Consider the following 70,588-nt stretch of genomic DNA (forward strand, 5'->3'; position numbering starts at 1 on the left):
GTAGTCTTGACATCAACATGAGCTTCAATCATGGTCTGCCATTTTTTGACCATGGAGCACATTTTGTCACGGGTAAGATCCATGCCATGGAAATTAGTCAGGCAGTTTTTGCCCTGAACATCCTCAGTAATAAGCTTGAATTTTCTAAATGCAACTTCATCATTCTGCAGATCAGCAAGGCTCACTTCAAACACACGACCCTTGAGGCCATCAGACGCGATTTTGGTTCCTTGAGTTCTCGTGACTAGTGTTTTCCCAATATTTCTTATATTGAACATAGCTGGTGCTTTCACATCATACCAATCTTTCTTAGAAAATGGGTCAACCACTTTCTTCTTGGCTCCCTTTTTACCGCCTTTCGTAAGGCGCTTGTTCTTTCCGACCGCCATGGTGCTGTTCCCGGCAGGCGGATTCTTAACCACTGTGCTACCAGGAAAGCCTGCTTTTTGTTTTCAATGCTTTTTTATTTTTCATTTTTCTTATTTGTTGTATTTTCTTTGCTTTGCATGTGTGCACCTTCTGACAATGTGAAATCTTTATAATCTGCTTCTTCCAGTAGGCTTTTTTTTAATTAATGTGAAATTCACATAACATAAAATTAACCTTTTAAATTGTACAATTCAGTGGCATCTAGTACATTCACAATATTGTGCAACCATCACCTCTATCTAGTTTCAAGGCATTTTTGTCATCCCAAAGAAAATTTCATACCCGTTAAACATTATTACCCATTCCTCCTTCTCCTAGCCCCTGGCAACCACTAATCTGCTTTCTATCTTTATGAATTTACCTTTTCTGGACATGGAATCCAGAAAATATCCACACATACAATATGTGACCTTTTATATGTCTGACTTATTTCCCTTAGCATAATGTTTTCAAGATTTTTCCATGATCTAGCATGTACCAGTACTTTATTATTTTTTTAACATCTTTATTGGAGTATAATTGCTTTACAATGTTGTGTTAGTTTCTGCTGTATAACAAAGTGAATCAGCTACATGCATACGTATATCCCCATATCTCCTCCCTCTTGCGTCTCCCTCCCACCCTCCCTATCCCACCCCTCTAGGTGGTTGCAAAGCACCCAGGTAATCTCCTTGTGCTAAGCGGCTGCTTCCCACTAGCTATCTATTTTATATTTGGTTGTGTATATATGTCAATGTTACTCTCTCACTTCGTCCCAGCTTACCCCTCCCCCTCCTCGTGTCCTCAAGTCCATTCTCTACATCTGTGTCTTTATTCCTGTCCTGCCCCTAGGTTCATCAGGACCATTTTTTTTTTTAGATTCCATATATATGTGTTAGCATACAGTATTTGTCTTTCTCTTTCTGACTTACTTCACTCTGTATGACAGACTCTAGGTCCATCCACCTCACTACAAATAACTGAGCTTCATTTCTCTCTATGGCTGAGTAATATTCCGTTGTGCCACACGACAACAATATATGTGCCACACCTTCTTTATCCATTCGTCTGTCAACGGACACTTAGGTTGCTTCCATGTCCTGGCTGTTGTAAACAGTGCTGCAATGAACATTGTGGTACATGACTCTTTTCGAATTATGGTTTTCTCAGGGTATATGCCCAGTAGTGGGATTGCTGGGTCATATGGTAGTTCTATTTTTAGCTTTTTAAGGAACCTCCATACTGTTATCCATAGTGGCTGTATCAATTTACATTCCCACAAACAGTGCAAGTGGGTTCCTTTTTCTCCACACCCTCTCCAACATTTTTTGTTTGTAGATTTTTTGATGATGGCCATTCTGATCAGTGTGAGGTAATCCCTCATTGTAGTTTTGATTTGCATTTCTCTAATGATTAGTGATGCTGAGCATCTTGTCATGTGTTTGTTGGTAATCTGTATATCTTCTTTGGAGAAATGTCTTTTTAGTTCTTTTGCCCATTTTTGGATTGTTATTTTTTTAACATCTTTATTGGAGTATAATTGCTTTACAATGGTGTGTTAGTTTCTGCTTTCACAAAGTGAATCAGCTATACATATACATATATACCCATATATCCTCCCTCTTGCATCTCCCTCCCACCCTCCCTATCCCACCCCTCTTTGTTTGTTTTTTTGATATTGAGCTGCATGAGCTGTTTGTATACTTTGGAGATTAATCCTTTGTCAGTTGTTTCACTTGCAAATATTTTCTCCTATTCTGAGGGTTGTCTTTTCATCTTCTTTATAGTTTCCTTTGCTGTGCAAAAGCTTTTAAGTTTCATTAGGTCCCATTTGTTCATTTTTGTTTTTATTTCCTTTTCTCTAGGAGGTGGGTCAAAAAGGATCTTGCTGTGATTTATGTCATAGGGTGTTCTGCTTATGTTTTCCTCTAAGAGTTTTATAGTGTCTGTCCTTACATTTAGGTCTTTAATCCATTTTGAGTTTATTTTTGTGTATGGTGTTATGAAGTGTTCTAATTTCATTCTTTTTCATGTAGCTGTGCAGTTTTCCCAGTACCACTTATTGAAGAGGCTGTTTTTTCTCCATTGTATACTCTTGCCTCCTTTATCAAAGATAAGGTGACCATAGGTGTGTGGGTTTATCTCTGGGCTTTCTATCCTGTCCCGTTGATCCATATTTCTGTTTTTGTGCCAGTACCATACTGTCTTGATTACTGTAGCTTTGTAGTATAGTCTATCAGTGCTTTATTCCTCTTTAAGGCTAAATAATATTACATTGTATATAGAGACCACATGTTGTTTATCCATTCATCCACTGGTGGACATATGGGTTGTTTCCACCTTTTGGCTATTTGAGTAGTGCTGCTGTATGCATTCATGTATGAGTGTTTGTTATATACATAGGAGTGGAGTTGGTGGATAGCATGGTAATTTTATGATTAACTTTTTGAGGAACCAATACACTCTTTTCTACAGTGGATGTGGATGCAGCATTTTACATTCTTACTAGCAGTGTTTAAGGGTTCCAATTTCTCCATATTCTCACCAACACATGATCATTTCCTTTTTTTTCTTGTGAAGTTATATCTCATTGTGGCTTTGATTTGCATTTCTTTAATTACTAATGCTGTTGAGCATCTTTTCATGTGCCTGTTGGCAATTTGTTCCACTGGTTATTTTTAAACATACTTTTTATAATGTGGTTAATCCTGTTTCTTGAACAATATCCATTAATTATCTAATATGGATAAAAATAAAATTCGAATACTACTAATTGTCCTGCCTATCTTGACCACCTTTTCTGATGATTTTTTCTAAAGAAGTTTCTCCTCCTCTACCTCTTTGTTCCCTATTTCAGCATCTTATTTCTTTCCTTTATGGTGTGAAGTCCAGTTTTTATTAGTTTATTGTTTGCTTATATGTTTTTTTCTCTCTTCCCACTAGATATAAGCTCCTTGAGGGCTGGGAATCTGTCTTGTCATCATTGTACCTCCAGCATTTACCTAGTACAGTGTCTGACTGGCATATAGTAGGTCCTTAATAAACATTTTTTGAATGTATGTTTGAATGAATGGAACAAAACTAGTCCAATTTGATAAACAATGACTCCCTATATGATAATCATGATAATGATAGATACAAGTACTTATATTTATATGCAACTATATTAGTGTCCAAGCACCATGTCAATAAATTGCCACTGACTTTGTGGCAGAAATTAATCTCTCACAATTCTGGGGGCCAGAAATCCAGAATCAGGGTATCAGCAGGGCCACACATGCTTTGCAGGCTCAAGAGAGGAATTCTTTCTCCTTGCTTCCAGCTTCTAGCGGTTACAAGCATTCCTTGGCTTGTGGCAGCTTCACTCCAATCTGCTCTGCCCTCACACAGCCTTCTTCCCTGTGTCTTTGTGTGTCTTCTCCTTTCTTGTCTCTTATCAGGATACTCCTAATTGGATTTGCAATCTATTTTAATCCAGGATGATTGAGATCCTTACCTTAATTTCATCCACAAAGGCCATTATTCCAAATAAGGTCACATGCTGAAATTCCAGGTGAACCTATCTTTTGAGGGAACACTGTCTTAGTCTGTTTGGGCTGCCATAACAAAATACCATAGTCTGGGTGGTTTAAACAACAGAAACGTATTTGTCATAGTTGGGGGCTGGTAAGTCTAAGTTCAAGGTGCCAGCAGATTCAGTGTCTGGTAAGAGCTCTCTTCCTTGCTTGCAGGTGTCTGCCTTCCTGATGTGTCCTCACATGGTGGAGAGAAAAGGAGGGAAGCAAGTTCTCTGATGTCTTTTCTTATAAGGGCACTCATCCTATCATGAGGGCCCCACCCTCATGACCTCATCTAGACCAAATTACCTCCCAAAGCCCGACCTCCAAAAACTATCACACTGGGGGTTAAGGGCTTCAACAAATGAATTTTGAGCAGACACAATTCAGTTCATAGCAGACATCATTCAACCTACTGCATGAGCTAATCAAGCTCTGTTTTTTCTGAATGTCTCTTGAATCCATCACTTCTCTCCAGCATTACTCCCACTAACCTCTTACCTGGATTAAGCCCATAGCTGCCTGACTGGTTTCTCTGCCTCCAGTCCTGTCCCTCTTCAACCCATACTCTACAATGCAGTCTGTGTGATCTAGGACAGGTGACTTTTGTCTTTTTCTGAGCACGTGCTATAGACTGGTTTAATTACTGGACCCCATCCCAATTCTGACTGCCCACAGTAGATGCCTGACTCAGTCTGGCCAATCAGAACCATTCCCTGGGATATCCCTGGCTAAACAGGGAGAAAACTACCCCCTTTCCCATCTGGTGGTGAAACTATTTGGGTGTAAGTCTGAGCACCACATGCCACAATACATGGAGAGAGGCTGAGAAGGAAGACAGAAATGGACCTTCCTCCCTGCATTAGCCCTGTAAGCCAGCTCTATCCCACCCTCTCTCTTGCTTGCTTGAACCCATAAAATCTCCCTTTCTTCTAACTCTTGTTTAAATTTGGCTCTGCATCCCAGAGCAAGGGATCCATCATTACAGACAAGACTCATGGGACATAATAGTAACACACCTTTGTGCTCCCACTTCTTTAATTCTGCTCTGTGGGCTCTACACAGTGTGGGGTTTGAGCTCCCCTGCCCTACAGTCAGGTTGGGGAATCTGAATTCGGTAATTAAGATCATGCAGTCTCATGTCATAATCAAAATTCTGAGCTCAATCTCAGGTTGAAGCTCCCCCGTCTCCAGCTCAGGCTGCAGGGGCAGGAGAACTGCAGGGGGACAGTGGGGGCAGCCTTCCTCCTTCTTCCTTCCTTCCTTCTTCCTTCCTCCAGCCACTGCTCTTCTGCTTTACTCCCGCCTTGTTACTGTGGTGTCTGACCTCCCCAGGACTGAAGTAAGGGGACCAGAGAGGGAGCAGAACAGTCTTATTTGTCAGTTCTGTGGTGTGAACTAGCAACAGGCAGGTGTTTAGAGCTAACGCCTTCTCTTGTGGGTTCATTTCTTCAGTCTTTGAAGACTTGCTCATCCTCATCTGACAGACTGTGCAAGGCCAGTGTTCAACAGCAGCCCCATGTGGCAGCTGGAGGCAACAGCAGCAGAGGATTATTCAGACTCTAGCCCTCTGGGCTTGGCTGAGGAAGCCAGGCTGCCCTCCGTCCCTACTCTGGACAAAGTTCCTGGGAGTCCTGGTCAACCTGGGAGGCCTTAAGAGGGAAATAAATATAAAATTTCCTATGAATCAGACAACCAAGGGCTCAAGTAATTAATTGGGAGAAGAAATGAGGTGTGACTGTATTTGCCCCTTGGAGTCCTTCATGTCATCACAATTTATTATCCTTTGTTTACAGCAGAAGTTCAGGTCAGGGAAGTGACTTGACCACAGTCCCTCAATTAATAAGTGAGAAAGCCCCTACTAGAACCTGGGTCCTCCAATTGCAAAGGCTCTGAGCTTTCCTCTGTAACTCCCTGGAGACAGCAGAGAAGAGTAATGTCCCTAAGGGCTGGAAGACGATGATGAAGGTGAAAGGAAGGGCAGGAGTGACATATAAGTTAGAGACTTTTTAAATATGAAAAACATCTTTTAAAAGTCCTCTGGGAGGTTGTACCCCCTGCAAAGGCAGAAACACCTGGAATCTGTGTTCTTGGCCGTACGACTCCTGGACATCAGCTTTAATGTCCTTTCACAGGGCAGGGTGTCAGACTTGGTTGGTGGGGTCTTCCTCCCACACCCAGAAAATACTTCTTAGAAAGAAGGTCAAGTGTGGATATAGGCATTTATTTATTGACATTTTAAAAAATACCATTTCTGGCCCCATGAAATGCAAAAGCACTTGTTTCTTTTCTTTTTTTCTCTGTTTTGGAATGTCAAATCCATATCACTGCCACCTTGGTTCCCAATTTAGCCATTCTCTAAGCTGACTGGCTCTTCAGTAACAAAAAAAAGCCATGGCCCCCTGGGAGAGTTCAGGTTCTAAAGTCAAAGGAGCCAGAGGGTATTGGGGCCCTTCCTCCCAGAGGAAGGAGAATATTTGCCCCAGCTCAGTCAACTATTTACTGGGTGAGTGGCTTTCCTTGACTGCCTTGAGGTTGGTATTTGTCTAGACTGAACCAGAAGGCCAGAGGAGACATACATAAGTGGGAAGGAAATTCTTGGCCCACGTGGTGGTACATTTTGCTGTTATGTAAGCATTCAGGAATGACAAGTAGTTGGCATCACCCACACTGCATAAGAAGGCAGGTAGCTGCCCAGCCCCTGTGACCATAATCTTGACCATCCCCACCCCAGGGCACTTTTCCTTAGATGGTATCATGTGGCCACAGCCATGACAGCATATAGAACCCTTTTTAAAAACAGCATTTGTATTTTTCTAGGTAAGCCTTCAACTTTATTTTCCCATCCCCTATCGGGGCTTTCCATGTTGAACAGCAAGGCGAGGTTTGCAATAGAGTAGAACATACATGCAGAAAAGTGAACACAATTCTAGGACGTGCCCCAAGTTGAACAAAGCCCTGAAACAGGACATGACCAGCACCCTAGAGCCCCCCTCCTGCCTCCTCTAGTCACCCTCAGCTGTAACGTACCTATCACCTTGACTTGTAACATAACAGTTTAATTTCAGCCAACAGGGAGGGTTTCAAGGTCATGGATATGTCTCAGCAATGACAGTCTACAAGTCAACCTGTAGGACAAGCAGTCCGGAGAATTCATGGGACTCTGGGTCCAGCTTGAAGGTGACATTCGCGGTGTGGAAGGAGAAGGCCTTTGGCACCTACAAGCTGTATGACATTGGGTAAGTCTCTTCTCTGAGCCTGAAAGAGCGTTCCCCTCTTTAACTGGGAATGATAGTCCCGCCTTGCAGGAATTCTAAGAGGCGGAATCCAGGAGGAAAACACCTGGCACAGAGCTATCTCCTAATGTCAGTGCTCCCGTGGTGGTATGGATGAGACCAAAGGCCCCCTTTCCTTACATCTCCCCTATTTTTCTGGAGCTTATCCCTCCCAACAACCCACACTGACATCCTGTGGAACTAAATGCCGAAAAGTTCTGACTTCACAGATGACACACGCTCCAAAGCCTGCACCTCTTGGGCGCCAGCTGCCCAGGCGTGTTCTCCCTCTCCCGAGGTGGCCAGTGCTGGCAGCCTTCCTGTTCAGACACCCTCACAAGGAGCAGCTCTTCCCTACACCCCAGGCTTCCTCCCTGTCTCCCTGGGATCAGAGGACACTGACCCTGCTGCTCCTCCAAGTTGCAGGGGAGGAAACTGCAGGAAGGGTGGGGACTTGCCCAGGGTTACGCAACAAGGACAAATTGGGGACTAGAGCCCTGACTCCCAGCCCTCCTCACTGCCATTTGCCCCCCTTTAAAAATTTTTTTTTATTTATTGGCTGCATTGGGACTTCGTTGCAGTGCGCGGTCTTCTCGTTGTGGTGGCCTCTCCTGTTGCAGAGCATGGGCTCTAGGTGCGCAGGCTCAGTAGTTGTGGCGCACGGGCTTAGTTGCTCCGCGGCATGTGGGATCTTCCCGGACCAGAGCTCGAACCCGTGTCCCCTGCATCGGCAGGCGGATTCTTAACCACTGCGCCACCAGGGAAGTTCCCATTTGCCCTTTATCATGAAGGATCTCCAATCTGCCCCTTCTCACCTCTCATGGTGGTTGTTGGGAATCCCTGTCTCTGTGGCAGAGCCAGAGTTACCAGGGTCCAGCCATCCCACAGCAAGAGACAGCAAGAGCCTAGATAGAGCTTTGACAAAGATTTACATTTAATGAATGGGTGTGTTTAACACTGTTAAACTTCTTTATATTCATAAAGAATACACAGTGAGCATTGTCCCTCGCACACCTGCCCTCCATCTACCCAGTTCTCGCCCCCCACAGGTTCCTCTTGCTCTTACTTTCTCGGGCATCCTTTTAAGGGGCTCTTCAATGCCTATACGAGCAAAATCAGATCTGGATGATTACATAGATGGTAACATACTCTCTTCTTTGCTGTTTCCATTTAACAAAACATCTTGGAGATCTTTACACGTCAGTACACAAATAGCTTCCTCATTGTTTCATAGCCGGGTAGTATTCCATTGTGTACCTATATTATATTATTGAAATACAATCCACATCCCATGAATGAGACATTCATTTTTACCTCGTGGATACTAGTGCTATAGAGTTCACTGTTGTACACAGTCTGTTTTCTATTTGTTAAGAAAACCACAGCATCATTGCATAATTCTTGACGGTAATAAATTTGAATAATCAGATTTCTTACAAAAAAATTCACCCACTAAAAGTCTATGATTCAATGGATTTTAGTATGTTCACAAATATCACCAAATCAATTGCAGAATACTTTAATCATTCCCCAAATAAACCCTGTATCCCTTAGTTATCACCCCTTAGTCCCCTACCCCAACCTTAGGCAACCACTAATCTACTTTCTGCCTTTATAGACTTGTCTATTCTTGACCTTTCATATGAATAGAATCATACATGTTGTCCTTTGTAACTGGCTTCTTTCACTTAGCATAATGCTTCCAAGGTTCATCTATGTTGTAGCATGTATCAGTACTTTATTCCTTTTTATTCCCAAATAACATTCCATTATATGGGTAGACCACATTTTACTTATCTGTTCATCAGTTGATGGACATTTGGATAGTTTCCACTTTTTTGCTATTATGAATCATGTTGCTATGAACATTCATATACAAGTCTTTGTCTAGATATTCGATTGCATTTCTCCTGGGTATATACCTAGGAGTGGAATTCCTGAATCATATGGCCTATTTTAAAATTTACTTATCTAGTCCCTCATTGATGGAAACTTGATCAAATTACATCTTAAAAGCCAGCGAGCCTCATGAGTTAGGCAGGTCAGGGCCACATTAGTGAGGATTCAGAGAACAATGGCTGCATCACAGAACCGGCCCAAGTCTTCCGACCTTTTCTCCCGGCATTCCCTTGTCTCCCGGACTCTTCTTCTCACCCGTTCTAGTTAAATCTGCTTTGATTCCAATGTGGCCTGGGATTCAGGGGTGTGGGAAAGAGAAGCCCCGTTCCTCACAGCCTGACCCATGAGCCCATCGCCCACTTATCTCTGAGGGGGACCCAGCTCCCTCAGCTGTGTCTGCCTGCACAGGCTCCTTCCTGTCTGGGTTTCCTCTTCCGGGACAGTCCTAGAGGAAGCTGGTGACTGACTCTTGACCATGGGGTTTCCTGGCCCTGTGACAACGGGTCTCTGCCACACCTGACAGTCAGCCACACCTGCAACAGGTTCCGAACAGGGAATTTCAGGAACCCTCCAGGCTGTAAGCCAGCCTCGGAGAGCTTCCGGCCACCACTGTCCTGGATGGGACCTGCAAGAGCTGGAGGCTCCTTGGTACCAGCATGTTTTTAAACAACTCTTGTGCTTTGGATCTCCTCAGCAAGCCAAAGCCAGGAAGTGCTTTCTCTTCTGAGCCAACAGATGACAGATCGACTTCGATCCTCTGATTAATTGAAGGAGAGAAAATGAGTCCAGTTTCTCTCTGCTCAGTTTCTACTTGGTGCCGCCCTAAGATTCTTTGGGTGTCTCGTTGCTATCTGCTCTTGAACCTCAGTGCAGCCTGACTTCAGTAGGACTGTGGTCGTTTGCAAAAAGAACTTATTCTCTTTCAATGGCAGCGGCTTATACTTGCCTTCTTAAGAGTCAAGGAAAAGACCACCTCATGGAACGTGAGTATTCTGCTCTGACGCAAGGATGAGCAGTTCTGGAATTTCTTATATATGTCACATTATTAATTTATAAGTGCAAAACAGCACAGATGAGAAAAGCTTTGTCTTTTCTATAGGATATAGAAGATACCATCTAACTTATACATCTAAAAAGAAAGGTAAAGAACAATGTACCGCAATAATTAAAATACTGAGTTTCTTTCATGTGGAAAATGGACTGGCTTTCAAATAATTTAATGTTCTGTAGTTCTTAGTTGGGTATATTTTATATGTATTTGCACATATTACATCATTCTATAACAATCCACAGAAAGGTCTATAAGTTTATACATGCGTTCCAGGTTTAAACAAGTTCTCCTGCCCTAATTAAAGTTTGTGAGGTTCTTGTTGGGTTGATTTGTTTTTCAATAATTATGGGAACATTTTCCCTTTCCTTATTTAAGTTCTCAAACGATTCTATCAACAGCGGTAAAAAATCCCAGATCACTGTACTGTTTCTTATGAGTGACAAATTTTATATAATGAAATCTGTTAATTTGGGCTGTGTCACATGTGGTTGTACAGTTATTTTTAAATGGTTTCTCCCTTAATCTCAAAGTAATAAATTATTCATTCGACAATTAACTATAATAAAACTACTGGTCTCTCTGAGCCTTGCATTAGCAAAATGAATTAACAACAAGTGAATATCAAATAGAAAGCACTTATGGAGCACCTTTGGTCTACCCAGCTGGTGATGCGATTTAGCCTATGACATGTCTGGATACATCTGTGTTTACATAGAGCAAGAAATGAGAATTTGAACCTATAAAACAGCTGGAAAATGTCTCACAGTACTACTTCTCTGATTTTTATCATTTCATTTTCACTGGCTCTCCTAGTACAGAAAACAGTTTTGAGTTAAACAGCAATTAAGATCTTAATCTTCTGGTCTTGGAAGGGCACACAGTGTCTTTACCCAGGGGCACTTCACCAAGGAGATCAGGAAAGTGCCCACTTGTACTCTTCCATTTTTAAATTAATTTCTTTTTGAAAATAAATACACATTCCCAGAGATATTTTACATGTATATAAGCTTCAAGCAAATAACATACCCTCCTTTATACATAGGATCGTATCAGCTATATCACTATGCACTTTTTTATTTGTTAAGATTTAGTACCAAGAAAATTCTTTGTTACTTTTTATGGCTGCATAGTATTCCACTGCATGGATGCCCCAAAATGGATTAAACCATCTTCTAATTGATGCTATTCAGGCTGTTCTTAAGCATTAGTCATCACAAGCAATGCTGCAATGACTAATCTTAAACATGCATTGTTTTGGACACGTTCCAGCATATTTTTAGGATAAATTCCTACAGGTAGAATTGCTATGTCAAAGGTACATGCATTTGTAATGTCAATAGACCTTGTCAATCTGCCTTCCATATTGGTTGTATAAATTTACACTCTCACCAGCAATTAAGCAAGGTCCTGACAACCCTGCAGACATATCCAGTGTATTCTGAGACATCATGAGTTTGCAAACCTGATAGATAACAAAATGTTATCTTGCTGCAATTTTAATTTGCATTTCTCCTATTATGAGTGATACTGAGAAGCTTTTCTTATGTTTAAGGTCCATTTCTTTTTCCGACCTAATTGCCCATATCCTTTGCATATTTTCTACTGGGGTTTTGGATTTTTCTTATAGAACTGAAGCTTATTAAGAAGTTTAGTGGCATAAATTTCCATTTTTCTCTGGTTTGTCATTTGTCTTCTGGTTTTATAGTACACAATCACTGTAAAATTTTCTAGGTAGTTGAATTTAGCATTTTCTTTCTTCCTTCCTTCCTTTTTTTCCACCTCTGAATTTTTGTGTTTCGCTGAGAAAGGGATATCCCACTCTGACATGATAAGGGAGAAAAAAATCTACCATGTTATTTTCTAGTACTTTAAAGTATTTCTTTTTTTAATGTTAAAATGTTTGATTTATCTGGACAGTTTTGGGGCATGAGGTGAGAGATGTGAACTCACTGCTATCTTGTTTTAATGCTACTTATTGAATAATCCATCTTTTTCTTCCTGATCAGAAATACCCCTTTGTTATCTACCAAATTCCAATTCCAACTCTACTGATGTTGTTACTCTGTTCCATTGGTCTTCCTGTCTATGTATTATGTCACACTGTTTTAGCTATTGTAGTTTTATAGGGAGACATTTTAGGGAAAGCAGTACTTGGTTCTGAAGAGCCCCTCATGCCCTTTGCAAAGCCCAGTAAGCCCCACCTGGGCTGTGGGCAAATAAAGCACTCATTCATTCAAAAAATAGTAAACATTTTTCTGGCTGGCTAGGTTTAAATTTCTGGCTAAACTAATTTCCACTCATCACTCTTTCAGTGTTTTCCTAATTAGGAAAACTTTTTCAGTATGCAGAGTTTGTCTATTTCACAAAGAAATCCTACTGATCTTTTAAGTGCAATTATGTTAGTTTTGTAGATGATCTTAGGGACAATTGACATCTTTATGATGTTGCATTTCCTATTCAAGAATTTGGTGTTTTGAACTCTCTTGATTGTTAAAAATATATTGACATGGGAGTTACTCAGTTTTCCTGGGTCTCCCCCATGTATACATGTTATTAAACTTTTGTGTGATTTTCTCTTGTCTAAAAGGAATATATTGACACGTATGTTGTTAGGCTTCTGCCCATTGAACAGAGAAAGCCTCTTTCAGCAGTCCCATTTTCCCACCGATGTAAAGACACTGCTATTGGCTTGGCCAGGCAAACTTTAGCCCAGAATGCTGGGTCTCATCTGGACCTCTCTGTTTCTCAGGGGATCAGGGAGCCCCCAACCAGACCCAGGCCAGCCCTGTCCTGGGGCACCTGCTGAGGGACCATTTGGAGGGAAGGAACAGCACCAACTCCACCAGGGCCCTGAAGCTTCCAGACGGGACCAGTGCCGCCTGGTATATCCTCATCATCATTGGCATCTACGGAGTGATTTTCCTCTTCCGACTGGCCAGCAACATCCTCAGAAAGAACGATAAATCCTTGGAAGATATTTATCACTCAAACTTGACCTCTGAACTCAAGAAGAAAGGGCTCCAGAGCAAGGCAGCCAAATGCTCTTCACTGCCCGTTAGCAACGGAGCTGTCCTGCAGCCCAACCAGGCCAGCCTGGGGATAATGTGTGGAAACAGCAGCCCCACACCGAAATCCAAGGAATCCCTTGAAAGTCTAGGCAAGCAGGCCTCCATAGAAAAGGCCCAAACTTCTTGCTTTGGGGAGCACCTTTGGATTTAAATGGAACCTTGAGAGAGGGGTCGAGCCCTTGAGTCGGGCTGGAATAGCATCACTGAGCCACTGGTGGATGGGGGTGTGACCAAAAGCCAGCATCCTGTTTCCTTCTCAGGCTTTCTGGTGCTTTGAGATGAGCAGGGGTAGTGGCTTCCAGCCCAACTCAACCTTCACTGGAAAAGCTTGTGCTCCAGGAAAGGGCATGGGACATCCAATGTTCTTAGAGTAATCTGGGAAACTCTTGGTGTATATGTGAAGGTGGCCTCTTGTCATGGAAAGAAGGCTGAATTTGGAGTCAAATCCTTTGGATGAAAATTCAACTTCTAGAGGGTCACATGAACTTTGAGTGGCTAGTGGCTCATCTGGAACATGTGAGGGTTGGGATATATGGTCCCAGAGGGCCATTCGTTCTAAAAACTCTGGAATATCGAACCAAAGTTGTCAGTATCAACATCTTCATTTTCAGAAGTTCTTCATTTTCATTGAGAGGGTGTGGACCATTGAAAAAAAGCATTAGTTTTGCAGTCAGAAGAACCAGACTCTAGTCTGAGTTTGACTATTGACCACTTTGTTGTCCTTGCACACATCACTTCACCCCTCTGGACCTTAGTTTCCTTACAGATAAAGTGAGGATAGTGATGCCAGTTTTCTGCCAACCTTACAAAGTAGATAAGAGCTAATGAGATCATGCATATGAATGTATTTTGGAAAGTAAAATAAATATGTAAATATAAGCCCTGTTGTGGTGGTGGTGATAATGGTTGATGGCTGGTGTTGATGATGGTGGTGTTGGTGTTTGATGGTTGATGTTGATGTTGTTGATATTGGTTGATGTTGATGGTGGTGGTGGTTGATGTTGATGGTGGTTGATGTTTATGGTGGTGGTGGTTGATGTTGATGGTGTTGGTGTTATTTGATATTGATGGTGGTGGTGGTGGTTGATGTTGATGTTGATGGTGGTGGTTGATGTTGGTGGTGTTAGTTGATGTTGATGGTGGTGGTGGTTGATGTTGATGGTGTTGGTGGTGGTTGATGCTAATGGTGGTGGTGGTGGTGGTTGATGTTGATGTTGGTGGTGTTGGTTGATTTTGATGGTGGTGGTGGTTGATGTTGGTGGTGGTGGTTGATGTTGATGGTCGTGGTGGTGATGCTATTGTGGATCAGGAAATGACTAGTCTATTGGTAATAGCTATAAGTAATGGTTGTATTACCTTATTCTACAGGAGAACCCATCTGCATAACAGTTGATGTCCTGTGCTCTGAATCAAGTCCATGAAATTCAAGTTGTATATGTAGACAAAACAGTCACTTTTAGATTTTGTTACCTTAGACATCAAACGATTCATTCAAATGTTTTACAAATATCGGTTACTTATATTCTTGTCTCTGCTTCAAAAAGAAATAAGATCTTGGGCTTCCCTGGTGGTGCAGTGGTTAAGAATCCGCCTGCCAATTCAGGGGACATGGGTTCGAGCCCTGGTCTGGGAAGATCCCACATGCCGCGGAGCAACTAAGACCGTGCGCCACAACTACTGAGCCTGTGCCCTAGAGCCCATGTGCTATGACTACTGAAGCCCGCACACCTAGAGCCCACGCTCCACAACAAGAGAAGCCAGTGCAATGAGAAGCCCGCACACAGCAACTAAGAGTAGCCCCGGCTCGCCCCAACTAGAAAAAGCCTGCGTGCAGCAATGAAGACCCAACGCAGCCAAAAAAAAAAAGGATGTGGTGTGTTTGTGTGTGTGTAAAAAAAAAAAAAGAGAGAGAAATAGGATCTTGCCTAACAGACTGATTAATTTAGAGAGATTGTGATTAACTGAATTTCTACAAGTGGCTTTCAGTAGGCAAAGAGAAAAATATATTTTATACCAACTTCTGTGAAGTTTATCTAGTTTCGCTTTTGGAGGGGTCCCCTGGACTACAAATAAAATGTATTTCCCTGTCTTCAGACAGTGGTCAGCAACTAGCCCCAATGATTTAATAAAGGTTAGAATTAAATGCCAAGCTTTTTTTTTTTTTTTTGAGAGGATGAGATAGACTTCCAACTATTTTTCTTTTTTTCATATTTTCCACATCATCATCTCACAGGCTCTCCAGCAAAAGTGTTTATACAGTTAGGGCTGGGCTTCATCCATATATTTGAGATGCTTACAGGGCAGGATAAAACAGCAGACACAAAGATAGATAAAAATGTAATCCACAGTGAATGGGAATGCAGAATGCACTAAAATGGGAGCAAAACGTCAGAACTTAAATGAATTTGAAGACAAAATACACACTTTCTTGTTGGTTGCTTCCTCATTATGCATTTTTCTCTTCCTTAATCCAACACCCCCTAATTTGCATTTGGGAATCCATATGGCTCTAAGAAAGCTGAAACTACTCCCAGTGCAAGGCTGAAATAAGAGACCTAGGTTAATCTAATCAGTGCATCCTATCTCCAGCTTCACTGACTGGGGCCAAGCTGGACCCATGACCTAAGTAAGCCTTAGAGTGACAGGAAGGACTTCCATGGGGACTTCTGGAACACAGATGCCCTCTCTTGTGCTGGATGGTGTTAAACACAGATCTGAGTCTGGAATTGCTGGAGCCATTTTTTCACCATGAGAAAAGCCAGTTTGAGGGCAAAAGCCAACATAAAGAGGAGAACTGAGAAAATTACAGAGGCTAGAGTCCTGATCAGACTGTGCCCAAAGACTTAATTTCCCACCGGAATGTTTTAGTTTATGGGCCAGTAAATTCCCTTTAGTAAGTCCTTTGGAGGTAGGCTTTCTGTCCCCCTCAACCAAAAATATCCTCAATGATACCACTGGAGAAATAATTTCCTGGAGGAAGTGGGCCTTGGAGTGGAATTTGATAAAAAAAAAAAAAAAAAGGCAATGTGATGTGGTAAGGTGGGATCATTTCTTTCACAAAGATTTTTATAGGATTTTGTGTTTATAGGAAAAACACAGATTTGGTAAGCTTATGTCAGCTCAATAGTCACTTGCAAGATTTCTCGTAACTTGACCTCTCAAAGAGCATTCAGTGAGATTTTGTTCCATTTAATCCCTAACCCCTGACTCTGATTGTGGAAACTCCTTAGAGGGCTTGCCATGTTAGATATGAGGTCAGGACTGGTTCCAAAGGTATTTCCTAAGAAGCAAAAGCCACTGTCTTCCCACTGACACCCAGACACAGTTAGTTACATGGGATCCGAGGACATTTTCCCTGCTTGATCCAACTTTACCCACTTTCTGGGGAGCTGGGCCGAGAGTTTGCCAGGGAGATGTGTTCTTGGGTGGGAATTAGATCCGTGTAGGCTCCATTATAAGCTAGACTGGTGGGAAAGAACTTCAGGTATTAAGAATATTTTGTGCAAAATCCCTTAAATCTAAAATGTTTAGGCTCACAGCAATTAATCACTGTCTGGGCAAAACCTACGTAGCTGGACTAGGAGGGAGAGGTTCCAGCACCACAGTGTGTGTTCAAGTCAGTGACTGCGGAAGAGATTTGCATGTTTCATCAACCCTGGTGGAGACAAGAACAGAGCAAACTGAGTCCCAGATTCAGACACGTTTTCTTTCTTTGTCCTATAGTAAGTTTTCTCCAAGATTAGCAGATCAGGACAGATGAAGGCCTTCCTCTTAAATGGGAATTAGTTAAAATCAGCGTAGAGGAAATTCCCTGGTGGCGCAGTGGTTAAGAATCCACCTGCCAATGCAGGGGGACACGGGTTCGATCCCTGGTCCTGGAAGATCCCACATGCTGTGGAGCAACTAAGCCCGTGTGCCACAACTACTGAGCCTGAGCTTCAGATCCCGCGAGCCACAACTATTGAGCCCACGTGCCACACTACTGAAGCCCACATGGCTAGATCCCATGCTCCGCAACAAGAGAAGCCACTGCAATGAGAAGCCCGCACACTGCAACGAAGAGTAGCTCCCACTCGCTGCAACTAGAGAAAGCCTGTGTGCACCAACAAAGACCTAACCCAGCCAAAAATTAAAAAAATTAAAATTAAAATCAATGTAGAATGGGTTTGGTTCACTGTCTCCAAGAATGGTTTCCTCTGGGATTTGTGGCTGATGGTACTAGGGTTTGTACCAAATCAAATCAAGGTTACCACAGCTTTCCTGGGGATCAGAACACATCTCTTCTAAATAAAAGTCTAATCAGCTCTGCTGCACTATGATTTGTCTGGTGTGATATAATTACCACAAGATTTTAAACAAGAATTTAGAGGGTAAACATTTGTTGGTATTTACCCAGCTTTTTGTAGAGTGGCAGGTGGCTCTGATTCTCAGAACTGATTCTGATTGTCTAGACTTCCACGAGAGCAGAATGTCAACTCACCCTTCAATTAAAGTTAGACTTTCTTCTCCTGGCAAAATTGAAACCAACTCTAGTTAACTCATGAAAAAAAAATGGGGGTGGTGGGGGGAGGATCTGGGAGAAGGCAACTGAGCTAGCTCACAGAATCTAAAGGGCAGCAGCTTATCCAGGCCTCAGGAAGGAGAGAGGTCAGTTTGCTCAGTGCCCTCAGCTGGAGAACCTTCTCTCTAGGGTCCTCCCAGAAGATGGCTCAGCTCCCATGCTGTCTCTTTGTGCCTCTGCTCACGTTTCAGATGTCAGAGGACAGCATTGCATTGGATCAGGTATAGCAGCTGCCCACCCCTTGGACCAATCACTGAGGGTGGGCCCAGGGAGTGGAGAGCTCTGACTGGCTGAGGCTGGGTCATGAGCTCCCTTATGTGACCTGAGGGCACTAAGTCTAGGAAGAAAATGCCAATAAAAAGAACCGTTAAAAAAAAAAAAAAGAACCGTTGCTCAGATATCACCCTCTGTGGAACTTTCTTGACTCCTAAGGCAGACCTGTTTGCTCCTCCAGGGCTGCCATAGCACTTGGTAAACACTTGGATGGGTCAAAGAGAAAATTTTATTTCACAGAATTTCTCCAAGGATGAGAACTGCATTTGTTTACCAAGTATTTGGTACAGGAAGTGAGACCCCAGAGGCTGCTGAATATGGGTGAAACTATTCTTCAGGAGACCAGGAGAAGAATTTGCTTCTCAAGAGAAGTGGAGGGAGGAAAAGACGGAAGGGTGATTAAGGGACCTAGCTTGATGGCAGAACACACTGAGAAATGTCTCCAATGACTCGCCCACCACCAGTCCCACCAGCTCTGATCTACAATGTTAGGAAACTCATGAAACAAACGCTTGAAGTGAGTGGTCTGGGAGACCGTGAAGGGACGGGGTGATGTGTCAAGTCTGTGGCAGGTAGAGTTGAAGCAGCAGGTGGACATGGGATGCTGGAACGCTTTAGTTCCAGTTTAGTTTTAGCTAAACTATCAAGAAGTAACGAAAGTCATGGAGAAGCTGGTACCAAATTTAACCAAATCCCTGTAGAGTGGGTATGGGGAAGAGGGAGGGTGGGGGGAGTGCTTGAGGGGGGCACCTGAAAACTTGGTCCATCTATCTATTAGAGCACTTATCACATAAGACTACAAATACTGGTCTGCAGTCTGTGTCCCCCACCGACGCATGAGAATATGATTTTAAAAATAAGGACAACATCTTATTAATTTTGACATCACTCACTCCTTGCAAACACACAATAAGTATTTGCTGAATGAGTGAATGTTGCAAGTGTGTCAACTTAGTTATTTACAATGGGTGCTATTCCATTTGGGACAGTAGGTACTAACAATTTTCTCTAGGCACTTTCTCCTGGTGGAAATGTCCAGTCCTCAGGCAAAATATAATGAGCATGGAATTTGCACAGGGGACTGGTTGTCCTTAAGGTCTGCTTCCAGCAAGCAAAGGGAGTTGGATTATTACTGTTTATAATCTCTCTCTATGTTTACAAAGTACACTTATCTTTCTATCTCATTTCAGTCCTTATAACAACCATGGGAGGTGGGTCAGTTCCTGGTTTTGGCCCTGATGGCTCCCTTTCCACCCATAGGTCTGACTCACTAGTCTGTCTTCAAGCCAGCTCAGATATCCTCTCCTCCAGAAAGCCTTCTCCCCTTGCCCAGTCTCCTACAGGTGTGCCCCAAAAAATAGCAATATTCATTTAAAAATAATAACAGCTAAAATAAAAGGACTTGGTGTGTACCAGTTGCTAAATGTTCTACATGTATTATCTCATGTGCCTGTTACCCATTCTCTGCATCCCCAGGTCCTATGCTGCCTCTATGCTAACACCCACCAATGAAGCTAGAGAAAAACCATGCAGTCATTTGAACAGAGGAAGTTTCATATAAAGAATTATTAAATGACAATAGGGAAGAAACTATGAAGATGTAAAGAGAACTCTAAAGCATATCCAGGGTCTGAGGGAGAGTGCCCAGGGAAGGACAAACTTGGAAGGGGGTCCCCTCCCTAAGGCTGAGGTGCAGACCTCGTTGGAGAAGGTATGGCTGCAGCCACTGGGTGGTGGAGAGGTTCACATGGTTGCCTGGGCCACAGTCTCTGGGCAGCAGTTAACAATTTCCCTGGCCCAGCAGAACCAAGGCTGATGAATTGGTGCATAAAGAGAATTGGGGTATAGGGAGCCCACTCACAGGCAGGGTACCACATAGTCTGTTGTGCACTGCACCACGATGGGAAGGCTGCAGAAAACAACTGCCCAGGACAGAGGCCAGCACAGGCTAGTGGACAGCCAGTGGGGGAGTTAGGCCATTGGTAGTGTGCTATGGACTGAAAGTTTGTGCTCCCACCCCCAAATTCATATGTTGCAGCCCTAATCCCCAATGTGATGGTATTAGGAAATAGGGCCTTTGGAAGGTGATTAGGTTTAGATAAGGTCATGAGGGTGGGGCCCCTACCATGGGATTAGCGTCCTTATAGGAAGAAAGACACAGGTCATGCACTCTTCGTAAAAGAAGTGTGTATAAAGTGTGGGTGACTGGAGACAATGTGTTACAACAGAACTGCAAAATTGATCAATAAACCTCAGATCAGAGCAGAAAAAGAAATTTATGTCATCCACCATCAGCATTAGCAATATAATTTGACACACTGGAAAATTTAATGAAGTGAAACCAACAAGTTGATGAGCCTCCAATAAAAGTCGTAAATGTCAAATTAAGCCACATCATTTCCATGACATGGATTTCTGTGTTGCTCTCATGTGTGCACAAGTCCTGAAGTTCTTTGGAGAGTATTGTTATTGTAATTATTATTTGCTGGGGAGATGCTGAGCTGTCTGCCCCTGAGTCGTATTCCTCCTGGGTTGTTTGAAACCCTGATTGCCTCATGCCTTCTGCCCTTAGCTGCCACCAATCCCAGACAAGAACTTTAATGCATTTGTCTCTTTATCATCAGGAAGTGCAGAGGCCTGGGAGGCCTGGCAGGGCCCTTTCTCTAGGCCTGGCAGGGCCCTTTACCCCACACCCCCTGCCTTGTAAACCCACTTAGCACAAGTTATATTAGGAAGTTTAATTAGCAGAAAACAAACAAGTGTGGGGGGGGGCGGTCCCAGCTGGAGCCCAGGGGACATCAGGTCCCCTGCTGGGTTCAGATGTGTCTGAACAAGTGTCAGCGAGGCTCTTTGCATGAAGGACAGAGGACAGATCTCCTCCTGGGGAAAGAGAGATGAGAGAAGTAAGGTTTGGCCCCTCTCAGGTCCTGAGGGCCCAGAAGTCCTAGCAAGAGCCCCAAGACTTACTGGGGGCTGCTTATGTCACGAGCACTCCCTGAACCACACAGTGGCTGGGGGAGTGGGATGTGCTGATTGGCTTAAGCTTGGCGCAGGAGTTGACATGGCTTCCTCCAAAAGAACCTGAGCTTCATGGGAGACAGGTGAACACTGGAACCGAACTCAGGGCACTGTTGGGGAGCGGGGTGGGGGGGTGGTCGGGAAAATGGAAGCAGGGAGGCAAACGTGTCCATTAAAGCTGCCGTAGGAAGAGAAGAAAACTAACATTTAATGAACACTACCAAACGCTGGGTGCCTTGATGTACACTAGCTGGGTGATCCCTTTATAAACACCACGAGGTGTGTGCTATCCGGGAATTGAGGTGCAGAGAGGCTAAGAAACCTGTATATTGTCAAACAGTGGGCAAGAAGTTCAAAGCTAGGTCCATGTGATATTTCTGTGAATTATTTGTCCAAAATATACCTTTATTTTCATCCAAGGTGAGGAATGAGAAGGCTACTGGTTTGGGCTAGGTTCATTTCTCTCTCATGCCCCCTGCACACGGTGGGTTGGCTGGGGCTCTGCTCTGTGTCATTACTGTCCTTGCTCTGACACTCAGGTTTCTGGAGCAGCCACTGTTTGAAACATCTCTGGTCTTGGTGTTGAAGGGAAGAAATCCAGAGAGTCTCACGTGGATGGTTAAATGCTCCAGCCTGGAAGAGACGCACATCACACCTGCCTACCACTCACGGGTTAAAGTAGCCCATGGTCCTCCCAACCACAAGGGGGTGGGGAAGTGCCATCCTACCCTGTGCCTGGAAGGCCAGAGCCAAACAATCCAGGAAGAGTACCAATGGCTACTACAGAATTGAACCAGATCCCAAGTTCTCAAACCATGTGCTAAGGACTGAATGTTCGTGTCCCCTGCAAAGTTCATATGTTGAAATCCTAACCTCCAATGTGATGTATTGGGAGGTAATGAGATCATAAGGGTGGGGCCCCATGATGGGGTTAGTGCCCTTAGGAGAAGTGACCTGAGGGCTTGCCTCCTCCAATTTCTGCCCTCTTCATGTGAGGAAACCCTGCGTAAATGACTGTCTGAGGGCCCAGGGAGTGGGCCCTCACCAGACACTGTATCTACTGGGTCTACAGGCACCTTGATCTTGGACTTCCCAGCCCCCAGAGCTGTGAGAGATAAATGTCTGTTATTTTTAAGCCCCATCTGTGGTAACTTGTTACAGCAGCACAAAGGGACTAAGACTCCTTGTTCCACAGAGGTTCCTCAGGTCTCCGCAGGACTGAGGAAAGGTCAGTCCCATTCCCTACATTCTATCCTTTTCATTCATATAAAACTCAAACTTTTCTACATTAAAAAGAAGTCTATAGGAAAAAAAATTGTTCTGTTCCCTTTCAAACTAACTCTGGGGTCCCTGCCAGCTCTACACCCATAGGTCCCCACCAGGCTCTGATCAGGACTTGCTCTCAAAAGGGGGTTTCAGCTTGGCCTCACCTTAGAATCACATAGAAGTCTGTAAAAAACTTGATGATGCCTGGGCCTCACCCCAGACGGATTCCATCAGAACCCCTGAGCTCGGGGCCCAGGTATAAGCAAAGCTCCTCTGACAGTTCCTCAGTGCTGTTCCAAGCAGTGTCAGGAAGCAGCTGAAGCCCTGAGGGCTGGTTATTGTCTTCCAGGTGAAGGCGGGAGGAGAAGCTGGGGGTGGGAGAATTGCCTCCATTAAACGAGGCAAGAAGCGAGCTGAGGAAGGTTGAAGAGAATTTGGAGATTACCCTGATGGTTCCATCTCCTTCCCAGCGGCAGGGAGCTGGGGATGATGTGGCCCACGGGTTCAAAATTCACACACATGACACCATCCACACACACTCACACGCAGACACACACATCTGCACACAACACACATGCACAGCATCCCACACACATATACACACACTCACGAATGTGCACACACACATACACACTGACATGTGTAAATCTACCCCATATATACACCTCACACACACACACATACTTCCACACATGTATACACACTCTGCACACACACACTCTTACATCCATACTCACATGCATCTTTTTTGTTTCACAAGAAAGAGAAAGATCACATTTTGGGGTGAATGAAACTCCTCCCTTGTCTGGTCCAATTCTCTCATCCTACGTGTGACGAAAAGCAGCTGTGAGGAGGGTCAAGGCGTGTGAGAAGTCCCCCCCTTATTTCTGGTCAACTATCCTTAGCTCTAGAAAGTATATTAGAAGGATTTTTTTTTTTTAAGAATTTTTTTGTGTGTGTGTGGAAAAAAGGTGACTAGGGGTTCTTCTCCTGGTTGGCAAAGAGAGGAGAAGGGGCACTTTTGTCCTCTCTTCCCAAGCGACTTGTCTCCCAAGCAGGGTGATAATCATTCCAGCTCCATGGGTCGCCACGAGGATTAACCAAGATGCTTCATGTTGAGGGACCAGGGCTGTTTCCGGCACTAAGTGCTCTAGAACAATATCATCTCCCCCACTCACCGACAGAGCAGGGGCTTTGTGACCTCACTGGACAGACATGTCTCATTGGGGGTGACACTCCAACAGTGGGTTGTGGGACAATGAAAAGTCCGATACCCACATGTACACACACACACACACGCACACTCAGTGGTGGATCGTCTGCTGAGCAGTGAATTTGGGTTTCTTCCCAGCAGTCTTTCCTTCCTGCCCTGCCCTTTGTAGGGGGTGCTGGGCTCTGTGCTCGTTGCCCTGGAGGAGATTCAGGATGCCAGGGCAAAAGCCTGAGGGCAGGCCCTCTTCCCCTGTAGCTGAGATGGTGCTACTTGTCCTGCAGAAGGTAGAGGAGGACAGGGCTGCCTAGAGGAGAGAATGGGGGCAGAGCTGTACCCAAGCCTGGGGCCAGACAGAGCCTCTTGGGTTGGGGGAACTGCGGGGTCCTCAGCCTATTCACTCTTGGTCCCCCTGGAGTTGGCTGGGTCTCCTGGGGCAGTGGCCTTGGGCACACACCTCAGTGGGCCGGATCCTAGCCTTGAGGTTGTTAGCCCCAACAGGACTGCAGTGCCTAGGTGCCGGGACCACAGGGTTGGACGCAGGCACATCCGCATGTGCCCACAGTGAGCAGCGGGGAGAGGTGGCCTCAGCATCCTGCCAACACTCTGGCCTTGAGGGTGGGGTAAGGAGCCTCTACAATGCCCAAGTCCAGTGTGACTGATTTATATCAGTAAGAGACTGTCTTACAGAGTGATGAAAGTCAGAAAGAAAAACAGATATCGTATATTAACGCATATATATGGAACCTAGAAAAATGGTACAGATGAACCAGTTTGCAGGGCAGAAATAGAGACACAGATGTAGAGCACAAACGTACGGATACCAAGGGGGCAAAGTGGCAGGGGGTGGTGGTGGGATGAATTGGGAGATTGGGATTGACATATATACACTAATATGTATAAAATAGATAACTAATAAGAACCTGCTGTATAAAAAAAAAATTAAATTCAAAAATAAAATTAGCATAATGTTTCCTGCACAACCAAGTTTGTGCAATAAGACTTGAAGTAGCACATGTAAACATACATCTGTGTATATGTGCGGCAACTCTTTTAGTTTATGGGATTTGGTGGGGGGAGGTTACGGTTGGTGAAACCAGTTTCCAAACATTCCCCCTTTTTGGTGACAAGCACAATTTGTGGCAGGTGTGCCAACAGAACCACACTAATACTTACACACTGAGTTAAGATTTCTGTTACTCTCCGTCTTTGAACCGAACAAACTTGATCTCCCAATTATACAAAATGAATTTCAATGAATTAAGCATGTGACAGCATTCTACCTTAGAATATCCGTTACCCAGGCAGTGGAGAAGAAAGAAGTACAGAAGTGTTTTCTAGAAAAGCAGATAGTAGTGACTCTTAGGGCCAAGGGAGAAGGTTGTGACTGGGAAGGGGTGTGGGGTGTGAGGCTTCTGGAAAAGCAAGGTTCTATCTTGAGTCCTGGGAGGTACTTAAAAGGTGTTGCCTTATAAGTCATCAAGGAGACATATACCTACTGCCTCCTGGTGGTCCTTCTGCCACCCTGCACATTCTCCAAAGTGGGACGTGACCCAGGTGAAGCTTTGTTCTTTCTCCCAAGTCCTTAGTATCTCCCAACAGAACCTGAAGTCAAGAAGGGGAAAGCCACAAGGCATAGCATCAGGGGAAGGAGTGAAGGGAAGGGTTCTCTGAGTTCCTCTGGCCGCCCATGGTGCAATGCTTTGCTTGAGTCCAGACCCCACCCACTTTACTGCCTGGCAGGCTACTTCTTGGTCCTGCCCGGATGCAGGCTTGGCCTCTCCCTGGGCCAGTGAGGGTGGATGCTTGTGGTCTTTGTTGGCTTCCTTTCTGTCAGGCTGGACAAGATGTCCCAAGCTCATCTTGCACATTTCCTTCCCCAGACCTACAAGCAAAGGACCCCTGATTCCTTCTGTAGGAAATAATATTGAGAGACCATAATCTGGAGGGTAGAGTATACATTGCTACTGAGTTTGTTTGTTTGTTTTGGTTTCTGACACGATAAGCAGTGAGGTTCATTAGTTTCCATTTTCTTGCATATTTTAGAGATCATTGTGTTTTAGTTTTCTTTTTTTACTCTTGTTTTTTTTAAAAAATGTGAAATGTTTACATTTTCTAGTCAAAACTATAAAACAAGATACATTCAGAAAAGATTTCTCACTTTTTTTCCTCCCTCCTGTTCTATCCCTTCCCCTATAGGCAAGCATTTTTAATTAGTGTTAGGTTTATTCTTCTGTTGTTTATATTTGAAAATGCAAGCAAGTATGTATATCCTTTATCATTTATACACACACATATATTTACACAAAGGTAACATTATACATTTTCTTCTACACTTCTGAGCATGTTTCTCATATCCATACATAACTGAAGATTGGATGAGAGAGAAGCAAAGAATTGTGTCTTGGAATTGACTTCATTGTATTATATAATGTTTTCACATCGCTCCAGGCCACAGGGGCCTGTGGGAGAGGAGGCAGAAAGGGGTGTCTGAACGGGGGGGGCTCTAGGACCACCATTACCACTTCAACCAAGGAGCCACACTTCTACATATTTAGCATCCATATCAAATTTGGTCTGAAAATGGTTCCTGCCACCAGAAGAAAAATTCTAAGAGAAAATGGCCACAGTTATCAACCCAGACCCACTGATTCTAGCCTCTGAGAAAGTTGCTTGGAGAGCACAGGTTTCATGTTAACTTTACTATGCTAGGTTAGTCTTACTGTCTGGCATTGCCTAAACTTGAGTCCCAAGAAAACTTTGTGGCAAGAAAATCTTCATCCATTCAACAGTAGAGAAAAGGACCCAATAAATCAGTTTGTCCACATCTTCATTTGAGGGAACCCATTATTCACATTTATGAAAGATCTTTAAGGAGACAAGAAAATACAAAGGAAATTAAAGAGGCTGCTAGAGTTTGAAGTAAACTGTCATTTTGCCTTGAGTATATAAAACTAAAGTCCTTTGTAGACGGGGTATTGAATTAGCTCAAGAATTGGCAGCCCCAGTGAAAGACAGGTATGCAGGCTGACTTTCTTTCACTGTTCGCCATACATTTTCTGCCACCTGGAAAAACCACTCTTGATTGTGAAAGTGGACAGGCAGCAGGCACAAAGTCCATGTGTACACAGACATAAACCATATATGTGTCTAGGCCCCACCGGACACATCATGACTGGTACCCTTGGGGCCTGGCACAATGCCTGGTGTATAGTAGGTGCTCAGAATGGTTGAATGAACAAATATATTACACTTCATCCTCATGACCCAAATGGAAATGAGTGAGGAACTTGGCTCATCACTGTTAAAAGGTTGCTTTAGGGGCTGAATTGTGTCTCCCCCAAATCTCATGTTGAAGCCCTGACCCCCAGGACCTCAGAATGTGACTATATTTGGAGATGGGGTCTCTAAAGAGGTGATTAAGGTAAAATGAGGTCATATGGGTGGGGCTTAATCCCACAGGACTGGTGTCCTTATAAGGAGAGGTTAGGACAGAGACACGTGGGCACACAGAGGAAAGGCCAAATAAGGACATAGGGGGAAGGTGGCCATCTGCAAGCCAAGGAGAAAGGTCTCAGGTGAAACCAGACCTGCTGACACCTTGATCTTGGGCTTCTAGCCTCCAGAACTGTGAAAAAATAAATTTCTACTCTTTTGTTACGGCAGCCTTAGCAAACTAATACAATTGCCAATCTCTCTCCAGACCTACTACAGATGCAATGTCAAAGTAACATCTTGGATGGCTTGCCATTCCCATTCCCACGTCATACAAGCCAGAAAGGAATTGTTCTGAGTGTGTGTTTCATGATGCTTTGAAATCTCAAGTGTATCTATGGGACCAGCTCAGCTGTAAGAAAGCCCTTTATGAGGTCATCATCCCACTCTTGCCAGATCACTGCAGATGGAGACACTCAAGCTTTGAAAAACACTTGAAGAGATACCATGCCTCACTTTGCAAAACCTCTTTTAAGAAACATTATTATCAGAAATCTATTCAACAGCATGAAGAGGAAGCAATGTCTCCAGTATTTGAAAACCCTGAGAACACTGCAATATGATGGGTTTACAACTGTATATTTGGGGGAAACTTATATCCCTGAGAGTCTTGTAACAGGGGAAGATTTTAGTGATGGCTATTCCATGCCAACTCCAACTTGGTGTATTGTGCATGCTGGTGGTAGTCAAGGATGGATGCCTTGGAAATATCGGATGTTCCTAAGGGATGAGTTATGCATCAAACAAGAAGACAGCCTCTTCTCTGAGTTCTGTGATGTGGCAAAGAAGACCTACGGGAAGTGCACCATTGTGGTCAAAGACAGAAGGCAGCAGGATGAGATGAAGCCAAACGAAGACACAGAATCCGAGGCCCAGGTCCATGTCCCATCAGTCCTTAACTTAACGAACATCACATGTTGTCCACAGGTGGCCAAGTCCTATGGCCATGAACTACTCTCTCTGCCTTCCGCTTACAGTTATCTGAACCCTCTAGACTCAGCCTGGTCTTCTCTGAAATGGTTTATCATCAATTACAGAAAGGAGTTTTGTTTGCAGTCCACTGATGGTGTCTATTCTTACAAGTATATACTCTTCAGTGATTTAATTAGCAAAGGGATTGAAAGGATGAACCCAAGCAAATGGAGAACACTAACTAACAAAGTACAAAGATGGGAAAACTACTATCTTGGTAAATTTTCTGAAGTGCGATTCCTCTAACAGCAGGGCCGTGCTGTGGGCATGATCTTTACCAATTCTGTTGGGTTTGATTCTGGACCACTGCAGCCAAAGATACTCCAACAATGACCTCACAGAGATGCTGTGAGGACTGCTCCCTAAGGGCATTGGCAAAGTGCTTATGGTTTGCTGAAGGTTTCATTAAATCTTGTTGGTAAATTAGTGATCTTGACTTTCATCTGGTTAAGGCCACTCTGAGGGCTATTATGTCAGTGAGAGGATGAGAGTTAACCAAGCCCAAAGGAGCTGGGAAGTGAGAGAGATGAACAGAGCTAAATGTTGTGTGAGGAAAAAAAGAGAACCAAGAGTGTGCTCACAAAAAATTGAAATTAACTAGTGTGCCTACCGGTTTCAGTCCACCAAAATAATCCACAGGGAGCCGGCTTGCCATCAACAGATGTGGTCCAGATGGTGGCTGAACAGGCTCTTTCCCTTCCATTGCTTGAAAGCAAGGAGGCAGAGGGTGAGCAAGAGACATCCAAGGAAGTTAAACCCCAACCAGATCCTCCAGGCAAGTTGGTGGTCCCCATAAGGAACCTGGAAAGCTATGACAGTGATTGGTTCAAGTGGGACTTGGTGGGTGAACAGGTGACGTAAACAGGACGGTCTACAGAACCCACTTATCCAATCCGTCTCCCATTCCAATTCCAAGAATCCCAACGGGAGGTCACTAGCCTGTCATGCAGTTGCACCTCGGGGCCCTGGTTGCTGAGCCACCTGTGGCTAACGGCACCCTAAAGTCTGGGGCTGCTGCTAATGGTGGCTGTAAGGGTTTGTGGTGGTATTTTTCACTTTTATAAAAAAAAAAATCCCTGCCTCCTATTAAACATATCACAAAATTCACTCTTGTTTATGTATGCTCAGGCAGTAATTTTATAGCAGAAGTAATTAGTCTGGGGTATGTCAAAAACAATGTCTGAAAATTGCTACCAACTCCCAACAGACTTGCCTATATATCAGATGGTGAGGCCAGGTTCCACTAGCCAAGCACAGAAAAATCAGATTCTTTGCTTGTCTTCTGCCCTAATTCCTTCCTGAAACTCCCTGGATTATTTAGAAACACTTTGTCAGAAAACAGATGTTCAGTGCTTTTCAGCAACTAAGCGGTGGACTTCTGCAGCATCCTGTTTTTATGCATTTTATCTGCAGATGAATCACACTTACCACCTCCAACCACTGGGAACCAGACACTCTCAGCTGCACCTCCCACTTTACAGCCGACCGTGCAGTATGAGTTTCTTGTGGCCGCTGTGACAACTACCACACACTTGGTGCACTAAACCAACAAAAACGTATCCTCTCCCAGTCCTGGAGGCCTGAAGTCTGAAATCAGTTCCGCGGAGCCAAAATCAAGGTGTCAGCAGGGCCACGCTCCCTCCACAGGCTCTAAGGGAGAATCCATTCCTGGCCTCTTGTGGCTTCTGGGTGGCTGCCCGCCTTCCTTGGCTTGTGGCCACATCACTCCAATTTCTGCTTCTGTGGCCACATTACTTTCTCCTCTTCTGTGTCCAATCTCCCTCTGCCTCCCTCTTATAAGGACACGTATGACTGCATTTAGGTCCCATCCAGATAATCCAGAATCATCTCACCATCTCAAAATCCTTAATTTAATCACACATGCAAAGATTCTTTTTCCATATAGGGTAACATTCTCAGGTTCCAGAGATTCAGACCTGGATACATTTAGGGACCATTATTCAGCTGAGCACAGGTTCTAAAGAAGGTTTTCTTCTGCCAGCTGAAATACTGCATTTCCCACTGAAATACTTCACTTCCCAGCACATTTCCCAGGGGTAACACAGTTACCCCTGGTGAAATGGCTCTCACTGTGTGGTACTTTTATTTTTAAACCTTTTATTTATTTTGTTAAAAAAATTTTTTATTTTTTGGCCATGCTTCGCTGCACGAGGGACCTTAGTTCCCCAACCAGGGATCGAACCTGCACCCCCTGCCATGAAAGCGGGGAGTCTTAACCACTGGACCGCCAGGGAAGTCCACTGCATGGTACTTTTGTGTGGTTTTTTTCGCTACCTGTTTCATGTATGTTTCAGAATTTATGTTCCTTAAGGGTAAGTTAACAGGACTCAGACCTCCTTGGTGACTTCAGTGTCGGTGGCCTGCGTTTGGGATGTGAGTGCGTTTTGCCCCTACGTCGCATTTATCTCACACCTGTCCAGAGTTCTGTAGTGACAACCACTAACAGCTATACACGCTTAACTCACTTAATCCTCACAACAGTCTGCGATGTAGGAACTACCATTGTCTCCATTTCTCAGAAGGGTAAACTGAGGCACAGAGAGATACGTAACTTGCTCCAGTGCAGAAGAGCTGAGGTTCAAATCCAGAGTTCCCAGGTAGAACTGTTATTCACACAGCCTCTCTACTAACGAGCAGCTCAGTTCACCCTCAAAACAACCTCTCAGGTAGGTCCTATCACTTTCCCATTTTACAGATGAGGAGACTGCGACACTCAGGCTAGTCAGAGCCTAAGCCCGTGTGCCCAGCCGCCATGCTTGGCTTGGTTATTGAAACACGGTGTAAGGCTTGCCTCTGACATCAGACAATCAGCTGGCAAAGTGGCTGCCTCCAACTGGACACAACAAAACGTACTTCAGCACAATATTGAGCTAGAGGCAGGTACTTTTCAAAGACACACTATTTTGCAGTGAGAAAAAAAATGGGAGGTTTTTGGGTTATCAGATGAACAAGATAGACCGACAGGAGCTATTTTTCTGGGAAAACCGAGACGATCTAATAAAACGAGTTTAGGATTGTATTCCTTCGAGGCCTTGTTCAATCATTAGAAAGCAAGTAGGGAAAAAGAGAACATTGGTATAACCAGAGATCAAAGGGCCACGGGTAATGTGCAATTGAGTTACATAATATTGTACTCATAATTAAGAAATTCTGCTTTATGCCAAGCATGGAAACTTCCAGGAGAACACAGTGGAAAGTACACGGGCTTCTGGGAATCGGATGGATCTCGTTAGAATCGCAAGTTTCCAGCTTGGTAACTATGAGACTTTGGACAAGTTACTCCCTGAGGCTCAACGAACTCATTCGTAAACTAGAGTTGAGGGCTTAAACACTTAGCACACACCAAGCCACTACATCATGACCAGCCCCGACTCAGCGTTCAGTAAACTGGAGCTCCTGTTACTGCAGTGCAGGCTGGGCTTCCAGCAAGCGCATGCACAGTTAGAGCTGCTTCTCATTTCCTTTTCACTCTTTGTGGCAAATTCTTGCTTTTTATCACTGGGTTGTAATCAGAGTAGACACATCTTAAGATGTGTCTTTTGATCAAAGGAAATTCTTTTCTCTGGCATTTCTTTTAAGACCGTCTGCGATAGGTTAGGGAATTAAGGATAAGAGGTCTCTTCTGGTGGTGTGGACAGCAAGGATGGAGAGTACAGCCTGGAACCTTTTGGGAGCAGCACTTGTATGAAATAAACAGTAGGTGAGGGCTTCCCTCGTGGCGCAGTGGTTGAGAGTCCACCTGCCGATGCAGGGGACGCGGGTTCGTGCCCCGGTCCGGGAGGATCCCACGTGCTGCGGAGTGGCTGGGCCCGTGAGCCGTGGCCGCTGAGCCTGCGCATCCGGAGCCTGTGCTCCGCAATGGGAGAGGCCACAACGGTGAGAGGCCCGCGTATCGCAAAAAAGAAAAAAAAAAAAAAAAAAAAAACAGTGGGTGATAAGGCCCAGCAGCCCTGCAGGTGTGGACACATCTTCTGGAAGACCCTTCGTGATGTTGGTGGCGCTGACTCCTTCGGAGAGGTTGGCTGAGGGCACATCTCAAGCACTTTGGTCCTCATCAGGACCAACAACCACATGCCCACTCCCTTCCTGTGGGCCAGGCTCCCCCTGAGGAAGTGGCGCGTTGGAAAATGTGCTGCCCTGGAAAAAGCCCAGAGGGAAATAGGTTAATGGAGCTGAATGCCCACTGGCTCAGGCCTTGACCACTCAAGGAAGGTCCAGGCTCAACTGAGTTGATCGAGCTGCACCTGGCCAATCAGGGGACCGAGCTGCCCCCCCATCCCCGCAGGCGGTACACATTCCTTCCATTTGTGATTGTTTTCCATGTACACAACATTTTTATATACTTGACCTCATTCAGTTTAGACAACCACCCGGTACACAGGCAGGGCAGTGATCGTTAAGCTCATTTTACAAATGAAGACAAAGTGGTAACTGACTCACCTGGAGGGATGCCCACCTGTAGTGGCAGGAGGGTCAGGACTAGAATCCACGTCTTCCTATCAGGAAGTCCTCACAGCCCTCTCTAGCTGGTTCTATGGGTCAGTTAGGATTAGGTCAGGCTATGAGTAGTGGAGACCTAACCACAGAGATTTAAACAAAATAGAAGGTACCCTCCCATCCCCCACCAAAACAAAAAATGCTAAGGTGGCAGTTCAGGGCTAATATGATGGATCCACGATCATAAAGAACTCAGGGTCTTATCTTTTTCCTCTACTGTCCTAGACTTGGTTCCATCCTCAACGTCACCTCATAGTCCAAAATGGCTGCTGAAAAAGCCATTGCATTAGCATTCCAGGTAGCAGAGAAGGAGAAAAGGAGGAAGAAGGGCTCATCCCTTTTCTTTTAAGGGGCTTTCCAGGAAGTCTCACACTTAAACCTTCCACTTAAATCTCATTGGCTAGACTTAGTTGCAAGGGAAGCTGGGAAAAGTAGTCTTTATTCTGGGTGGTGATGTGGCCAGCTGAAAATCCCTGCTCCCCTTCCTTTGGGTGTTACCACTCATCCACTTACCAAATATTCGAGCACCTTCTATGTGCCTGTAATGTGTGGCCCGGACAGGGGCCCAAAGAAAGTAAGCTCAGGCCCTGGAGGCAGTCAGGTTGGTGGTGTGGAGTACCTCTCGGTCAGTGAGATTTTGGAGGTGTGGGGAGTGAGGGCTCAGAGTCCAGGGCCTGGCTGGGGAGTCAGGGGCAGAGCGGCAGGAAGAGGTGAAACTGGAGCCGAGGCCAGAGGAAGAGCAGGGACTTCATCACAGTGGGTAGAAGAAGAGGTCAAGTGTGCCCAGCTTACCCACTTCCCAGGGCACGGGGTATGTGAGTGCGCGCGCGAACGTGTGCGTGCAAGTGTGCGTGTGGTGGGTAGGGAGCAGTGTGAGTGGAATGAAAGGAAGAATGCAAGTGTGGAAGGGACAGGATGGAAAAAGAAAACAACGTGTTGTATGAGGAGTTTGGGCTATTCTAGAAGGAAAGGAAAGACCCTGAAGGGTGTGGTGCAGGATGATGGGTTAGGGTGGGGAAGCATAAGTTTTCCCACCAAGGAGTCCAGCTCCTGGTTCAAAACCCATGTGTGGTTTTCCAGGCCTGACCGCAGGCAGTTACAAAGGTGTCACCCAGCAGGGTTCATGGGGGCAAAAGCCACCCTCCCCACAGCAGACTTGGTGACAGCCAGGGCCCTGCCGTCTCTGAAGGGAGCTGTAGTCCACGGCTCAGGCCCCTGACCTGGAAGGAGAGGGGAGAGGGGACTGCAGGCCCCAGGTCCTTGGACTCTGCCCACTGCACCCAGCATCCCTCCCACGCTCAGAGTAGAAGGACTTGCCTCAAGCTAAAGGGGAAACCGAGGCCTTTACCCAGCACAGCTTCCCTGGGTATCCCCTCGCCCTGCATGTACCGGGGCCTTCAGTGCCCGGCCCCCAGATGCCATCCACCTCCAGCCCGGCCAGGTTCCCTTCACTTTTCCTGTCGCATCTCCTTCAGCCTGTGATCATGCTCAAGCTTACTCCTTCTGGAAAAACCTTTCCCTCAACCCTGCCTTCCCCTAAGGCTACCAATGTCTCTGTCCCCACCTTTGAGGTGCACAGCAGGCGGCAAAGTTGGGAGAACTTCTTTTACAATTTTTAAACAATCAGCTCGCCGTGAAGTCCCTCCAAGTTTAATTCAATGGGGCTAATTGTGAATCTTTGAAAAGTACAATCAGTACATTAGAGTGTCCACATCTGGAAACTCAAGGGAGATACTGAGCCAATTATTTGAAATCTAACCAGTTATTTGTAATTAACATATTGCTCAGACAAAAATTTGTTTCCTGACTTTGCAGACCACACACACACACACACACACACACTTGAAATTAGGATGCAAACAGCACTGTTTCTATTTCCTCATACCCTCCCCACTTCCCACAGCCTGGCCTCTGTCCTCATCGTGTCGTCTTGAAGACTTGATGACCCACGACTTGGAAGAACAAGAACGCCTGCCCACCCGCCCTGTCCTTGCACGGGAGTGAAAAGTACAGGTCCAGAGCTGAACTGCGAGGTCCACATCCTGTCTCTGCCTCTTGCCAGCTGGGGAACCTTAGACAGAAAGGTTAACCTCTCTGTGCCTCGGCTTCCTTATTGTGAGACAGGGACGGTGACACATGTTGGGGGTAACAGATGTAAAGCAGGAGGAATAGTTAAGGGCTAAACAAGGATTCGCAGCTACGTTCTCTCCCCTGCTCCCCAGCCTATTGGCTCCAGTTGTTCCTTCCCAGCCCGGCTTCTGGCTCATCTCCCTCTGCTCATCGTTTAAGGCTCCAAAGGAGATTCAAGGACCACCTCATCGGCATCCCCTTGGGGTTTTCAAATTTGTTCACAGATTCCTGGTCTCTCCCGCATGGCTTCTGATGCCGTGGGTCTGGGGTCCAGCCCAGGAATCTGCACTTTAAACAGCCTCTCGTGTGCGCTCACGCTTAAGAACCCAGCCATAATCCTCTTTTCCCTCCAGACTCTCCACCACCCCTGGCTTCCCTCCAACAAGGACGAGACCTGTGGCATCTCAGCACAGCCGGGGATCTCAAGTCGGCAATACTGTGCATGCGCAGGCCCGGCCCCTGCAGAGGCTGGGAAGGTCGCATCCAGGCAGGTGTGCTTCCCTGAGATGAGAATTTGGTGACGGACGGGCAGGAGATGACCTTTTTTCAAATGCCCCAGATTTTTTGTTTGAAATATTCAGTTCCTGAAATATATTATGTACGTCTCTGCCTCGTTAAGCAAAGTATATAAAGACAGTTTCACCTTTCCTTAATGTCATGATGGGTGTCGTTCCTGGTGTGGGCTTGGCGATCGTACAGACGAGTTCTCCGCCTGGTCTGCTGCTCAAAGACCGTCTCTCTTGCTCTGAGGTATTTCTGCCGCCAACAGCCCTTCTTCATATCTGATTCTAGTATGTTGTAAGCTCAAAAACCAAAAACGTGTTAGGAGCCCATCTAACAAGATGAAATATGATCTGTGTGAGGGATCCTGGGGCTCTCTTGTGCACGGAGGACGCAGATTCCAGTTTACGTTCTTTGAAACATCTTTCAGCTGCCCAGGGACGGTGGTCTTATGGAATCGTTCTCAGTTATGGGCCCGAGAGAGAGGCTGGGTAGGTGCAGTCAGATGGGGTCCTGGGTGTGGGCTTTACCAATCACTCCATCCACCCACGTGTTCATGCATCCAACCACTTATTTAAAGTCAAGCTACAAATCTACTGACTTCATGTACACAGGGTTGGAAAAGTATCAATAACTCCAACTACAGTAAGTCCCCTACATACAAACCTTCAAGTTTCAAACTTTCAAAGATGCAAACGTGCATCTGGTTCCAGCAAGGAACCAGAACCTGAGCCATCAGCGTCAGGCGTGAGTGAAATTGCAGCTTGCCCTCCGTCTCCTGTTGCTGATGACCGTTCAGCTCTACCATCTCCCACCTCCTCTCCCTCCTCCAGTCGTAACTCTTCTTGCCTGTTCACTCGATGCCAGCCCCTATATGCCAGCTGTTGTACTGTACTGCTGTACTCTTCAAGGTACTGTACTGTAAGATTAAAAATGTTTTCGTGTTTGTTTTTTATGTATTATTTGCGCGAAAAGTATTATAAACCTATTACAGTACAGTACTATAGAGCCGATTGTGTTAGCTGGGTACCTAGGCTAACTTTGTTGGACGTACACACAAAATTGAACTTCCGAACGCACTCTCAGAACAGAACTCGATCGTATGTAGGGGACTTACTATAGTGATTATCTCCCCCTAGTGGAAGAAGAGAGTATCAGAAAGGTTAACTTAAACCCCAAAACACCGTTTACAGAAAACCTGTGGGTGTGGTCAATGGTTTATTCCTATCCTTAGATGATCTGCTACCGAATTTTCCAAGAAGACGGCCAGATGTTCCACCAATTCCAAAACTGAGTTCTAAATCCCAAAGCCTAGAAACACACCTGTGTTTAAAATAAACCTGAACCTCTACTAGATGGGCATAGGGTCTCCGTGAAAAGCCAAGGCCACTCTGCATCCCCTGCCCTTGGATTTACGAGGCATATAGCTGTAAGTACATATGAGGAAAGGGTGCCCAGAGGTAGTGGGTGTGATGCCAGGTGTGCTGGGAGCCCATGATGCCCTCATCCTGCAGAGAGGTGAGGAAGCAGAGGCCGAGGCCCTAGCGCAGGAGCCTAGAGCAGGGTGGGGGGGTCACCCGCCAGGCGGCAGAGTCCGCCCTGACAAAGGCAGGAGGCTAGGCCATGGCCCAGGGTCAGTTCTGGACCTACCTGAGCAGGTCAGGGAAGCGAGGGTGCCAGGCTGCATCTCACCTCTGCCCTGGTCATCTGCTCCTGCAGCACGGGACCCAGGCCACCGCGAGGCTCCCAGGCAAAGGCCAGAGCAGCATCCTGCAGGGAGGCTGAGATGCGAGCATGAGGGCAAGTCCCCTTCTATTTTGGGATTTGTAGCTTGTAGAGTCAGAGTCTCCTGTATTTAAAACTTTGATTCTGTGTAAATTCTGTTTTCTAAATTGTGATTAGGAGCAGCCAGCAATCACAGTAAAACTTAAGAAAAATATAATTCCCTTTATTCCTCATGCTTAAAATTCCAAGTTCTGCCAACCTGGGCCAGGATGGCGTGGGGCAGGGGGGAGGTAGGGGGAGTATCTACTAACATGCCCTCACGCAGATTTTCCACGTGGCTGCCTGCAACGAGACCAAACATTCCACCATATTTGTGGCTTTGGTTACTGCTGCCTCATTCCCCATCCTCTGTGGTATCTGGAGAGAAGTGAAAAAACAGGAACCTTTTAATAGAGACCTCAGTCGGTTAGGGGCTGAGTCAAAAGACTTATGGACCCCACTCCTCTCAAATATTACAGTCTGCTGAGCATGTCCCGCCCTTCATCTCATATCAGCAAATCGGAACAAGCAGACTGGTGGGGAGAGGACAAAGCACACCTGGGATCCTCTTTCCTCCTCACAAACAGGCAATTCCTCCTAGACTTGGTACCCACCGGGGCAGGAGGGTCTCATCCCGCACCCCTCCCTGCAAGGACCTCACGGGTCAGCAGAGGCACGATGCTCCTGGAGCAGCGAACAGCCCCTCCCCCCAACAATGAAAACACAAGAAAGAGCCGAAGTGATCGGAGGAGAGAAAGAGGAGGAAAGGAGCGTAGGCACTAGGGCAGCAGGTTAGAGGGCTGGAGGGGTGGGTGAGGGACAGCAGGCTGATGCGACAGCTACGGCCCCGTCGTCTGTGGAGGTGCACCTGTGATCTGGTACCCACGGCTAGGAGATGCTAGAAATGCAAAAGTCCCTCCTCTCACTACACAGAGGGGTGTGTGTGTGTGAGGGGGAGGGGGAGGGGGAGGGGGAGGGGAGGGGAAGGGGAGCGGGAGGGGGAGGGGGAGGGAGGGGAGGGGGAGGGGGAGGGAGGGGAGGGGGAGGGGAGGGGGAGGGGAGGGGAGGGGAGGGGGAGGGGAGGGGAGGGGAGGGGAGGGGAGGGGGAGGGGAGGGGGAGGGGGAGGGGGAGGGGAGGGGGAGGGGAGGGGGAGGGGAGGGGAGGGGGAGGGGAGGGGAGGGGAGGGGAGGGGAGGGGAGGGGAGGGGAGGGGAGGGGAGGGGAGGGGAGGGGGAGGGGAGGGGAGGGGAGGGGAGGGGATGGGAGGGGGAGGGGCAGAGGGAGACATACACCTACTTTGGCTTATTCCAAAGACCGGAGACACCCTTTTTACAAAGGTATTTTATTTTAGTAAACAAAATACTGGTTCTTTTAAAAGCACAGAAAAATTCACATCGTTTTAAGTTAGACTATAGGCTGGGAGTTTATCTTCTGACATACCATTCAATAATTAAATCTTTCATCTCAGCCGGAGTCCACTCAAGCTGACATTTAAATTACAAAATCTAGAAAGGAAGACCAAAGGGAGAAGCATGAAATGTCTCACAGAGTAAGAGGATTGTTTTACTCGCTCAGCATCAACCTTTATGTTCAGCCATTTACACTTAAACAGAAACCACTGAAGCATATCTATTAAGGAATGAAGTTTTAGCATCACAATTTCCTTTCATCTAAAAAAAAAATCCCTTTTGTTTAAAACAAGGCTCCAGGCCAAGCTTTGATAGGCTGCCAGCCTAGGACGGGGAAACGGGCTGCCCCGGTCAGTTCTAGGCTCAGCTGGACAAGCCATCCCTCCCTACTTCACTGACGGGCCTCTACTGACGTCTGTGGGAAGGAAGAAGCGTTTAGGGCCTCGCACCTCGTCTTTTCTTTCTCTTTGCGGTTAACACACAAAATGATGACTCTGTGGATTAGAAATCCAATCAGCGTTTCAAGGGAAACTGCCTTCCCTCACCTTCTTCGATTCTGAAGTGCTCCCTCTTGCCCCTCTAGTGTCGACTCATGAATTTCAGTCAATAAAACATCTTTTTTTTTTTTTTTTTGCGGTACGCGGGCCTCTCACTGCCATGGCCTCTCCCGTTGCGGAGCACAGGCTCCGGACGCGCAGGCTCAGCGGCCATGGCTCACGGGCCCAGCCGCTCCATGGCACGTGGGATCTTCCCGGACCGGGGCACGAACCCGTGTCCCCTACATCGGCAGGCGGACTCTCAACCACTGCACCACCAGGGAAGCCCCCAAAACATCTTTTTTTTTTTTAAAAAAAAAGGCAAGATTTCATAACAATAACTTCTTTGGCCTGGCAGGGCATCCAGCTCACTAAGGACCAGTGAGAGGACGGTCTCCTCCCCTGGGGTGAGAAACAGGAGCTGAGCGCTTCCCGCAGCTCCCTCCCTGAACTCGGCATTCAGGACCAGGACACAGTACGACCACCGGGAGGGACACACTGGGGTTGAACTTTCGACCTGGGTTCAGTTCTGGTTCTGCTCTTCACCATGTACAGTGGGGGCCACTTTTCAATCTGAATGGACCACACAGGGCCGTCAGGAGTGGTCAGTAACATCGCTGTATGTGCAATGCTCAGCAAAATGCTAGCCCAGAACAATCATTCAATACGTTATGACAATTATTACTCATAAGTATGCTTTTCAGCCTCAACAAGTCTACGAGTATTGTAAGGGAATTCACGTCTACAGAAGTCTGTCTCAGAGTGGACAGAGGTTTTGGAGGTCACCAACCCAGTGGTTCCTACAGTGACCTGTTGCTGAGAAGACAGCACAAGAATCACCTAAAAAGTTTTCAAAAGAACAGATGCCAGACCCAACCACAGGCAGAATGGCTCTCTGAGGCTGGACCCTGGGAATCTGCATTTTAACAAGCACCCCAGGCAAATCCTGATCATTAGGCAAGTTTGGAAACCACTGATCTAGAACTCCCTGCTACCATATTTGAATCCTCTAATTTTTAGAGAAAAGCATAGAACTCAACCTAAGAAGTGATGAAACTGGGTGAGCACAACAGAATTTAGGAAACTGCTAATTGTCCTAAGTTCGATCTGTAAGTGGGTGTTTAATAACTTCCTGGTGCCTTAACTCAACAAACACATTCTGGGCACCCCCTGCGCTCTGGGACAGGCACTGGGCTACAACGATGAGGAAGACTTTGTGCCCAGTGAGGCGGTCATCGGGAAGGCCCTCTGGCCAGGGGACCGACCAGCAAAGGCCAAGGGGCACGAACGTCTATCGTGGTCAAGGAATGGCCTGCAGGAGCGTAGAGAGGGGCAGCAAAGGGGGCAAATGTGACCAGGGTGAGGATACACCGGGAAGGGATTTATATGCCATACCTAGGAGTCATTATCCTGAGGTTAGCAGGGCTTCTTAATCTTAGGTACATGCAGGGGTCTTAAATGACCTGTGACCCCACTTCCTCCCCACCCCTGTCTGCAATTTTATGTACAATTTAGGTGTTTCTAGTATGTGAGCTTCTGCAGGGAGAAGGTCCACAACTGTCATGAAATTCTCAAGAGTCCTGTGACCCAAATCCTGTTAAGCACCATTGCTCCCAATGAGGGGGAACCTGCGCAGGCTGAGAGCAGAGGTGTGCCCTGCGGCTCACCAGCAGACGGGGCTCGAGGGTCAGGACCTGCAGCCCGCACCTTATACACAGCTGTTCTACCTCCTGTGACAGGTGGGGCTCCGCGCTCGCCCACAGTCTTCAGACCGAGGGATCCGGAATTCTCTGAACTATCACATGCGAGGACAGGCCCGCCCTAACCCACTGTGCAGTCTGCATTTGCAAAGTCCCAGTACCTTTGATTTCCCTTTAGTTATCCTTCTTCTCTGACTGCTTCTTCTTTTCAGCTTCCAGTTTTTGCCGTTTTGCTTCCAATTTTTTCCTTTGGTATACTTTGGCTCCGGCAAACGCCAGGCAGAGAATTAATGTTTTCGCTGCCAAGATATACAGCAGCAGGGGCACGTGTTCAAGAACCTTAAAGAGGAAAGAAATGATCCTAGATGATCTGTAATTGATAAGGAAGGTTTCTCTCATGCTCCTTCATTCAACACACGTTTCCTGTGCACCCATTATGCACCAGGCACTACACTAGATGCTAGAGCTTCACTGATGTAGGACAGACGAGGTCCCTGTCCCCGTGTCACCGACAGTCTAGTTTTAGGTGCCCTTCATCACTCCCTTGTTGCTGGCTTCACAGAGAGGACCACCAGTGGCCTGCAGACGTCATAACTCTGCTCCCTCACAACCTGACCTTGCACTCTGCCGATCACCTGGCCCCCTGCGTCTGAGGCAGCAGCTCGGTCCAGTGCGAGAAGCCGGAGCCAGGGGATTGGTCCCAGCCCAGCTCTGCCACTGACTGACCCACTGACAGACTGTGCGACCTGGGTCCGTCACTCGACTTTCCTGAGCTTGTGCCTCTTCACCTGCAAAGGGAGGCTGGACCAAAACTTCCTTCTGAATTCTCCACCCTTATAGGATGCTGTGATTTCCTCTTGGTTCCAGCTACTCATTAGCACTGGTATTTGAAGATAAAATAAATATATAAATAAAATACAATAAAACTTAAAACATTAAAACTTAGCTACTTGTTTATTGTTCCTATAATTTCCTGTCGGAGGGAAGTTTTAACCCATTGGCAAGAATGAAGTCTGGGGAATAACCAGGGATTGGAATTACTCACTTTTTGCACCAGCAGCCTTTATTATGAAATTCTGTATATCACAAGTATCTCAAGGCAAATACTACACTAGTTTTGTAAACATGATTAGTATGACCTGAGTGATAACTATGGGCTTTCTGTGTGATTAAAAATTCCTTCCCAAATAAAGTGAAAAGGTATGCCTTCGTCGAGAGATCATTATTCTAGAGGACGAGGTAGGATTTAGTCCAATGAAACCATTAGGTTAAATGCCAAACATCACTTCTTATATACCGCAGCAGTATAATGAGACTCTGCGACGGACAGTGCATTAGTCCCTCCCTCCAATGGTTTCACTGAAGCTCATCTGAAACTAGTTAGTGAAACCTTTAGCTGAGAACAGTATGCTCGCAGACGTGGAGGGCTAGAAAGGATTTTAAACACGACTTGGTCTACACCTTGTTCTACACACGAGGAGAGTAAAGCTCAGGGCAGTTGAGAGGCCCGTCCACGTTACACGGCTAATTCACGAGGAGGCCAGAGTTGGAACAGAACATTCCAACCCCTACGCCAGTTGTCTTTCCATTGATTCTTGATTTTAATGTGGTGGAATTAATGAAATCAACAAGTTATGTTCCAAGAACACCCTGAGTAACTAGATAATGGTTTTCAACCACAAAATCATTTTAAGGTAAAGAACACGCACATCATATGCACTTCAGAACGCTCGCTCTGGCCACAGTGTAAAAGACTAAAAATGTTACAACAGTGAGAGCTCTTATCCTGACGAGCAGAAGCAGCTTAGAATACCGATGTGGTGTCCAGGTCCTTCCTGCCTCAGACCTATGGCTAATCTCCCCGACCTTCCCCCAGCAACCCTCTAACTCATCTACTTTCTTGAAGGTTCACATTTTAGGGACGAGGATTGGCTCCATGTTTATAAGCCAGCTGAGAAAGGAAAGGTTGCTAAATTGTACCTCCCTGGAGGCAAAGGCCACCAGTTTGGAGATACAAACTTCTTTTTACGTCCACTAGGACTTCCCGGGCTAACCGAACCCTGGCTTGCTCTGGCAAAAGCTACCCTCTTCCAATTCTTTCAATCTCTATGGGAGAGCCTCTGGAGTCCTGTTATAACCAAGCCCCCATCACAGCCCATGGTTCCCGTGACCTAAACCCAAAACTTAGCTGTGGCAGTTACAGGAATGTACATCACTGCAACCAGAAGTTAGAAACCCACTGAAATGGAAACACAAGAACAAATGGACCCAGGTAAGTGGTTTCAGTATTTACTTTCTTTTTAAAGGCTGTGGAGAGAAGGTGACAAGAGGCAGAAGTTTCGGGACTGAGAAGGGGCAGGGCAGTGGCAGTGGAGGTCAAGGATACCACAAGGGCTAAAGCAAAAGGTTTCAGGGCCCCTGTTCCTGCAACACTCTTGGACAGTTTTGCTAAACCTTCAGTCGTGTTAAATCTCCTCCTCTGATTTCCTTCTAACAAACCCCTCACGTTAACTCCCCAAACCTGCAAATCTTCAAGGAAGTAAATGAGTAAAATATAGCTGGGTGGATTAGATCTGTAACAATTTTCTAAACAAAATCCCAATACCTGTGTCATGAGAATGACTGACGTTTTAAACACACTCTGTTGCTAAGGTACTAATACACAAGTAGGGCTGACTGTCGCTGATGGCCACAGGCCGACCGAGCTAGAAAGGGAAGCACAGGATTCACCGGGGCCTCCATAATCCTTCAACCTCCTGGGGGGTCACCGCAATCAGGGCAGGAGAGGCCATTCCTTTCTGACACTACATGGAAGGGCGCCCCCCTTTAAACATGAAGCTGCTCCCTGGTAGCCCTGGAGCTGTGTGTCTGCCCGAAGTTGGGAAGGTACAGGCAGATTTTGTTCCTGACACAGGAAAGGACTCCTTTTGTGACAAGCAGGATTGGCCTGGGTGGTCAAGTGGGTCGATGTCACTCCACAATTAAAAAGAAAACTTTCTCTGCGTAGCGCCTCACCGGTACACATCAGAATCCCCTGGGAACTCACTAACCCCAGGCCTACGCAATCAGAAACTCTGGGCATGGGGCCACATCCGTATTTTAACCAGTCCTCATGGTGGTCGTGCTACACGCTGTGGCCTCGCGGCACCAAGCACACGGTCTGACCCTCGCTGGCTGACGTGGCCTCTGGTACCAGCTACCGCCTGTCGTCAGGCTCTGCAGAGGCTAAAAAGCCTTCCCTACATCTCACCCCACACTGCTCTCTGCTTCCCCTACCCCACACCCTCTTACTGCCTTGTTTTTCCTTCCCAGCCTTTCTACTGGCAGCGCTGGAACCCCAACACAGGCGAAACAAACGCTCCCGCATCTCCAAGCCCTGCCCAGAATGCTCACTCCGACTGCTGAATCTCAACCAGGCTCAGTCCCCAGAGCCCTCCCGCAGGGCCCCCCAAGCCCCATGGAGCTGGGGAAGGAGGGGGGTCTGTACTCTCCCGCCTCCCTGATCCCGCTTCCAGACCTTTCCACTTCTTGCGATGAAAGCCAGCGGCTGTTCTGAACAAGGAAATGCTTATGATAATTGAAAAAATACATACAATGAGTTTGAAAATACACACATTACACATATATGTGGAAAAAGCACGGGAAGAAAATACACCAAAATTGTTCATAGTAGCCATCTCTGGACAGTGAGACGATACATGATTTTGATTTGATTTGATCCTTTTCGAAGCATCTATTTTCGTGACTGCTCTCTTAGCCAACCTCCAACCTACCCCATTCCATCTCCTTCCGGGAGGTAACGTGACACTCCCCTTCCCTCTCCAAGACGTGCTGACTATGCCCACAGCCCTCTGAATGCTTGCGGCTAACAGGAAACTCTCTGGTTGCCCTTGAGCTTCTGCTCCCACCAACTGCATCTAAGGTTTTACAGGGGTCAGTTGTGTTTATTCTGCAGCCAGTTTACTGAAGTAGCACTTGATGTGATAATAGATAATTTATTTAAACACGAGACTCATGAGCTATGACTGTGTAAAGGAAAGGCTGTTTCCATGAAAACTAAGTTGCATGCTTTGAAAGACTCAATTTGAACTGGAAAAAAAATGCAACTGTTGGCAACACAAATGTAAAAGATTAGAGAAGCAGAGCATAAAAATCAGGAAAGATCTTGTATGCAGAGTGCTTCATCAGATCTTAGTCATCCACTTTAAAGAAACCGAAGTGTGAAATTATAGGTGAAACTTCAAAGGCATGTTTTTTGCAAGAAAAGTGAGGCAGACCTGAGGGCAGTTGGTGTCCTCTCGAAGAAAAGGCCTAGCCTTCCTCCAGAAGTCTGGCACATAAATGTACATTTATCTGTCTTCATTAAAAATATTATGTACTCTTATGATTCTTGCTTTAATCTACTTTTCTTCCTTCTTTTCTTGCTTCCTAATCAACTCATCCCTACAGAACTATTATTCTGAATTTTTACGAGCAGGAGAAGGAAAAACCCCAAGCCATCAATGTTTAATGGTATTCTTACCTTCCAGTTCATGCTGGGCCAACTGGGAGCTCCCTCCTGGTCAGTGCGGGCCACTCCACTCAGGCAAGTTGGAGAGGGGGCCGGAGCGGCAGGTCTCACTGTCCTGGTGGGGAAGAGAAGAAGCAGGTCAGCGTGGGCTTTCTAGAGCAGACCACCTTAGGGAGACTTCCCTTGCACGAGAGAAGGCCCATGAACAAAGACGGCAAGCTCTGCAGAGAGGAGGGTAAGCGTCCCCAGCAAGGGGACCAGAGCCTGCTGGGAAGCAGAAGGCCTGGGTGAGGGTCGAGCTCTTGCTGAGCAGGAGGATGCCCTTGGTAGCTCTTCACTGGGGAAGGGAGCACAGCCAAGCGGAGGTGGCGGCGCTGCTCCTGAGGGGACGCAGGCTCCCATTCCATTCATCTGTAGACGGAGGAGCCCAGGTCCAGGATCTGTTCCTCCTCCCACGCCCTGCCTTGAACGAGAGCCGGTCTGTGGATGAGTGTCATTTTATTTCTCAGGTCCTCTGAGTGTTCATTCAGGTAATCTTGGCTTTTTAAAATATCTGGAGGGAAGGGAATCAGTGATGGGGGAAATCAATATCCTAAGAAAGCCGTTCAAATCGAGAATTCCCTCTAAGACGTGAGGGAGACCTAGGTGAAGGTGAGGCAGGAGGTGACAAGGCAGGGACACGGCTGGAGCACAGGATTTGCTCTGAGGCCTCCTGCGTCACTATTTTTAGAATACGACACATACCCCAAGAGTCAGAAGACTTGAGCTCTGGATGAAGAGCCTACACACTCTGGTAAGTGACTTCCCTCTGGGGGCCTCCGTCCCATCTGCAAGTGAAGATGGGGGTGTCAACTAGATGGGCTCTGGGGCCCCTACTTTTCTTGCAGTTCGGCGACTTTCAGCATAATAGTCACAGCTTCGCTTTACTGGGCCCGGCTGTGCTGAAGTGCACTACATGCGTTAACTCAGCTAGTCTTCACACCAGCCCCATGAGGTGCAGTTTACCGTCTACACTTTGGAGATGAGGAAACAAAGTTTCTGTGACACGTCCAGGGTCACGGTGGGGACTGAGATTCGAACACATCCAGTGCGGCTCCGGAGTCTTATCCTAATGCAGACAGAGAGCTTTGCGGTAAAAAAGCATGGGGATGCTTCTCTTTAAATGTACTTACAATTAGAATCAAGCAAGCAGAAAATTTCACAGGCCTTTAGAATGGGGCTGATGAGATAAACTTCAGGGATGATGGTTTTTAAAATTTTCACTTACAAAAGCATCTAAATAGAGAAAGTTCAGACCTCATTTACTCAAGGTCATAGTATGTTGAAAACAAGCTAGCAGTTGGCACAAGATAGCCAAGTTTTCCCCGTGACTTTTTCAAAGTCAGATAAGCTAACAACAGGAATTTACACCATAAATCTGTTTACATGCGATGACCATGACTGAAGGTGTGCGTTACCTTCACGTATAAATGGCCTGTTTGTCTTTAAGTAGCAGCAGATTCTGCCCTGCACTGGAGAAATATTTCCTACCAGGTTATAACCTGTTGCTGGAATTTTCACTTTGAATAATCTCTAATAATCTCAGGAATCAGCCATGCTGTAAATTAAAATGTTTAAGGTTGTGCAAATTTTATCTTTACAACGCCTGCTTTTACTGAGTTGTCTGCAGATATAAGTAGACACGTTTGGCTGTTCCCCACACATTTTCTGAGCCCAAATTACATACTCAGTGAATTGAAGTAGGTAAGATATTAATTCCCAAGGTCAAGGACCACGAGTAGGTCCAAAAAGGTTATGGGGGAAATAAAAAAACGCCCAGGGGTCTGGCCCTCTGGTAAACATGTGACCTTGGATGAGTCACTGGGCCTCTAAGCCTCAGCTCCCTTGTCTGTAAATTCTCCTTCAAAGACTGGATCATGAACACTAAGCACCATGTTCCGCACATGAAAAGCACTGAACAAATTATCAACCATAACTGTTCTGATAAATACCTCTTTCCACTAATGGACATGTCAAGCTGCAGGACACAAGCAAGTGGCATCCAGGGCAACGTGTGACAGCAGGGTATAAAGCACCACCACTGGGCAAGCAGGAGAAATGGACTCTATTCTTGGTGGCACCAGTGCCAAGGCATGTGACCTGGGGCAAGCCATTAGCCTCTCTAAACCAAAGTGTTATCATTTTAAAAACCAGAACCCGAAGAACAACGCTGCAACACTGAAATGCCTAAGTCACCACTCTCTTTGATATCACAGAATCTGACTAAAAATATACTGGCAGCTGCCTCAACATCATATCTAGAGTGATAAAATTCAATCTCTTTAGGAAAGAAACATATTTAAAGTCCATCTGCAAAGCAGTGGAAGGGGTGCATTGAGGGTGGGAGATGAGAGGGCAAATCAATCAAACTCATCCCCACCCACTGCCTCCAAATGATAACTTTTCTCCATCTCCCTTAAATTACAGGCTCCAACTCAGCCATTTTTGTAGCACCCTGCAGGACTTCAGCAAATGAGAACAACTGAGAAAGCTAAAAATATCATCAGGCTATTTGCTCTGCTGCCATATGTACACCTGGTGCAATATTAGAACCAGGAGGCAGCTGGCATCTGAGGGCTGAACTGCAAAAGCCAACAAGACCGGGACAATTTTGAGAGGCATAAAATCTGTGAAGTGCAGGATGTTTTAAGCTTCCCCTGGAACTATCCACCGTCTTAGCTTAAAACCCAAAAATAACAATGGCTTAGGAAGAAATAGTTCTCTTTCCTTCACTGCAAAAATATCCTGATTTCTCCTTTGCCAGATTTCTCCTAAAAAACAGAAGAGCCAGTGGCTTATTCTGATTAGGCCAATTACAGCAATATGGACAATGTGTAGTCCACAATTTTCTTCTTGGCACACCTAACACACCCAAGGGTCGGTCTGTCTCTGGGTGTCTCATTCCAGCCACTCATTAGGCTGTGTCCTTAGTTTGAATTGTCCGAAGCTGTTCTCATTCCCCGTCTCTACCGTTTTCACCCCAACACTTCACCCAGTCATCTGAAGTAGAGGTAGGTGCGGGGAGGAGAGGGTTCCAGTTGAACCTTGGGTATCACTTGGTCGACCTCTGAGCCCCACGCCCGGGTCAGCCGGGGTTCCCAGGGCGACGGGCTGAGCCTCGGCTCCTCCGTAGCCGGAGGGCCGGGCCAGGGTCCGCTACAGCCGCGATACCTGGGAGCAACGCCTGCTCCGCTCAGACCCGAGGATGAGGACCAAGGGCGACCACTGCTTCCCCGCGCCCCCCCCAGTCTACAGAACATTCCAGGGCATTCGCTCGCCCCCAAATCTCTCTGGCGGGAACCACCACTGGGTCCCCCCCTCCGCCTGCGTGCCAGCCTCAACACGCCGCCCCCGGCGCCGGATCCGCCGATCTCGCGGCGCCTGGACAACCTAGCCAGGCAGGACGCTCTGCGGGGTGAAGGGGGGGAACGTGACCGCTGTCAACCCCGCGGTCCCCGGGGGCCCGCTGGAGAGCGTCCTGCAGAGAAAATGCAAAAGTGGGGCGGGCCGCCGAACTCCACAGCGCCCCCAAAGAGCTGCCGGGTCTCGGGTCAGGATTCGGCAGACACGGACGCCATCCACTTACAACTCCAGGCCACGGAAGATCCAGCTCGCCGCCAGAACACGAACCACGACTCCCACAATGCCGCGAGAAAACTACATGTCCCAAAATGCACCGCTCCGCGCGCCGGCGCAGTGGGCTCCGGCCACCTCGGAGTGTGCGCCGCTGCTCGCGCCGGCGCAGTGGGCCCGGGCCGCCTGGGTGGGTGCACCGCTCGTCGCGCATGCGTTTTGGGCCGGACGGCCTTCGTCGGGCCGTGACGTGGGTCACCTGGCGGAATCGGCCTGGCCCCGGGCAGGTTCTCGTTATGAACTTACCTGAGCTGGAAGACGGCGGTCGGAGGGCGGGCGTCGATGGGGCTCCTGCCGCTCAGCCGTCTCGCATCCCTGGACGCTCCTCGCTGTGTGCGACTGAGGGCACGTGGCTCCCCAGAAGTTTCCAAATTTAGCGTTCATGTTCTCTGTCCAAAATGCGTGTGTTTTCCCTTGGGAGCAGTAGAGTGCCCGGTACTAGGTTCCCAGATTCCTTCATTCAACAAGCGCTTAGAAAACCGGAGCGGAGTTTGAGTCCATCAGTCCCTGCGGCACGGGAGGGCGCAGACTGGCCACCCTCCCCCGCCACCCACCCAGTTCAAGGATATTGAGAGGGAGGTTCACAGACTTCTTACTACGTGCTTGGCTCGCCATTTTTTGGTTGAGGAAACTGAGGCAAGGGAAGATGATGTGGCCGGCGCAAGACAACGTGTGAATTGGAGTGGCAAAATCTAGATTTGAACCCAGGCAGGCTAACTCCGAACCCCACTGGGACATCTTGGTGCTGGTGAAGAACGAAATGTTACGGAGTGCAGAGGAAAGGACAAACTGGAGGATTGGGGAGAGGGGGGTTAGTTCTGTCAACAAGTGAAGTTTTCCTGGAGAAAGTAACTAAAATAGCTTTGTTCTAAGCACTTTGCGGCAATTTTCTAATTGAAGTCTCCTAACAGGCCTATAAAGGACATAATATGCCTGTAACCACTTCACAGATGAGGAAATGGAGACACAAACTGATTAAATTGTCCAGGGATCGGGCTTCCTTGGTGGTGCAGTGGTTGAGAGTCCGCCTGCCAATGCAGGGGACACGGGTTCGCGCCCCGGTCCGGGAAGATCCCACATGCCGCGGAGCGGCTGGGCCCGTGAGCCATGGCCGCTGAGCCTGCGCGTCCGGAGCCTGTGCTCCGCAGCGGGAGAGACCACAACCGTGAGAGGCCCACGCACCGAAAAAAAATAATTGTCCAGGGTTTTAAAACCAGCAAGCTCCAGAGCTGGGGTCTGACTCTGGGTAATCTGGAGCTAGACTCTCTCAGGGCAGCCACTATAGTCCATAGGTTCCTTTTCAAATCGCTTCTGATCGATGCTGTAAGAAGTAAATGGGGCTCAGGTCATTTGGAGCCAGTAGACCAAGCAGAAGGAACTCTAAAAGCAAACGGGGTGGAAAAGAAAACTAGCAAGTTGTTTAAACTGGAATTTTCAGTTGCCAGGTTGAAAGTGGCAAGCCTAGGTTTGGTGGAAATTGATGCTGGGGTGACAAACGGGGGCAAGTGGCAGCAACTGTATACCCAGAATGCTCGTAAACATTGGGCATTTCTCCCATTCCCCAAAAGTAAAGTTGATACTGATAACCATCTATGTTGGCCCCATATACTTTAGTGATGATAATAAAACATACTTAATTAGGAAAACCTAGGTTTTCTCCCCTTAATTTGTTTCCTTGTGTCAAAGATAAACAAAGCTGGACACCAGTTCAAGTGTTAAGGATAGACTTTATTAAGCAACTATTGCAATAGGGGAGAGAGTCCAGCATGAACTGAACTCAGCTTTGTCTTGCCAGAGGTAACTGGGCATTTTAAAAGGGGAAGGAGGGATTGGGGCCGCAGGCACTTGAGCAGAGTCAGGGAAGTGGAAATTTACAAAAAGCAGAGGGGATTGGTCAACCTGACCTGGGTTTGTTAACAGACGCTTATCTGGAGGAGAAACAAAGTTCGATCTTTATGACTGTCCGCAGTGGTGCATGTTAGAGCAACGTGCCCAGAGGTTGGGGAGAGTTATTCCTTGAATGTTGGCACCTCAAAGAGACAAGACGGTTCTGAGTGGTAAGGATTTACACCTCAAAGGGGGAGACAAAGGATTTATAACTGTAAGATTTCTAAAATAGCTGCCCTAGGAGGGATTCAGGGGGCTGATTTGCCTACCATCAGGGTTTGGCTGGCACAAAAAGTAAATTGAGTTTTCTTAGGCAAGCACTTTAAAGCGGGCTGGGGTCCCCTTAGGGACGCAACCTAGAGCTGTTAGAAACTATGGTAGTGTTAGTTCAGATGTGGGGAGGTGGATGATATCTTTTTTGCCAAGAATGTGCAGTGTTTATAGGGCAAGAGGTCTAGTCAAGAAGAAGGCTCAGAGAAGCCTGACCAGAGTTTGGTCAAAGACATAGTCATTGTCAGATGGTAGAGACCCTGGATTCCTGTCTGGATCCAGACCCAAGGCTGAGATTTTGTAACCTGGGTTGCTGCTCTGGGCACACTGGTGAGAATGTTCCGTGTGGTACAGCATTTCTGGGTTTCTGATCTAAGGAGGGAAACCACTCTTGCCGTATCTGCTCTTGGAACGTGAATGGCTTTCTCCAAAACTGTATTTAGCACTTCTGTTAGCATAATTGCATCTTTGTTATTAGGAAACAGACCTTGTATATATCTCACTCTAAAGACACAAAGCTTGTAATCTATATAAGACGTTGAAGAAGGACTCCTGTTCTGAATTTTGTCTTAGTGCCCTGAGACTTGAGGCTCTGTTCACAATTGCTCTGCTTGGCTGGGGAAGCTGGAGGAAGAGAAGAGTGTAAGGGGGCGTGAAGCTTCCTGAAGTTACAGCCCGTAAGTCCGTCTTGCCATTGGCTTTCTCCTCTCAGCTACTCTCTAGACCTTAACCCGACATAGGCGGGGCCTCTGTCCCGGCTCTAGCTCTGCCCCCTTTGTGTTGCTCTCCGTTATAACGTTGTCACATTATATCGTTTTGATGTTCACGTGTCTGACTCCGCCTCGACTGAGTGAGTTCCTGCAGCTCTGGGAGTCCCATTCATCTCTATACTCCTGGGGTCTAGGCCAGTGACCCAAGTAGATAGATATTAAATGATGCTTGATTGAATTGATGAGTGAAGTCGCCTAATCTGTGGACTGGAGATTCCTGTCTACAAATGAATGGATTCTCCCCTAGAAGCTCTAGAAGAACACAGCCCAGTGAGTCCCAGTTCAGACCTCTGACCTCCAGAAGTGTAGGAGAATATATCTCTTTGTTTTAAGCTGGTACATTGGTGGTAATTTGTTACAGCAGCAGTAAGAATCTAATACAGGATTATGAACCAGCATGGTGCTGACCTTGGGTTCTAGACCTGCTCATAACCATCCTGAGATAACCCATGAACCCTTGGTGTGCCTGCTCTTTGAACATACACTTTCTTGTAAATTACCCCTTACAGCCATGGTTGCTTCAAGACTAATGTTGACACAACTGTTTCCATTAGCAAATAACTTCCAAAACAGGAAGCACAGAGGCTATTTTCTTAAGGAGTATGTTTTGACAGTCTTTGGCCAACTCTTGACTAGGCTTATTTATTTATTTGTTTGTTTGCTTGTTTTTTCCTGTGCCTAATTTTCTGGTATTAAAGCACCCAGACTCTCTAGACATCTGGAAAGAAAAAGAAAAAAAAGAATACTATGATCTCCAAGGTGTCTTCCAGCCCTGACATTCTGTGATATTGTGAACCCCAAGCTTCAAAATACTAAGCAGTTAACAGTCTAGCTCTTCAACAGACAGCAACAATTCAGCCACTTTCAGTATGTAAGTGACAACAAGTTTCTTGAAACTAAGTGGAAATAAGTAACTGTAAATAGGGAAAGTAAACTGAGTGAAAAGAGTTGTGTATAAAGCCGTGTTACAATGTTTTATTACTTTTTCTATAATAACAAGGACTTTTAAAAGTTTTCTGTGAAATTTTAAATGTTAATTAAAAGGTATGTTTCTGTTGCACCAGGTAGTTCTTAAAGATTCTATTTCTCTGGTGTGGACTCTTTGCCCTTGTGAAATGTTTGTTCTGTCTTCAGACTTCCAAATAAACTCAATGCTAGGGAAACAAGACACAAAAGAACCCCGTGGTTCTATTCATTCATCACTTCAGACTCTACATTCATGAGTTAATAAATAAATGCTCCTACATCAATCCAGTGAGCAAGTGACAGATTTTTGAACCTCAGCTTCTGGGTAATACACCTGGGTTATTTATAAATTGATTTAGTCACAAACAAAATGTTTCATGAGGAAGAAGATTCAATGATTTGTTAATCTCTCCTTTCTACCCCACTGCCACTGCCCAGGCATGTTACTTCCAATCTGGCTTTATTTTCACTATTGACATTGATTAAAATGACATTGACATTGCACGGAAAGGAAGAGAGGTCTTCAGCATAAATTACTTCTCCAATGAGCAAGCATAAATCACTGAGATTGCAGTGTCCCCTGTCTTAGTTGACCAGCCACCTGATCTCCATGAAAATTCTCAACAGAGAGCTAGGAACTTAGTGTCTTCTAAGCATGGCAACTTGGATTGGCTCCATGACACTGGCGTCTCTTCATATTTGCATATCAGATGTTGGCTGTATGCCTCTCTCGCTAATTAAGGAGACATTCTGAGCCCCGCTGCACCAGTGTTCTCGTGGATGGTGGCCCTTGATTCTCCCAGGTTCACAATTTGACTTTTGTACTTGTCTTGCCAGTCCTCCACAATGTACTGGTGGTACGGGTCATTGGAGTGTTCTCGTCTCTTGGATTTCACGGTGCTCACCAGGATGGCTACAATGATGAAAGAGAACATTCCGATCATAACCATAAGGTACAAGATGACATAGTAGAAGTTCTCAGCATCGACCTTGGCTTGCAGGGCCTGTTGCGCAGCTGTTGTGTTCCTGCGCCAGTTGTCCATATAAGTCACAAAAATCCTTTTGAAGACATATTCCAGTGTCTGTGTCAGATTGGATGGAGTAGGCATATTTCCCTCCTGCTGCAATTTAAAGAATAAAAAATATGAACAAGCTTAAGAAAATGAATTCTTTCTGCATTTGGCTACCTTAAGGGATGGCGCGAGGGGCATGCAAGGGGGGGACGTAATATTATTTCTTCTTCTCCTGGCTGGTGACTGAGTGAGTGCATACTTTGTTATTCTTTAAATTTTCTTTAAATTTTTCCCTCTGCTACCTCCTCACCCTTTGGGGCCCAGCTTAACTTGATGCATTGTTTGCATTCATGATATCTTACAATAAAAGTTTAATGGAGTACATAAAACGATATGTACTATAATCCCAATTTAAATATGTGAATAAATATACATGCAGATGAAAATGGAAAACAGACTGGATAAATAAATAATTCAAAGTGTTAATAGTGGATGGTAGGGAAGCAGGGGACACGGGTTCGTGCCCCAGTCCGGGAAGATCCCACATGCCGCGAAGCGGCTGGGCCCGTGAGCCATGGCTGCTGAGCCTGCGCGTCTGGAGCCTGTGCTCCGCAACGGGAGAGGCCACAACAGTGAGAGAGGCCCGCGTACCGCAAAAAAAAAAAAAAAAAATAGTGGATGGTATACTCACAGATTTTTTTTTTCCTTATATTTTTCTTCTGTTCAAAATTTTCATCAATAATCTTGCATTCATTACTTTGTTTCTAAATAGGTCGGTCACCTCACAATGGCTAGCACAATGCCTTGTTCATAACAGATACTCAACAGACATCAGCTGAATGAAGCAATGACTGATGTATGTTCTGTGTTTTCAGAGACTTATGGGTCAGAAGCTTGCAAGGGGCATTGACAGACTTTGCAATCTGCTCTACCTCCTATGTCTAGGCAGTGCTTTTTCCAGTTATACCAAAGAGATGAGTCTGTGCATCCATATTTGAAAGAAGTACTTTAGGCAAGTGATACAAAGGAACAACCTGAGAGATCATGGATATTTCCCACCTCCCACTCTCTTCTCCATCCTCACTTTCACTGCCCAGCCACCAGCATCTCTCACCTGGCTGATACAATGCAATGCAATACAACCCTCCCCAAACTACCTCCCCAGGGTCACATCTGCCCCTCTCTGCCCTGCACAGCAGTTGGTGTGCTCTTTTTAAGAGCGAAATGGGAGCACATCATTCCCCTGTTTTTAAAATGATGCAATACCTTCCTGTTCACAAAATAAAATCCTCATTCTTTAACGAGTTTACCTGGCCTGGCCTGGCTGGCCCCTGACCACCTCCCCAGTTTACTCTCTGCTCGTGGCAACTGGTCTTCCTGGCCTGCCTTCCTCCACATCAGTAAACCTTCTCCTGCTTCAGGACATTTGCACATTCTGTTCCCTCAACCTGGAATACTTTTCCCCTTCTCTTCCCTCTGCTGCCTCCTCACCCTTTGGGGCCCAGCTTAACTGTCACTTCTGAGAAAAGTACCCCGGCCCTGCTCTCAAACCCCACCCCCATCATCACTTTTCTCCAATAGCATCTTATTACTTTCCTTCAAAGCACTCTTCCCAACATGTGGTGCTTCTGTGTATATGTCGCTGTGTGTGTGTGATGATTGGCTTATGGCCTCACCTTTCCCACTCAACCATGATGTCTGTGAGGGCAGGGCTCACATCGCCTCTGTCTACCTTGGTTTAGTGAATGTTGGCACTAAACCAACTAAACTGGCACACAGTAGGCACACAATGGATGTCTGATGAGTAAATGAATGTGCCGGGAACACGATGGCATTGGAAATGCAGCGATGACGAGTACGAGAATTCTGCCTGAGGAAGCTCGGTGTAGTGGGAGAGATGCAAACAAACGACCATGCAAGGTGCAGAGAGTTGTCACAGGTGTGAACAGAGAGGGTTGAAAAGTAACTTAACAAATAGGTAAGATTGCCCCAAAGTACTCACCAAGCATATTTTCCAAGTAATGTGACAGAGGCACACTTTCTCCCCCTTAAAATAACACAGTTCACTGTGAAAGAGTATAGCTAACCCGGCTTTAATCCGAGTCAAGACTTCACCACTGGCTCCTTAACCCTTGAAGAGCCCAGGTCTACTCATCTGGGGGGAGCTCACACTTGTTTCATCCATCCAAAAAATTCCATCGCACCCCCCCCTTCCCGTGGTCTGTAGGGCTCACCTTACAAACGTGACGGGGCCGGATCACTTCACCTACCAGTGCCCTCACCCTCTGTTTCTGCCAACCCTTTCCCACAGCTTCATCCAATAAAGAAAACTGTGATTTTCCCAGCTTATATATCCCCCTGCTGCACCCTCTGGAGAGAATTCAGTTTCCTTCTGTGAAGCCAAATTGAAGAATGGGTAGAACATAGAGACAACTAAAAAACCAAACAAAGAATGAAAACAAACAAGAATCCCAGAGGAGCTAAGTGTACAAAAGCAAAGACTGGTGGGTGACGAGGGAAGTTCGGTCTGGTGGAAGGCCCCAAGGGACTGTGGAGTACGCGGCAACTGAGAAGGGGAAGAAGGGGACCTCCTCAGGGCAGAGAATTGGGTCCCCTTCGCGTTCTTCCTGCCAAGATGGGAAATAGTCTACTTATTTCTGCTCATTGGACAGCGGTTCTCTGAAGCAAGGCCAGCATGTACTGGGCTACACGAGGCCACCTTGGATCTGGGTTTCCCCAGAGAGGAGGGCGCATCGCGAGCTCCTCCGTGCTCTGAGCTCCCCTGCCTGCCCGCCTCGCATGCATCTCCTTCGTGGCTGTGCCGCTGTGCTTGGAATTCCAGTGGCGCCCCTGAGTGGAGGGAGTAAAGTCCCCGTGTTACGGGGGAAGGACAGCAGGGTCACGCTCACTGCCAACATCGTTCCGCGAATGCTTTCATCAAAGCGACTCTTCAGCTTTTCATCACCTGTGAAAACTCTGGGCCAGGGCCTGTTCCTTCAGGGCTCCGAGAGACCACAGCAGACACAGGAGAGGCATCTTCTGAGGCTTAGTAAGACCATCCAGGACAGGGTGCCTCAAGGGAAGCCCCAGCTTTCCACGCTGGAATGTGGATGGGCACTTTAAGTATTGAGAGGAAGGGGCAGTGGGGCGGAGGGAGAGAGGAGAGAGCACTGACCTTCTCCAGGACTTTCCCTGTGTTGCCCTTCTCCCTCCCACCCTCCCTATCCCACCCCTCCAGGCGGTCACAAAGCACTGAGCTGATCTCCCTGTGCTATGCGGCTGCTTCCCACTAGCTATCTGTTTTACATTTGGTAGTGTATATATGTCCATGACACTCTCTCACTTTGTCCCAGCTTACCCTTCCCCCTCCCCGTGTCCTCAAGTCCATTCTCTAGCAGGTCTGTGTCTTTATTCCTATCCTGCCCCTAGGTTCTTCAGAACCATTTTATTTTTAGATTCCATATATATGTGTTAGCGTACGGTATTTGTTTTTCTCCTTCTGACTTACTTCACTCTGTATGACAGACTCTAGGTCCACCCACCTCATTACAAATAACTCAGTTTCATTTCTTTTTATGGCTGAGTAATATTCCATTGTATCTATGTGCCACATCTTCTTTATCCATCACACTCACACATTTTAAAAAGATGGTTTGCTCTTATGGTTTCAGAAACCTAGGTCGGCAGTCTCCCTGTCCACAGGCTTTTCCCCGACCTGCCAGCATGGGCTGGAGATCCCTTTTCTGTGTTACTCTTGCAAACTGTCATGTGTGTTTGCTTGCTTGTCCTCAATTTTCCCATTTATTGTGTGCTATTCATGGGATGCTCAAAACCACTCTAAAATGGAAGTACCTCCATTTTACAAACGAGGAAACTGATGTTTAGAGAGAAAGTCCTTTGATTCCAAATGACATAAGCACTGAGCTGCTGGAGGGCAGAGATTGTTTTATTCACCTTCGAATCCCGGAACTGCACCTGGGTTGATGGATAGCAGACCTTTATTACAGGTTCGGTGAATGAATGAACGCTCCTCTCCTGTGTTCTACAGAATTCAATTGGAAACTACAATAGTGATTCTTAACTTATTTGTGGGGAGGGGAGGGTCCCTAGCTTCCTTGAAACACAAAATAAAACAATTTGACTTTATTTTTCCCCAGAAAATTGTACCTATGCCCATATGAAGCGCTACATTCACTTTCAGGGGACTCCTGGGGCCCCTAAAGCCCAATCAAAAATCTCTGCCACGAAACGTCTTTGAGATGAAGGGCTTCAGTGCCGAGATCCTCTGGAGTTGGGTTTGTTTCCAGGTGTGGGCGAGGCAGCCTTCACGGGCCTGTTAGAGCTGATAGTACTGATTATCTGTTCAGCTCTTCTATATAATATGGACAAAGGCCTACTGCTAAGCAGGTCAGGAGGTGCTTTCTGATAAAACTTAATCACAGAGCTGAAAAGGGCCTATGGGGATTAACTGCCTAAGTGCTGACCCCTGGCCAGCCTGAAAAAGTGGAGTCCAAGGAAGGGTCACTATTCGGACACTGTTGCGAGAGGCATGGCTGGGCAGCCCATCGTCCACAGGCAAAAATCAAATTACAGTGTGTGAAAGCTATTTCATTGACGGATGTTCTGCTAAAACAAGCAGATTAACTTTCCTGCTACCCAGAATAACTATTTAACTGACAGCCGCTGACCACATTTGGTATAAACACTTGCCCCTCCTCTAAGTAGAATATACCGTCATAGGCACTCACCCTTGGAATGTGAAGGCAACTATTATTTATGTTCTGTTGAACCATTTGAAGTTGCCCTTTATAGAGGTTAAAAATGGTCAGATATTGGCAATGTCCCATTTAGTTCAAACTAACACGTGTGGTTCTACATTTTCAGGCATTTTTAATAGATGATTCTTGCTCGGTCAAATAAGAGGATGGGCCCCCGGAGATCCTTTAGGCTGGTCTGCTCCTTTGGCAGGGCGAGTAACTACAGCCCAGCGAGCTTAAATCCCCTGTCCAAGGTCACAGTGCTAAGTCTAGAAACCCAAGCCACCCAGGCTGTTGCTCAGCCCCCGCTCTGTCTTAGCAGAGGTCACGAAGCCCGCTAACCCTGCTCACATCTCCTGCGACTGGTCAGCTCACTGGGCAAAAGAAACGGGACCAAGACCAAGGCTCGAGCCCATGTACATCAATTGATTGTGCCCTATCTTCAGGACACATAATGACCCCCTAATTCCAGCTGTGCCTGTCACAAACATGCGTAATTCATGACAAGGACAATCTGACGCTATGAGGAAAGTAACATGCACTTGATCCCCAAATCCAGAGTTCTCTTTTCTAGAGAGCTTGTGAATCACTAGCATCCTGTGGACCTACAAAATGCAGCAGAGTCTTCCATTGTTACAACAGGAATAGAGCCAGATGATTAGCTACATTTGCCATGAAACTCCCATTAAAAAAATAAACGCTCAAAATTTTCATCCAAAGGCAATTACTGAAGAAATGAGTAAGGAAAACACTACAAAGAGAAGATGGAGGGAGGAGGAAAAGAAGGAGAAGAAGAAAGAGACGGGGCTTCCCTGGTGGCGCAGTGGTTGAGAGTCCGCCTGCCGATGCAGGGGACACGGGTTCCTGCCCCAGTCCGGGAAGATCCCACATGCCGCGGAGCGGCTGGGCCCGTGAGCCATGGCCGCTGAGCCTGTGCGTCCGGAGCCTGTGCTCCGCAACGGGAGAGGCCACAGAAGTGAGAGGCCCGCGTACCGCAAAAAAAAAAAAAAAAAAAAAGAAAGAGACAGAAAGTATGCAAAAGAGGAAGGAGGGAAGGAAGGTGCGAAGGAGGGGAGGGAGGGAGAGAGGGAGGGGGCTGGGGAAGGGAAGGGAGGAAAGGCCAGGTCTTGTACCAGGAAAATCATTCCTTTTATAATTTTCTGTAAAAAAAATATAGCTTTGTTAGTTAATTCCTAAAACAATAAAGTATTTTCAGTGGAAACTTGCCTGTGCGGTGCGCAGCAGTAGGGAATTCCTCGCTGCAGAGTCAGGCTGTCCCGCACCTTCTCGCTGACGCCAGGAGCTCGAAGGATGCTGCGTAAACCTGGCCTGTGGGCAGCTTCCAGCGCTGCAGCCAGCTGAGCCCTCGTTCACCGCAGTCCGCAATCCTAGGCTTTTATGAACCCAAATATTTAATCTAATCTTATGAGGAAAGTTAAATACTGACCGGCAGTTGGGAATTAACCTTGGTGCCGGTGGCGGTGTGCCTGCGTAGAGTCTGGCGTTGGGCACAAGTTCCCTCTTCAGGGCCCCGTGATGCCAGCTCCAGCCGGGGCAGTGCCGGGGCACAGGGAGCCGCCCAGGCTGGGACAAGTCTTAGTCGACAGCACCCTTCCCTGCAGACCTCGTGGGGAGGGAAAGCGTCCCAGACAGTGGACATGAATATGTCCATCTCTGAGCGGTTGGTGTGTGTTGAGGAGAAGGCCAGTATGATCTGCGGCAAGCATCCCTATTCTGACCACTTCCTGATAAGCCAAATTTCGTTTAATTGTCCTCTCTAGGACAATTTCCACATGACTTATAACTACACGGCTGTCTGATAAAACAGAAACTTGCCACAGAAAGGTGTTATATGGAGGAGATGGAAGCAAGTCTGCAAAGTATACAGAGAGCTGACAAATTCTACTTACGAAAAGATCCTTTTTCTATCATAGTGGGAGTGCTTGGAATTGGTCAGAGTGGGACTTAATAAAAGCTGACACCCACCTACTGAGTACTTACCATGTGCCAGGTTCTTCTCAAACGCTTTTATTGTATCAGCATCATGTGATCATTGCCACACCCAGTGTAGAAGGTACTATGAACCTTACAGCTGAGGAACGCAGGCACGGCGAGCTCAAGAGGTCAGAATGACATAGAAGTAGAGCCAGGATTTGTGTCCGGTTCCTGAACAGCAGCTGCAGAAGTTACACACCACCAAAGTCACTTGAAGGTCACGGGGCTGGCCAGTACTCTGTAATGTACCTGTGTAAAGGAAGGTTAACTTTGCTTCATTTTGGATTTTCTCATTAAATGATGCTCTGTACAGTATGGTTTGCAGTACACTCGGTGGCAAGAGGAAGATGGCTGGGATTTAAAACTACCTACAAAGTATAGTAGTTAATGTAAATATTAGGTGTGAGCTGAAGAAATATAAGGATTTCTAAAACGGCACCAGCTTCTCACGACACCATTTGTTCTCTAAAATTGCCTTCACTGCACAAGACTAAGCAAACCCGACCAGAAAGGAATTGTTCGATGGTCCAGTTGGACTGATAGTGCCTCCGTAGAAACAGAAGCAGGAGATTCAAATGGCTCCCTGGGAAATTCAACTGAGGTGACTGTGCCCCCTGCTGGTGAAACAAGGAACAGAGCCCAATCTCACTCCTAAGGCAGCCCTGGCCGTTTCATGGCACATCTTGAATTCTCCTAAGAGCAAATGTAAGAAGAATCAAGAGTGTGCAAGTCTACGCTGTGGTAATTAGGGCAGGACTGGAAGGCGATATATCCTGGAGGCTACGAGCTTTGGAGGCTGACAAACCGGGTGAGCAAATTACATAGCGTTCCTGATCTGTGGATTCTTCATCTGTAAGGTAGAGAGAAGACGACTTTCTACCTCATTGGGTTGTCATAAAAATTAGATGAGAAAAAGGACATAAAGCACTTAGTACAGACCTGGCACATAGTAAGAGAGTGAGTGCCCTACACATACTAGCTTTTGTTATTATTTTTAAGAGAAATAGACAAGGGGACATGACAGTGAGAAGCAAAGTTTGACCAGCCTTAATAAGGAAAAGAGCTTCCTAGCACCTGGTGAAGAGTAGCTCCTTAATGGTTAATTTTTACATAGCTCTTCCAGAAGCCTGATATACAATTCATATGACTGCAATCAGGTGGGGAGCTGACAAAATGGTTTCAGAAGCAGAGTGTAAATGTGACCCAAGTATCTGTTACAGGCTGGAGAAGAAAGAAGAAAGGGGACAGAGCTGTCTCCTGTTTCCCCCATGGGCATCAGCCCTCTTGACCTCTGCAGAAGTTTCTCGATAGACTCACTCAGCATCGTCCCCAACAGTAAAATGCTATCTGCCCAGAAAGCGAGCCACGTAAAAGCAAATGTTCTCTTTCAAAACTAAATTGCAACCCACATCTTTACATACATCTTTACTTACCTCTGCCTACACACGGCATGTTTTTAAGATCTAGTGAGTTGAGTCTGCCTTTGGATTTAAATGGAATGTTATTCAGTCTGATATCCAGCACTTACAAAACCCAAAATTCCTTCGAAAGAGAAGAGTGTGGAAGACTTTATTTAGAATCAAGTCTGCCTTTCAAGTCACCTGCATTGTTCTTCGAGCATCTCTATGGATACAAACCAAGGGCTAACAACCCTCCTTAAGGAGAACGTAACTCTGGTAACAGATAATGGTGAAGGTAGAGGCTTGGTAACTGTCTTTGGAGAGTCTCAGATCAGTTAGTGCCTCTGCCTCGATACTGCTAGGAGAGATGTCCTGCACAGACTCTGTCTGTTGCCCTCCTGTGATGGAAGGTGACTCTACAACCACACCCTCCCAGTACAGCTCCATCACAATTTACGGTTAAATCCAACCTCAGAGTATGCATTTCTATGATGATAGAAACAATTGTTCTTTGATGACCCACGTAGTGGGCTGTAATTACATCTTTCCTACACAAATTTTTGTTTTTCTTGGAGCTGATAATTATTTCTTTTCTTTTCTCGCTATCCTTGAACCTCTTCCTATGGCCCTCAGTGGCTCAGCGTCATTAGGCAGCAGGGAAATGAACTTACAGCCACAGTGAGATGCCCCACATGCCTTCTAGAATGGCTCAATTTTAAAAAGACTGACGACACCAAGTGTCGTTGACGATGTGGAGTAGCTGGAACTTTCATCGTCGCTGGCGGGAATGTAAAGCAGTACCACCGCTTGGAAACAGTTTAGCAGTTTCCCGGTAAGTTACTGTAAGACCCCCAACAATCCCACTTCTAGCTATTCACCCAAGATAAATGAAAAAAGTATGTCCACACGAAGACTTACACATCAATGCTTGTAGGGGTTTTATTCGTAATAGCTAAAAACTGGGAATAACCCACATATCCCTCAACAGACAAATGGGTAAATAAATTGTAGTATATCTAGACAATGGAATATTGCTCAAAAATAAAAAGGGACAAACTAACGACACATGCAACCACATGGATGAATCTCAAAAACATTATCTGAGCAAAACATGTCAGACAGGAAAGAGGTTTTACTGTGTAAGTCCATTTCTAGAAATTCCAGAAGGGGCAAAAGTAATCTACAGTGATAGAAAGCAGACCAGCTGTTTCCTGGAGCCAGGGGAGGGGAAGGTTGAATGCAAAGGATGGAGAGAGAACTTTTGGGGGTGACTGAATTGTTCTGTATCTTGATGGTGGTCTTGGTTACTTGGGTGAATGCATTTGTCAAAACTCATTGAACTGTACTCTTGAAATGGGTACATGTAATTTGATGTAAACTATACCACAATAAAGTTGATATCTTAAAAATCCATATTTATAAATTTATACCTCCAGCCCAATTCTCTCTTCTAAACTTAGTCTCAAATGTCCAAATGCTTACTTAACGTTTCCACTTACATGTTTAACTGTCATCTCAGCTTCAAAGGTCCAAACAGAACGCTTAATCCTCCCACCACATGTGCTTCTCTCACCATCACAGTAAAAGGGTCCCCACCATCCTCTCAGTTCCCTAAGCCACAAAGCTAAGAATTAGCTTTGATTCCTTGCTTTTCCTAACCTCCTGCATCCAATCCGTTCGCAGATATTGTTGATTGACTCCCATCAAGAAAAGCCTCTCCGGGACTTCCCTGGTGGCGCAGTGGTTAAGAATCTGCCTACCAAAGCAGGGGTCCTGGGTTCAATCCCTGGTCCAGGAAGATCCCACATGCTGTGGAGCAACTAAGCCCACGCACCACAACTACTGAGCCTGCGTTCTAGAGCCCGCAAGTCACAACTACTGAGCCCGCGGGTCACAACTACTGAGGCCCGCACGCCTAGAGCCCATGCTCCGCAACAAGAGAAGCCACTGCAATGAGAAGCCCGCGCACCGCAACAAAGAGTAGCCCCCGCTCGCCGCAACTAGAGAAAGCCCGCGCACAGCACGAAGACCCAACGCAGCCATAAATAAAGATTAGAAAAAAAGAAAAGAAAAGCTCTCCAAATCTTGATCATGGATGTGTGAGTCTGCCCTCTGGGTGATATTGAACCAGCCAGAACTGTAGCAACCCAGCTCAACCTCTTTGGAAACTGCGTCTGGGCTTCTGTGTTGTAAACTAGTGTGATGGCCAATTGCAACGAAGAGTTACAATCCGTCTCATGAGCCAATCAGATACCCTTTCTCAGAAACGTGCCCTTTTCTGTTGTACGTTTTTTATTGTTGCCCTAAGCTTCATTCTTCCTATTTCTGCACAGACAGACCCTTTGAACATGTCCCTTTGTCTGGCAAGCAATAGATTCAGCTTCATTTCTTACTGCTTTGGTGCTTTCGGTGGTGGTCAGTGGTTTGCTGATGCTTTAAAACACATCCCAGCTGAGTCTACTTTGAACCTCCCGCCTCCTGGCTGGACTGGGTCATGGCTTTGCTCTCTGCCTTCAGCCTTCCACTCTCTGTCCTCATTCATCCATGTCTAAGAGCGACGAGCATGACCTTGTAGAAACATAAATCAGGCCACGCTATTGCCCTGCTTAAAACTCTCCAGTGATTTCCCATCACCTTCAGAATAAAATCCAGACTCCTTAGTGCAGCCCAGAAGGCTGTAGAGGACCCCTGGTTCCCTCTCTGATCTCATCTTCGCCTCAAAGCCTGATCCTGCTTCCCTGCTCTTCTTGTTTCTGCCTTAGCATCTGTATGAGTTTCCCATTGTTGCTGAAATACACTATCACAAACTTAATGGCTTAAAACAACATAAACTTATTATCTTAAAGTTCTGGAGGTCAGAAGTCCAAAATGGGTCTCACTGGGCTAAAATCAAGGTGTCAGCAGGGCTGATTCCTTCTGGAGACTCTGGCAGGGGAAACCTGTTTCCTTGTCTTTTCCAGCTTCTAGAAGCTGCCCCCATTCCTTGACTCATGGCCCCTTCCTCATATGACTCCAACCTCTGCTTTCATCATCACATTTCTTACCACTAACTCTGACCTTCTTGCCTTTCTCTTACAAGGACTTTTGTGATTGCACTCGACCTGCCCAGATCAACCAGAATAATCTCACCTCAAGGCTTTTCATTTAATCAGAACTGCCAAGTCCCTTCTACATGTAAGTTAACTTAATTCACAGGTTCCAAGGGTTAGGAGGTGGACATCTTCGAGGGGCCATCATTCAGCCTGCCCAGCGTCTTTGCATCAGCTGTTGCCTCTGCCTGGAACGACATTCCTGCAGATCTTAGCACCGCTTGCGTCTTCTTCACTTCAAATGATATCTTCTCAGACAAGTATTTTCCCTACCCACCCAATCTGTAACACTGATGCCCACCACCCTACATGATGACATCTTTGAATTCTGAAGTTATCCTGTTTTATTGCTTCTTTTTTCTGTCTCTAACTAGAACTTGAGTTCCATGACAGCAGGAACCTTGTCTGTATTGCTCATCCTGGGTCTGGTTGAACAACAGTTCTCAGTGCCTTCCAGATTCATGGGAAAAGGTAACAATTCTAGATCTCACCTCTGATGAAATCAAAACCTACCTGTTTACAAGGTATCAAGGTGATTCTTCCAGTCAAAAATAAACTCTTGGAAAAATAAAAACTCTTCACCATTTCAGAAACATTAACAGTACTTGAAGTTTCCAGATGGAGCTCATAAAATAGGAGGTTTTCACCGATGGTCTTGGTGTGACCATGATGGTTTTGTGAAAAGCTGAAGCTGGCTGTGCTGAGAAACACTGTGCGTTTCATGCAGCTGCACAATGAGCTTTAGATTTCTCTGCCCAGCTGCAGAATATTAGAGGAGATGACAATGGTTCTGGAGTGGACGACACTATTTGACTGAGGAACTAGTGGAATTTTCTTCTTCTCTGAGCCACAAACAAACTTGACCATTTCCAACAAAGAAGGCTTCACCAAGGACTCCCCAAACACGTGGACATTCTTTGGTCTAGCAACAAGAGAAGCAACCCTGTAGGATGCCTTGGAGATGCTGCTTTACTGATAGAGCAAACCGAGTTTTGTTAAAGTTTATCCTCTTTATGTGGAATCTTGACCCAAGGTGCTCTCCAAGCTTTGCTTCTGGGGATGAGAATCTTGCCACCCAGAAGCTGCGAGCCTGATTTGGAATGTAAAGCCGGAGGACCCCTCAACTTCATGGTGCTCTATTTCCCTTGACCTTACTCAGTGTCAGCGAGGTCCAAGTGCACCAAGGCCTAATGGCAGGGTGCTGTCTTTCATTTCTGTGAGCAGATAACGAGGGCTGCACGAAGCTCACCCCATGGTCTCGGGGAGCATTTCTTCCCCTGTGCATTAATCTGGAGTGCACGATACCTTACTGCGATACCAGGGTTATTTTGCAAAGATGATTTTCAAAGAGGAAGAGAAACAAAACAAAGAGAAAAGAATCCTCAGCATGTGGGCCACAGGTGTGTGGGGACTGAAAGTGGATGAAAAGGTGAGAAGGTAGAGCCTCGGGGGCTTCTTCTCCTCTAGAAGGAGTGGGAGGCCCATGGACCCTTGTAGGGAAAAGCTGATCAACCCAGACCAGGGAAGAGAGAAGGGGATCTTGCCAGCAAACTTTGTCTGCTTTCCAGTTTTGCCAGGAATGAGACCTGCCTTTTGGTCTCTGCTTAGAACCAGCTTCCTGTTAACGCATCCAGTGAAACTCGTTCCAGATGTATCCTTGACCACATCTCTCCTTGTTCCTGAGCCCTTTGTTTAGGAAGATTGTTGAGTGGATTTTCTTTGGAACTTTTGTGTCTGATTCAAAGACAGAAGCCTGGGATGGAGAGTGTCCAGCTCAGGAAGAGTCCCCGAGGCACACCCCCCAACCCCACCCCGGCCCTATCACTGTGGACTCCCAGCCCTTCTGCCCTCCTGATGCACTCAGGTCAGACCTCAAGGGAGGACCAAACCCAAGCACCTGCTCCCTTAAGAAATCATTTCTAAGAATTCCATCTCCTTGAACATTTAGAACAAGTCCTTGTCTTGTCTGGGAGAAAACTGTCTCCAGGACTCTCCTGGATTCCAAAGTGTGGCAGCTTTAAGAATTTGCTTCGGGCTTCCCTGGTGGTGCAGTGGTTGGGAGCCCGCCTGCTGATGCAGGGGACACGGGTTCGTGCCCCGGTCCGGGAGGATCCCGCATGCCGCGGAGCGGCTGGGCCCGTGGGGCCATGGCCGCTGGGCCTGCGCGTCCAGAGCCTGTGCTCCGCAACGGGAGAGGCCACAACAGTGAGAGGCCCGTGTACCGCAAAAAAAAAAGAAAAAAGAATTTGCTTCACTTCACACGTGTCAGGGTGGCTATTATTCTAAAAAAAACCAAAATACAAAACCAAGACAACAAGTGATGGGGATGATGTGGAGAAATTAGAACCTTGCACACTGTTGGTGGGAAAACAAAACGGCAATGTCGCTATGGACAATGGTATGGAGGTCCTCAAAAAATTAAAGCTAGAACTACCACGTAATCTAGTAATCCCAGTCCTGGGTATTTATCCAAAAGAACTGAAATCAGGATCTTGAAGAGGTATCTGCACTCCCATGTTCATTGCAACACTATTCACAAGAGCCAAGATGTGGAAACAACTTAAGTGGATGAATGGATGAAGAATATGTGGTATATACATATAATTGAATACTATACAGCCTTTAAAAAGAATGAAATTCTGTGACGCACGACAGCACAAATGCACCTTGAGGACATTATGCTGAAGGGAATAAACCAGTCACAGAAAGGCAAATGCTACATGCTTCCACTTACATGAGACACCTGAAATAGTCAAATTCCTAGAATCAAAAAGTGGAATGGTGGTTGTCGGGGGCTGGGAGCAGTGGAAATGCTCTAATCACCAGGCATAAACTTTCAGTTAAGCAAGATGAATAAGCCCTAGAGAGCTGCTGCACAACACTGCACCTAGGGTCAACAATTGGATGTATTGCACTCTTTGTTAAAAGGGTAGATCTCATGTTAAGTGTTCCTATGACAATAAAATAAAACTAACAACGAAAGAATTTGCTTTCAGTTAGCGACCTCAAGGAGACAGTACAGCTTTACAAGTATCCCGAAAAGGGATGGCCCAGAGGAACCTGCTGTCCACCTCTGGAGAATGTCCCGAAGACCACTTTCTAGCTCATGGTCTTCCAAGCCTGACTAGGCAGGGTGTTTTTAATAGGTTCTCCTCAGCCCAGACCAGAGAAAGAAAATCTCAACCAGAGGCTGGGGTGCTCAGAACGGCCACACTGTGTCCCCACAGTGCTGTCAACTGCTCACACAGCAGCCCGGTCCAGCCATGGTCAGTTCTGGGTATAAGGTAGAGCCTTGCCATGCTCTGGCTGGTGGGCTCTCCTCCCTGCCTGATCTAACTGCCAATAGCCCTTAACAAGGTTTGGGCTTATTTATTTTTAAAATTTTTATGTTAGAGTGTGATGGATACAACCATTCTATACATTTCTTTTAAAATTATTTTTAGTTTGAAATAATTATAGACTCAGAGGAAGTTGCAGAAATGTTGAGTCCCATGTGCCCTTCACCCAGCTTCCCCCAATGATGACATCTTACATAACCATATATAATAAAGTCTCAAGATCAGCGAATCCACGCCAATACGATGCTGTTAACTAGAGCACAGACCTTATTCTGATTTCGCCGTTTTTACCTACATTCATATGTGTGTGTGTGTGTGTGTGTGTGTGTGTGTTTCTGTGTGTGTATAGTTTGGTGCAATTTCCTCTAATGTATAGATTCACGGGACTACCACCACAATCAAGGTACAGAACTGCCCCCTCACCTTTAAGAAACTCCCTCGTACTCCACTTTCCACTTGTACCCCTTTCTCCCACTGTCTACCCTCTGGTCTCACTCTCTATAAACCTGTCATTTTGAGAATGTTCTAAAAATAGGATTATACAGTAAATAATCTTTTGAGACTGGCTTTTTTCCACTCAGCATAATGCTCATGAGATCCATCCAAGTTGCTCTGTATATCAACAGCTATTTTCTTTTTATTTCTGAGAAGTGTTATAGGAATATTTAACCTTTCATCTGCTGAAGGACATTTGAATTGTTTTCAGGTTTTTGCTGTTGTGAACAGAGCTACTGTGAACATTCTTTTTTTTTTTTTTTGCGGTACACGGGCCTCTCACTGTTGTGGCCTCTCCCATTGCGGAGCCCAGGCTCCGGACGCGCAGGCTCAGTGGCCATGGCTCACGGGCGCAGCCGCTCCACGGCATGTGGGATCTTCCCGGACCTGGGCACGAACCCATGTCCCCTGCATCGGCAGGCGGACTCTCAACCACTGCGCCACCAGAGAAGCCCTGTGAACATTCTTATATAGGTTTGGGTGTGAACATAAGTTTTCATTTCTCTGGGATAAATGTTCAAGAGTGCAATTGCTGGGTCATATGGTAGATGCTTGTTTAGTTTTGGAAGAAACTGCTGAATTAGTTTCCAGAGTCGTTGTACATTCCAGCCAGGAATGCGTAAAAATTCCAGTTGCTCCGTACCCTCACCAGCAAAGCTTTGTGTTTTGCATCCATGGTTATGAACCCTGGATAGAACGTTAGGACCATGTGGGACCTTAAAGATTTTCTAGTCCAGCACATTGATTCTACACAGGGAGGAACCAAGACGCTGAGAAGGGACATCATTTCCCCTTCCTCCAATTCTTCTCTTATTATTACCATCTTCCCTGTTTGCCCCGTTGACAGTCTCAGGCAGAGCTGTCTCACGTTTCTGATGTCTCTGCAAACTTGTCAAAGGTAGAGCAGGACCGAAGATCTGTGTTCAAGCCTCAGGGAAAAGTCTTGCCTGGGAAGTTCAACCTCGGCTTTGCTGCCGTTGATGAAACCCGGCTCCAGCTGCGCTTGAGGATTCTCGCACGGCTCTAATGCACCACTGCATTAACCTCGCTCAGGAAATTACTAACATCACCGAAGTTCAAATACGGTCTGAAGTCACAGCCCACAGTTAGCTTTCCCAGGTTCACCCTGTCCCCTGCCCAACAATAATGTCAACAGCCATTGTCACTAGCTTAGCTACTCCCATTTATTGAGCACCTGTTGTGTGCCAGGAAATGTACAAGGCACTTCCGGTCTTTACCCCAACCTGCAAGCCCCGTCTGACACCTGACAGATGAGAAAAAAATGGCTACCAGAAGTCATAATCTTGGACTCAAAAGTTTTAGAATGAAAGAACCAGGTCTGGGTCATTCTGTTGCACAACTGATTACAGTACAAAAATTCATGAAATGTTTTTGGTGATCTAAATGGCCTTTCCTGTCACTTTCCGAACTTAAATGAACAACGTGCCTCGCTCTTATTTATGTAGCTGACACCAGGTGGCGCCAAAGCTGAGCTTTTATCATTGCGTGGACCAGCTGGACTTTTCACAGAAGCCCTCCACTGATTCTCAAATCCTGTGCTTCCCACTCAACTATAGTATTTCTAGCACATTAAGCTCTTTATTAAAAGAGCAGACATCCTTGCTTTCTTCAAATCACTAAATATGAACATCCACGCATCTTTCTAAAAGGGTTGCACTTTACAGCAAAAAGTAAAGAAATACAGCATCTAGGTAGAAGGTAGAACGTTCACACTAAACATTAATTGCTTTAAATTGCTGCTTATTTTAACTACAACTTTTCCTTATATGAATGTTCCTGAGACAAGGGTAACTG

The 70,588-nt window shown here is 46.2% G+C and overlaps 5 protein-coding genes across 11 annotated transcripts in view; 2 read left to right on the forward strand and 3 right to left on the reverse strand.

Moving 5' to 3' along the window:
- Positions 1 to 395, reverse strand: part of LOC115865796 (small ribosomal subunit protein eS1) — an 860-nt gene extending 465 nt beyond the window's left edge. The window contains exon 1 of the mRNA XM_030880832.3: positions 1 to 395. This exon is cut by the window's left edge and continues 465 nt beyond it. Within this exon, the coding sequence (XP_030736692.1) occupies positions 1 to 389 (389 nt within the window). The 5' untranslated portion in view covers positions 390 to 395.
- Positions 396 to 7,073: 6,678 nt separating this feature from the next.
- Positions 7,074 to 13,409, forward strand: SMIM34 (small integral membrane protein 34). The gene is made up of 3 exons (XM_030880921.1): positions 7,074 to 7,204; positions 9,682 to 9,716; positions 12,940 to 13,409. The coding sequence occupies exons 1-3, from the start codon at positions 7,074 to 7,076 to the stop codon at positions 13,407 to 13,409; spliced, it is 636 nt and encodes a 211-aa protein (XP_030736781.1).
- An 11,030-nt stretch (positions 13,410 to 24,439) lies between these two features.
- SMIM11 (small integral membrane protein 11) lies at positions 24,440 to 48,876 on the reverse strand. 7 transcript variants are annotated; one of them, XM_070045416.1, is made up of 5 exons: positions 46,127 to 48,740; positions 45,866 to 45,948; positions 45,134 to 45,674; positions 40,773 to 40,950; positions 24,440 to 32,211 (listed from the first exon to the last, which is right to left on the reverse strand). In XM_070045416.1, exons 3-4 carry the CDS (start codon positions 45,143 to 45,145, stop codon positions 40,786 to 40,788), a joined length of 177 nt encoding a protein of 58 aa, XP_069901517.1. In that variant the 5' UTR covers positions 45,146 to 45,674; positions 45,866 to 45,948; positions 46,127 to 48,740; the 3' UTR covers positions 24,440 to 32,211; positions 40,773 to 40,785. The 7 variants fall into 7 exon arrangements, with proteins under 7 accessions (XP_069901517.1, XP_060153807.1, XP_030736688.1 ...); XM_060297824.1 differs by lacking the exons at positions 24,440 to 32,211; positions 45,866 to 45,948 and adding exons at positions 38,293 to 38,471; positions 48,747 to 48,866 and having other exon boundaries at positions 45,134 to 45,236; positions 46,127 to 46,229; XM_030880828.3 differs by lacking the exons at positions 24,440 to 32,211; positions 46,127 to 48,740 and adding exons at positions 38,293 to 38,471; positions 48,747 to 48,818 and having other exon boundaries at positions 45,134 to 45,236.
- Positions 27,529 to 28,299, forward strand: C4H21orf140 (chromosome 4 C21orf140 homolog). The gene has a single exon (XM_030880920.1). It carries the CDS (start codon positions 27,529 to 27,531, stop codon positions 28,297 to 28,299), a length of 771 nt encoding a protein of 256 aa, XP_030736780.1.
- A 4,274-nt stretch (positions 48,877 to 53,150) lies between the features above and the next one.
- On the reverse strand, positions 53,151 to 54,279 carry KCNE2 (potassium voltage-gated channel subfamily E regulatory subunit 2). The gene has a single exon (XM_030880934.2). It carries the CDS (start codon positions 53,793 to 53,795, stop codon positions 53,424 to 53,426), a length of 372 nt encoding a protein of 123 aa, XP_030736794.1. The 5' UTR covers positions 53,796 to 54,279; the 3' UTR covers positions 53,151 to 53,423.
- Between the last annotated feature and the right edge of the window lie 16,309 nt (positions 54,280 to 70,588).

This window comes from Globicephala melas, chromosome 4 (genome assembly GCF_963455315.2).
Source record: "Globicephala melas chromosome 4, mGloMel1.2, whole genome shotgun sequence".
Taxonomy (NCBI): Eukaryota; Metazoa; Chordata; class Mammalia; order Artiodactyla; family Delphinidae; genus Globicephala; species Globicephala melas.

What these genes read in the sequence shown, in the direction of transcription:
- C4H21orf140 (XM_030880920.1), top strand. Translation starts at nt 27,529, where the DNA reads ATGCCTCACTTTGCAAAACCTCTTTTAAGAAACATTATTATCAGAAAT.
- SMIM34 (XM_030880921.1), top strand. Translation starts at nt 7,074, where the DNA reads ATGACAGTCTACAAGTCAACCTGTAGGACAAGCAGTCCGGAGAATTCA. An exon ending in TACAAGCTGTATGACATTGG is followed by an intron (nt 7,205 to 9,681) that starts GTAAGTCTCTTC and finishes CACCTGCAACAG; the next exon opens with GTTCCGAACAGGGAATTTCA. An exon ending in TTTCAGGAACCCTCCAGGCT is followed by an intron (nt 9,717 to 12,939) that starts GTAAGCCAGCCT and finishes TCTGTTTCTCAG; the next exon opens with GGGATCAGGGAGCCCCCAAC.
- KCNE2 (XM_030880934.2), bottom strand. Translation starts at nt 53,795, where the DNA reads ATGCCTACTCCATCCAATCTGACACAGACACTGGAATATGTCTTCAAA.